This window comes from Vigna unguiculata, chromosome 3, assembly GCF_004118075.2.
Source record: "Vigna unguiculata cultivar IT97K-499-35 chromosome 3, ASM411807v1, whole genome shotgun sequence".
Taxonomy (NCBI): Eukaryota; Viridiplantae; Streptophyta; class Magnoliopsida; order Fabales; family Fabaceae; genus Vigna; species Vigna unguiculata.
Genome location: NC_040281.1, coordinates 28,409,480 through 28,481,568, shown reverse-complemented (window position 1 = coordinate 28,481,568; position 72,089 = coordinate 28,409,480). Strand labels below are relative to the sequence as shown.

The 72,089-nt window shown below is 36.8% G+C and overlaps 3 protein-coding genes across 3 annotated transcripts; 1 reads left to right on the top strand and 2 right to left on the bottom strand.

Moving 5' to 3' along the window:
- Window positions 1-36,768: 36,768 nt before the first annotated feature.
- Window positions 36,769-39,649, bottom strand: LOC114178956 (fe(2+) transport protein 1-like). Its single transcript, XM_028065111.1, has 3 exons — window positions 39,026-39,649; window positions 37,397-37,546; window positions 36,769-37,314 (listed from the first exon to the last, which is right to left on the bottom strand). Exons 1-3 carry the CDS (start codon window positions 39,647-39,649, stop codon window positions 37,009-37,011), a joined length of 1,080 nt encoding a protein of 359 aa, XP_027920912.1. The 3' UTR covers window positions 36,769-37,008.
- Window positions 39,650-44,823: 5,174 nt separating this feature from the next.
- Window positions 44,824-45,708, top strand: LOC114175267. The gene is made up of 3 exons (XM_028060048.1): window positions 44,824-44,964; window positions 45,050-45,184; window positions 45,265-45,708. The coding sequence occupies exons 1-3, from the start codon at window positions 44,824-44,826 to the stop codon at window positions 45,706-45,708; spliced, it is 720 nt and encodes a 239-aa protein (XP_027915849.1).
- A 5,051-nt stretch (window positions 45,709-50,759) lies between these two features.
- LOC114175266 (protein FAR-RED IMPAIRED RESPONSE 1-like) lies at window positions 50,760-52,090 on the bottom strand. Its single transcript, XM_028060047.1, has 2 exons — window positions 52,015-52,090; window positions 50,760-51,748 (listed from the first exon to the last, which is right to left on the bottom strand). The coding sequence occupies exons 1-2, from the start codon at window positions 52,088-52,090 to the stop codon at window positions 50,760-50,762; spliced, it is 1,065 nt and encodes a 354-aa protein (XP_027915848.1).
- Between the last annotated feature and the right edge of the window lie 19,999 nt (window positions 52,091-72,089).

The following is a 72,089-nucleotide window of genomic DNA, read 5'->3' as shown; positions in this document are numbered from 1 at the left end:
TTTAGATAACCGATGATGAATCTATTTTGAAAAAGCAATGGAATCAATCTATTTTCTTTACTATTGTTTATATCTTATTTTATCTTCTTATCTTTATCCTTCATATTTTTATAATTTTATTTGACTAACTCTTGTATAGTTTTATAAGAACTAACTTGTTAAAAATCAATTCTGTGTTCGTTGGGAGACGACTTTGGGTTACTTTACCCTTACTATTTTGTTGACTACTTTCTTAACAATACTGAAGTTGTTATAGATAAGTAGTATTAATTTGATCGCGTCAACGACAGCGTTATCAATTTTGGCGCCGTTGCCGGGGTGCACGGTTAGAATTTTTATCAATTTAGTTCTTATTTTTTTTATTTATTTTTTTCTTTTGATTTTATTTTTTGTTTATCACTAACATTTTTTTATCTCAATTTTTTTTTTCTTTAGTTTTTTTTTTTAGTTACTTTTTTTTTGTAAGCATAATTTTTGTTTGAGGAATTTTGTTGGGAAATTTGTGAAATTAGTTGGGAAAAACTTTGGCTAAGGAAAGATAAGGTACTTAAGTTGTCCATTGAGACGCATCTCTCTTTCCTGGAAGTCTACTCAACAAGCTTTCAACTTATTTCTTTTCAGAAAACCTCTTTCAAAAATGCAAAATAGTTTTTTATATGAAAATAATCAACAGTGTGATTTTCAAGTGAATTATGATTACTATCCACAGCAACCACGTGATTCATATGATTATCAACAACAAATTGTCACACCTACTTCTGCACCTGATATAAGTGGGTTAACTTTACGACAATTTAATGATCTATATCCTAGATCATCTTTTTTGGGATATGAGCAACAACCATATTCTGAGTGTCCAACTCAGCAACCATATGTTCCAAATAGTTTTCAGCAACAATATATACCACCACAACAAGTTGAAGCAACCAATGGACCATCTTACAAGGAAGTTATGATATTAATGGGTGAAGTTATAGAGAAATTAGAGTCCATGGATGAAAGGTTGCGAGTTGATCAAAGATGCAGAAATATTGAGCAAGAGTGGTACGAAAATAAGCAAATACTGTCTGATATGTTGAGGGATGCAAGTAAGAACAACTTCATAGAATTACTTGTAACTGTTAATACCACCCCTCAACCCCATCAAAGATTTCCTGAAAATCCAGATTTTAATGCACTTCGTCATGAAATCAAAGATGTGCTTTTGAAGTTGGCCATCAAAGCTGAACAAATGTCTGAAGAGTTGAGTCTACTAATGAATGATACAGTTAGAAAGGTCACTTTGGAAGATATGATGAATATGATGACTGAAATGATGAAGATGAATCAGACAGATCAGAAAGAGATGATGAATGCCGCCACACAAAGCTTGCAGAATCAATCTGAAAAATTGATAGCGGAATCACATCACACTGATATATCTACTGATAGATATAATGATGCTCATAGTAATATGTCTACTGATGGACATATCAATTTTGCTAAAGATGTTGCTGATGAAGAAATTAAAGATTCTCACAAAAACATATCTACTGATGGATATGTTGACGATGCTCCATGTGAATATAAAGTTGTACTTGTTGATGATGTTATGAGTACAAATGATCAATTTCAAGAGCAAAGTTGTGAGAACAATACAATAGAGGAACCAAGTGCGGTTGAAGAGCCAAAGTATTTGAAGATGCAGCTGAAGCATCTACTATTGCAACTCACTTGGTTAATGATGAAGCAGTAGAGTCAACAACACCAGGTGAAAATTTTTGCTCAGAAGATGAGATTATGAGGATTACTGATGATCCGCTTAACCATCTGAATGCACCTAATGATGCTCAAGTTGAGTTGAAGCCACACACTCCACACATCAAGTTTGTTGATGTGAATGATGCAAATAAGTTTTCATTGGTTATCTTTGTTGACATGGCTGTAGAAAAAGAAGAAAGGTTGTTGCAACAAGTAAAAAGCTTAGATTCAAATTCTTTTGAAATCATTGTTGATAGAAAAGTTAAATTGCATGCATATTTGTTTTTTGTTTTTGATTTTAATAAAAACTATAAAAAAATTTCAAAAATATGTTTTTTTGTTTTTAGTTTTCATAAACTTCAAAAAGTAAAAATTAAAAAAATGGTACAAGCTGATTTGTACTTTGTAAAATTAAAGAAAATAAATTTTGACATATGGCCAGATTGAGCCAAAAGTCATAAAATTTTTCGTTTCCTCCCAAAAATAAGTCCATCAAGGACATTTTTTGAAATAAGTGTGGGGGAGACAAACTGTAGGTAGGATTTTTCTTTTTTTCTTTTTTCTGATTTTTTAATTTTTGTTTTTATTTTCATAAAAAAAATTGTGATTTCTTTTTGAGAAAATTATGAAAGTATTAACTTTTTACTAAGTGAAACTTTTAAACAATATGTCTCATAAGAAATCCACCAAATATATTTTCTTGCTTTCAATAAAACATATTGACATTGGATTTTGGGATTTGATTCAATAATTGGGATGATCATAATTTTGGAAAAATAAAAGTCATGTTGGTAGGAGTGGATTGTTTCTATGATTTGCTAATTGAGTTTATTTGAGAATTTCTTGATTAAATCTTTTGTGAAAGAGTTTGACCTTGTGAGTCTTGGGCCTTAATGAAAAGGATGAACTACTATGTGTCTTTCCTATATTTTTTCTTGAGTGACTTGCTCATGTTTGTTTATACTCAAATGTTTAGCTTGACTCTTTTGTTCTGCATCTTAGGTGAATATGCATGATTTGATATGACTGAGGCATTTCTTGTTTTTAGCTACTTGGCCAAATAAGCCCACCTTGATATTAATCCATTGGTAGCCCCTTTGAGCTTTAAACCTCTTTTTCTTGTTTTAAGCCTATTGCATAACCTTGAAAAGAAAAAGACCATATTCTACCTTAGGAAGAAAGAAGGAGCTAATGGATTGTGTTCAGGAATGGTTGAGGAATAAAGTGTGTGAGTGAGTACCTCAACCACAAATTAATAAAAATGGCAAAAGGAAAAATTGTTGATGAAAAATTGTTGAAATAATTGCTTTCTAAAAAGAGAGAGAGAGCAACAAGCAATAAACGAAAATGAATTGTTTTTGAAGTTATGCTCCATTATTCTTCTTACTATTTCAAAAACCCAAAACTCCTAAATTTTTTCCTACCTTTGCCTTGGCCCCGTTATAACCTGTAAAGAGTCCTCATGATTTTTGATTGCATATTTTCTGAAAGTTTGTGAATATTAGAGTCTTGTTAAGTATTAGGAGTGTTTACTTGCATGGGTATTTTGAGTGAAAACCCAAGCCAAAACACTTGAGAGAATTTTGATGAGAAAATACACATTTAACTTGAGTACTTTCTTTCATAATTGATTGTCTTGTGAATTCAAAAGATTAACTCATGTGTCAAAAATAAAATCTTTCCGTTTGTATATACATGGTAACTTGATTTCTAGAATATTGATTTGTCTCAAGTAAGGTTAATTCCTTTGATCTAGTGTTGATGTGAAATAAAATACCTCAGAAGAAGTTTTGGAATTACTCAATTTTTCCCATGAGTGCAAAAGGATAAGTGTGTGGTTATGATGAATGCGTATTTTTGCCCATTCAATGTTTAATTCTGGGTATTTACTTGAATTTATGTGCTTAAAGTTTGATTTAATTGATAATTCTGATAATTAGGTTATTTGAACTTGTGTGATAAAAATGTCTTAAAAAGTGACTTTTAGCTGCATAAATTATTTTTTGGATATTTTAACGTTTGTTGATGCAGCTGAAGTTAAGATTAAGCTTATTTAAAGGTGGGAAAATAAATTGATTGAGATTACAAACACCTTTTAATAAGGCTGAAATTAGCAAGTTCTGAAAAAATCACTTCTGCACCCCAGTTTTTACTTATACACTCTCCTCCTACAAGTGGACCACAAAAACCTGTTCTGCACCCATAATATGTCTATTTACACCCCTCCTACCACTTAAACCCAACTCACTCAGATCATGCCATGTGGCAATCCCCAACTTTTAAATTTGTCCAACCACATGTTGACATGTGTCATAATCCTCCACTCACCAAATTGACCAATAAGATCTTGCCACGTCACCATCTTCCAAAATGAAACCCTAACCCTAATTTTCATCATCTCCTTCCATCACCATGGCAGCCGCGGCTGGCGCCACCGCGAGTTCCTCCGACCACCACACTTCACGCATTCTCCATCATCTTCCTCACGCCTCCAACCATCTTCGCTGCAACGAACAACAACCATCTTCCACCTTCGAGCATATTCACGAACTTGCACGCGTTTCGTCATCATTCTGCAACAGCAACAACAACAGTGCAACCAGCCATGGAAACCACTCACCACAGGTCTGCAGCAGAAACACCGTGAGCCACCATCTTTACGCAGAACCACTGTTCGTCATCCACACATTCACGTTGCAGCACCACGTCGCACCATTAACGCGAGAACAAACCAGATCCACAACCATCATCTTCTACGCGCAGCTGTGAGCGAGAACGGGCCAACACAACAACGGAAACCATCACACCAAGCTTGACAAGCCACCACTGCAGCACCGTCAGCCACCGCAACACCTGTTCAGAACAACACCTGCAACTCCACCAGCATTCTCCACCAGATTCACGCAGCCACGCCGGAGCAGCCGCCATTGCAGCAGCCACAAGCGTCCATGAAACCTTTCCCCAGCCAAAGTGTGAGAGAAACCCTAGTTCTAGAGAGAGAAAGTGCATTGGCATGTGTCATCCTATCATTGCAAATTCAAAGTCAAATCTGGTCAAATAGTTAACTCTGGTCAAATATTCAAATCTGGTTAAAGACTGGTCAAACAAGAGGGGTTTAACTGTAAATATTGATATTTTTGGATGTCTCTACAAATTTGGACTACATGATTAAAAATGGCTTATTGAGAAAATTAATGCAAATATTATTTGGTGATAATTTATCAGATATCTTTAAATAATTTATTTATTTAATTATATCATAAATTATGAACCAACTATATTCGTCAAATAGTCTATATCTCTCCAAATACCTTTGAATATTTATCTTTATCTTTATTTTAAAAGATATTTGAGATATTTTAGCAACAGAAAAGCCTAGTCCAAGTTCTATATAAAGAGACCAAGGGAGAAGCAAAAGGGAAGAAGCTCGGCACGTCGGAATTGAGGAACCCTTAGGAGGACCTAATTTCTTTCTCTCTCTTTTATTCTCTCTATTCTTCTCTTTTTATTTTGCATTCATGGAGTTCTAAACTTCTTGGGTTGATTCCATTGTAATTTCTTAATTGGATTCTGAGGTTAAATTGATTATTTTCTTTATTCTTTTTATTATTGTTGAGGTTTTAATTCATCTATGTCTTTTATCTTTGAATCATGTAGAAAGTAATGATTTTAAATCTATATGCATGTTGATCATATGAGTTCAAGGGTTTTTAAATCTAATTGAGACTTTACTTTGATTTTATTTAGAAACTTTCATGTGATTAAATGAGTTTTTATCAATAATTGAGACTTTACTTTGGTTAGAAGTATTTACTCTAACGAAAATTAATCGAGACTTTACTTTGATTAATTAAGCTTTTTATTTGGTGAGGAGATAAAAGAATAGACATGATTAGGCATAGTAAAATTTGATCGAGTCTGTTCTTTGGTTGAATTTACTGTGGATAATCTAAAAGTTCTCACTTTTAATTGAGACTGTACTTTGGTTAAAAGTGAGAATGCCAACAAATTAATTGAGACTTTACATTGATTAATTTGCAAATCTACAACAATAATTAATTGAGCAATAATCTTTAGATAACCGATGATGAATCTATTTTTAAAAAAGCAATGGAGTCAATCTATTTTCATTACTATTTTTTTCTTGTTTATCTTAATCCTCCCATATTTTTATTATTTTATTTGACTAACTCTTTTGTATAGATTTTATAAGAACTAATTTTTTAAAAATGAATGAATTTCGTGTTCGTTGGGAGACGACTTTGGGTTACTTTACCCTTTCTATTTTGTTGACTACTTTCTTAACAATACTGAAGTTGTTATAGTTTAGTAGTATTAATTTGAACGCGTCAACGACAGCGATATCACAAACACAGAATCGCAACTATATTCACATGCAAATATGGACAACTCCCCTAACCTGGACTTCTGGATTAAAATTGGTAAGGATGAAGGACCCTTGTTAATTTCTATCTATCAAGGTTTGAACCCATGACCTTCCACTCGTAAGGTCAAAGCACAACCACTATGCCAATTCACATTCAGTGATAACTATTATAATTCTATAATCTTATTATCACCCAACATGATCACGCATAATATTAAAATTTAAATAATCAAACAACATATAAATGACATACATAGGACTCGAATCCAAGTCCTCTCACACAATCAAAGTACTCTCAACCACTTGAGCTAGTACTTTTCCACGTCACACCAAACAACATTTAATGCCATAAAGGCTCTTCCTACTCGCATTTATTAATTAATTAATTTATTTTCATGGGTCTTACATCTCCCCACCTTTAAAAGTTCTTGTCCTCCATCTCCCAAGTCATCTCTTGGGTGGCCTCGTCCTAGAGAACTTTCATAGTCTGAATCTCCTTCCCTTTGAGTTGTTTGACTTGAGAATCCAGAATTCTCACCGGTCCAACTCCCATAGTCAAATCTTCACGCACCTGGACATGATCCTGCTCGAGCACATGCGTAGGATCTGCCACATACTTCTTGAGTTGTGATACATGGAAGACGTTGTGCAGATTTGCCAAGTGAGGTGGCAAGGCAATCTCGTATGCTGCTGGTCCGATCCTCCTCGTAATCTGGTATGGCCCGATGAATCTAGGAGTTAGCTTCCTCGACTTGAGAGCTCTCCCAATACCGGCTGTCGGGGTAACTCTGAGAAACACATGATCACCCGCCTCAAACTCAAGAGGCCTCCTCCTCTTATCTACATAAGACTTTTGTTGACTCTGAGTCACACGCATACGATCCTGTATCACCTTCACTTTCTCAATGGTTTGCTGCAAGAACTCTAGTCCAAGTACCATTGACTCCCCATCCTGCTGCCAACACAATGGAGTCCTGCATCTCCTACCATCCAATGCCTCGTATGGTGCCATTTCAATGCTGAAATTGCAGCTATTATTGTACGTGAACTCCACCAATGGCAACATGTCACTCCACGTACCCAAGTGATCTAACACGCAAGTCCTCAGTAAGTCTTCCAACGACTGTATGGTTCTCTCAGACTATCCATCTGTTTGAGGGTGATAAGTTGAGCTAATCCTCAACTGGGTGCCTAGTGCTGCCTGCAAGGATTGCTAGAACCTTGATGTAAATCTCAGATCTCTATCTGATATGATACTCGCAGGCACACCATGTAACCTAACTATCTCCCTGACATACAACTCTGCCAGTTTATCTAGAGTCATCTTCTGATTCATTGGTAGAAAGTGTGCGCACTTTGTCAATCTATCCACTATTACCCATATGGAATCATGCCCCCTCACTGACCTTGGGAAATGTGTAACAAAATCCATGGAAATATTGTCCCATTTCCACTAGGGAATATCAAGAGGCTCCAACCCGGCCTCTGATGCTCTATCTTCGATTTTTGGCACACTAAGCAGGATGCTACATCATCTACCACATCAGTTTTCATGCCAGTCCACCAGAAGGTCACCTTCAAGTCTTTATACATCTTAGTCATACCTGGGTGTATGCTAAGACGGCTCTTATGCCCTTCATCCAAGAGCATCTTCCTCAATACCTGACTCTTGGGTACACACACCCTCTCTCTAAAACGCAGGATGCCGTCTTTACCCATCCTGAAATCTTTTCTCTTATATGTACCCAACTCACCTATTATCTGCTGCAGCTCCTGATCATTACCCTATTCCACCCGAACCTCATCTAAAAACTCATTGGTAATTCTAAACATGCTGCACCGTATATGACTTTCCCCCATATCCAGTCCCAGATTCATGTCTCGCAACCTATCTATCAACTCCAACTCCTCATCACGGCTGACACATGGATCCTCTTACTGCTCAGGGCATCTGCTACGACATTAGCTTTACCAGGATGGTATAATAGCTCAAAGTTGTAATCCTTTAAGTACTTCATCCATCGCCTCTACCTCATATTCAACTCTTTCTAGTCAAACAAGTACTTCAGACTCTTGTGATCGCTGAATACTTGGAATTGTGCCCCATACAAATAATGTCTCCAAGTCTTGAGGGCAAAGACGACTGCTGCTAGTTCCAAATCATGCGTAGGGTAGTTCTTCTCATGCACCTTCAATTGACGAGATGCATATCCGACTAGTGGTTTCTCTTGCATTAGCATGCAACCCAGCCCCTGATATGAGGCATCACAATATACCTTAAACGTTTTAGTCGGACCTGGAATAACTAACACCGGTGCAGTCATCAACCTTCTCTTCATGTCATCAAAACAAGCTTCACATTCATTGGTCAAAGTGAAAGGATGATCCTTTCTAGTGAGCTGAGTTAATGGGTTCACCCTCTTGGAGAAACCCTCCACAAATCTCCTATAGTAGCCTGCCAGACCCAAGAAGCTCCTCACCTCTGTAACGGTCTGCGGTCTCTCCCATTTCACCACCGTTTCAATCTTGGCCGGATCCACTGCTATCCCTTGGGTTGATATTACATGACCCAAGAACTGTACCTCCTCCAACCAAAATTCACACTTCGATAGTTTCCCATACAACTGATGCTCTCTGAGGATTTCTAGCACCACTCTCAAGTGCTCTACGTGTTCCTCCCGGCTCTCAGAATATATGAGTATGTCGTCAATAAACACAACGATAGATTTGTTTATGTAATCCATGAAGATCGTAGGAGCATTCGTCACCTCAAACGGCATCGCCACATATTCATAATCCTCTGGCTTGACCAAGATTTGATGATGCCCAGACCTCAAGTCAATCTTTGAGAACACAGCGGCTCCCTTCAGCTGATCCAATAAGTCATCATTCCTCGACAATGGGTATTTATTCTTTATGGTCAGCTTATTCAATTGTCGATAGTCAACACACAATCTGGAGCTGCAATCCTTTTTCTTCACTAATAATACTGGTGCTCCCCACGGTGACGCACTCGGTCTGATGAACTTCTTTTCAAGCAGGTCTTCAATCTCCTTCTTCAGTTTAGCTAACTCGGCTGGCGCCATCCTCTATGGTGCCATAGAAACTGGTCCCACTCCAGGGATGAGATTAATAGAGAAATCCACATCCCTACTCGGTGGCAATTCTTGAATCTCGTCTGGGAAGACATCAGCATACTCATCCACTACTGGTATGCTTCTGATCTGCTCAGCTGTGCTCTTCTTCTCTCCTTGAGCCACTATTGTAACATCCCGTCAGGATATTACGGGTTTAAACAAAAAATAAAATAAGAAAATAAAAACGCATTAATTATAAATCCATTTCCCAAAAACGCGGGAAATTTCAAATAATTTATTTCATAATAAAGATAACTCTAAGTTCAAATCTTCTCAAAATTCAATGAAATACCAAAACAGTCTCATAATAGATTACATCTTTAATCCAAAACCATAAATGATAAAACTCTATAAAACTATTCCCATGAGTTTTCCCCGCTCCGTTGCTAAGCCTCACTAGATCCACCTACAACATCATCTGCTCCTGTGTACCGCGTACACGATCATCGCCAAACACAAGCAAATAGGGTGAGCTAACAAAATAAACATATATATATATATATATATATATAACACAAATATACCAATCACACAATCACACCAAAGGAATTCCATCCTTTGATATCACATCACATGGCCACCACCATGTTATTCGTGTTCTACATCTTCTAGTGGGTACCTCAAGGTGTCTTGTTGCCATACCTATCGGCCACAACCGATAGAGCACGCGCGAGTAACCATGCTACGGATCATACACCGTAACGCCAGGTGGAGTTCCCATATACGAACATAATTCGTAACGTCCCAAGACTACCAAACTCGTCAGTCAACTACTGAGGAGGGCAATCTATCTCGACCCATCCATACTGGCCACCACCAGCACACTCACACCGGCAACACTCGCCAACCCGAGCTCAACTCAAGGGTTCCTCGTGTTCATCCGCCATCCCGAGCTCAACTCGAGGGATGCCATTCCGAGCTCAACTCGAGGAATGCCACATGCTTAACCCCTATCCCGAACTCAACTCAAGGGATACGTTCCGAGCTCAACTCAAGAAACACCAGCAAACCGACCTTTAAGATATCCTAGAAGCCTTATGGATCACGCACATCATAGCAAGCATAACACCAATCTGCTACAGCAAAATCGCCTGGCAGGGGACACGTACCGCTAGGCGCTGCCGCTTCTAGATTGCCTAGCGGGGCACACGTACCGCTAGTCGCTACACCAGTACTTGCACATTACTGGTTTTAGTTTAGGTTCAAGCACACTTCACACAGGTTGCTCTCATTTGCTCTCATTCTAGAGTACCCCTAATGAAAAGCATTGCCATCTATAATGTTCTAGGCCTTATAGAATCTCACATGTGCATTCATCCCCTAGTCATATAGACCATCCCAAGCATGCTCAAACAAAATATAAGCAACAACACTCTAACAATTTTAAGCACATGATCTTATGCACTGATGCAATTTAATATTGACACCCATGCCTTCACCAAACCAATTCTCCACATGTGACTAACCCAAAGGAACATTCAAATTGATAGAGACTTACCACATAACCCAATTATGCTTCATTAGAAGTTACTTGAACTAATCAAGGGCTTATACATGTACTTTACAAACTCCAAAATCAGCAATATTAAGTAATGTATATCTCTATCTACTGACCTCAAATTCCAATCTCCACCGTTCAAAGTGAAGAACCACATATTATGGACCACCTGTCAAAATTTCACCTAAATCGGACGCTTAACGAACTGGGAAATGCAGTTTTACAAAAACTGCGCGAACCAGAAAAATTGGTAATTGTTGCTCGAAAAGTATGAAAAACAACATTTTTCGTGAATCAAAACACCACGCACCTCTGACGTGGCACCTGACGGCCAATTGGGTGCCGCCAAGCGGTACCTGCAATTCCAGGAACCTAGAAATTTCCTCAACACCTACGAACCTTATTCCAACAACTACAATTCTGATTCCACTCGATTTACGATCCAATAGGCTGCCTTCACATGTTGGCACTATCTCTTCCCCGGAATAGAATCAAACCAAAAACCCCAAAACACTAAAATTGAGCCAAATTGACTCGAGTCACCTAGCGGGTGTTCATCACCGCCAAGCGGTTCATCAAAAACCCAGAAAACTAGGTGTGCAGTCACGTGTTGCCTGGCGGCGCAAGCCTTGCCGACAGGCGGTTCCATCTCTAGAACCCCAAAATAACCCAGAAAAGGATGAGTCGCCTGGCGGTGGTTCATCACTCGCCAGGCAGTTTTTGGAAAATTCTAGAAACATGAAAATTACATGATATGGGCAGGTTATATACATCCAATTTTCATACATTTCATACCGTTTACCAACACAAAATAAAAGTACGGTTCCAGCTCCCCTAACCTGGTCTCCTTTGCTTAATTTGAATGTGAGATTCTTCTTCTTGGCCAAAAAAATGTCTTCCCTTAGTGCTCCCGCATTCCAGCTCCAAACATACTCTTAATTCTCTCAACACACTCTCAAATTCGCTCTCCTCTCACTATGTAACAATGGCAACCTTGCAAACCTTTCTTCTAACCTAAAATTGGCTTTTTAAGGGTGCCTTAATGCTAGGTTAATTACCAAAACGCAAATTTGGTTTAATGATGCTTGTAAATACCATTCAAGGACCATTATGGCTGATTCTCCAGCCTCCCTTGGCTGCCATTCAACTAGGGTTTTTCCTTGCCCTTTCACCTTCATGCCAAAGGAATTTTGGCAAAAAGAAAGTTTAGTTTAAGTTCACCTAGGTTCGAACCCATCCTATGCCAATGTCAAATCAATGCATAACCATTTAACCAATTCATGTTTCGTGATGATTAATATAATTCTATGATTATATTATCACTTACCATGATTAAGCATATTACTAAAAATACTAATAATTAAATAAGGGTTAAATATGAAGCAAGTAGCTCCAGCTTCTACCTCCCTAATCGCCTTTTGAGCTGATATCAACTTCAGCCCCAAAGTCTCTGGGAAAATCACATTGCGTCGTCCGCAATCAATAACAATGTGATTGCCTGACAACCAATCCATTCCCAGAATTACGTCCAAGCCCTCCATTGGCAAGCAGATGAGATTCACTTTGAACCTGCGGCTCGCCACTTCTATAAAACAACCTACACACACCGAACTGGTAGCCACCTGACCCGAAGATGGAGTTGAAACCAGCAACTCACAATCCAAGTCATGTTTCTCCAAGATCAGTTTTAACACACATGCATCAGAAATAAAGGAATGTGTTGCTCCAGAATCAAACAACACCAGTACTACTTTACCAAACAATACACAAGGTTCAAGAATAAGATTACCCGATTTTATAGCCTCGCTGGTGATCAGGGCAAAGACTCTGCCAGCAGCTCTAGGTCTCTCAAACACTGTAGCTAGTGGTTTCCTAGTGGTATTGGTCTTCTTCTCTGGCCACTGGTTAGCAAAATGCCCGGATTGATCGCAGATGAAACATTTGTGACTGCTCCCCTGTCCACTGGGTGAACTCTTCAACTGCGGGCAATTCCTCTTCAGGTGTGTGCCCCCACATTGGAAACATTTAAAGTCTCCGGAGGTGGTAGGGGGACGGCTATAAGGCTTCTTCATTTGCCTAGCCTCTACGACATTCCTCTGATGTCGAACCACTGGACCAGGACCCTTCTCCAGGTGCTCAACACTCTCAGAGGTGTTACCACCTTCTTCAGCTCATGTTTGAGTCCTCGCTCAAACTTCAGACACCTCCACTCCTCGGTAATGTCCTACGAGTAGTACCTCGCCAGATGCTTAAACTTGTTGACATACTCCCGCACTGTCATATCCCCTTGCTGCAATGCAAGGAATTCAGCCTCCCTGTCCTGTCTAGCTGTATCTGAAAAGTATTTCTCCAGGAAGCGAGTCCTGAAGTTGGCCTAAGTCACCGGCTCTTCCTTAGTCTCCATTTGTTGTTGCATGCCTGCCCACTAATATTCAGCATCCTCATTCAGCAAATAGGTGGCAAACAGCATCTTCTGCTCATCTTCGCAGTTCATCACCTTGAAGATCTTCTCACATTTGTGGAGCCATGCATCTGCTTCATCGGGAGAGGCTTTGCCAGTGAACTCCACTGGCTTGTGGCACAGGAAGTCCTCCACAGTCGGTACCCTAACTGGTGCAATCGCCGTTCTAGGCTGCGCTGCTACCGATGTCTGCATCGCATCCACCATCCGGTGAATAGCCTCCGTGATGTCATCAGCACCACTACTCCTTCTCCTTTTGTTAGCAGCCATAGCCTGGATACGCCACATTACAACTGTTAAAATCAATTCACTTAGTTAAACAAAGCCATTAATCTCTTACCAACATTCAACACAAACACACAACAATCAAGCGATAAGCTCACTCCCCAAAAGCCCCAAAATATTTTTTTTTATATTTTCAAAACTTTTGCTCTGATACTAAATGTAACATCCCGGTATGATAATACTTAAAATAATTAATAAACAACAATTTACATAAATAAACCTCATTTATTACTGAAAACTATTTCCCAAAAACCATGGGGAATTTCAAAACTTTACAATATTAATAATCCAAATATTCTAAAACCATAAAAAAGCTGTAATCAATTTACATATAAAATAAACCAAAAACAGTTATAAATCCCCTCGTGCCCTGAGCCCACTCTCCGCCACTAAGTGTCTCCTGGCTCACTTGAAACATCATCTGCTCCCAAATAATAAATTACCGATCATCGCCACACACAAACAGATAGGGGAGCTATGCACATAAACATAAATAAACATAAAATATAACTTCCCAACCCATTTATAATTATTTATTAATTTTCCAAAAACACCCACTTTCCCACACTCATAACCAATATGAGTTCATGCATGTAGTCTAAATTTGGGATTACATGTACTTCCACGACCCTCCTCGCTCGTGGTCCAACCTACAAGCCTATCCTGCTTGTAGTCCTGCTTCATGGACTACCTCGCCCGTCATCCGATCTCCTTGCTCGGACTCGGACCGCATACCCGCCTTTCCTACTATGAACTCCCTCGCTCATAGCATTTTCAAGTTGAGCATGAGATGAACTCCCTCTAAAAGTTCGTGGCAAATGGGTCACAAAGTCCATGGAGATGCTGTCCTATTTCCATATTGGTATCTCCAAGGGCTGTAGAATACCACCGGGTCTCTAATGCTCAACCTTCGCCTTCTGACACGTCAAACAGGCTGCCACAAACTATGCAACATCCCTCTTCATTCCCTGTCACCAGAAGGTCTCCTTGAGATCTTGGTACATCTTAGTCATACCAGGATGCATGCTAAGACGACTCTTGTGCCCTTCCTGAAGGATTAACCTTTTCACTTTCGCGTCATCTGGTACACACACCCTGCCTTGAAATCTCAATATACCGTTATTACCCAAGGCCAAATCTCTAGCCTTATCTGACCCAAGCTCTTCCCTAACTCTGTTCAAACTTGCATCCAACAATTGTCTTTCTTTGACTAAGTCCAGGAAGTCACTAGATATAGTCAGGTTACTACATCTATTCAGTCTGGACTCCAACTCCACTTGTAGCTTCATATCCCTGAATTGCTCCAATAATTCCACCTTCTTAATCATGAGATGTGCAGTATGCACAATCTTCCTACACAGGGCATCTGCTACTACATTTTCCTTCCCGGGATGATACAATAGGTCAAAGTCATATTCCTTCAGAAATTCCATCCACCTTCTCTGCCTCATGTTCAGCTCCTTCTGATCAAACAAATACTTGAGACTTTTGTGATCGTTGAACAAGCGAAACTGAGCACCATAAAGATAATGCCTCCATATTTTCAAGGCGAATACTATAGTTGTAACATCCCGGTAGGATATTACTTAAAATAATTAATAAATAGCAATTTATATAAATAAACCTCATTTATTACTGAAAACTATTTCCCAAAAACCACGGGGAATTTCAAAACTTTACAGTATTAATAATCCAAATATTCTAAAACCATAAAAAAATTATAATCAATTTACACATAAAATAAACCAAAAACAGTTATAAATCCCCTCGTGCACTTAGCCCACTCCCTGCCACTAAGCGTCTCCTGGCTTACCTGAAACATCATCTGCTCCCGGATAATAAATTACCCGATCATCGCCACACACAAACAGATAGGGTGAGCTATGCACATAAACATAAATAAACATAAAATATAACTTCCTAGCCCATTCATAATTATTTATTAATTTTCCAAAAACACCCACTTTCCCACACTCATAACCAATATGAGTTCATGCATGTAGTCTAAATATGGGATTACATGTGTTTCCACGACCCTCCTCGCTCGTGGTCCAATCTACAAGCCCATCCCACTTGTAGTCCTACTTCACGGACTCCCTCGCCCATCATCCGAACTCCTCGCTCGGACCCGGACCGCATACCCACCTTTCCTACTATGAACTCCCTCGCTCATAGCATTCTCAAGTTGAGCATGAGATGAACTCCCTCGCTCATTCATCCCAATAAGAGTACCTCCATTGAACTAATCAATTCACGTTCCGCATGCGGTCCACCCATTACGAACTCCTCGCTCGTGACTCAAACCAAGCACATCCCAAATCCTAAGGACTTAATCCTTCTAGCCCAACACCACCAAAACATGCATATACTTTTCATAAGTTAAGGAACATCAAGCTAAACAACTAAAATAGCACCCGCAAGCATGAATACTTAGTATTCTCGCCTAAGCCAAGGGTCTTCGCCCAAGCGAGGCTCTCAATCTCGCTTAAGCCACAATTACCTCGCCTGAGCGAGTGTGAAACAATGACCTTCCCACCTCATCTCGCTTAGGCGAGCTCTTCTCGCCTGAGCGAGTCATACTTTCGCTCAGAATCACACATACCTCGCCTGAACGAGAAATTCGATGCAAACTGCATCAAACCACAATGAGACCTCGCTTAGGCGAGCCACTCTCGGCTAAGCGAGAGTATCTGTCGCCCCAAAACAAAAACCCCTTGCCTGGACGAGAAGTCGCACTTAATGTCTATAGGTTTCATCGTGACCTCGCTTAGGCGAGCCATTCTCGCCTAAGCGAGACTATCTGTCGCTCAACACTGAACCATGTCGCCTGAGCGATCAGCGTGAACCCAAAATCAGTAACGAGTTTCTGCAACTCTCGCTTAGGCGAGAGGGACTCGCTTGGGCGAGAATTGCAGAGTTCCGTCTCTGTTCACGAACCCAATTCCCCAAAACCAATGCAAAAACATCATTCAATCACTACTAACACAATGTTATGGCAAGTAATATCAGAAGCATGCTTTCTAATTACCAGGAATACCAAAAATTCGAGCATTCAATCATCAATAAACCTCCAAGGTCAAAACCCTCATCCAATTCATAAGAACAAACCCCAAAACTTTATGCACAATATCAATTTCCCCACTTGTCATTCATAGTGTCTATAATACGAATTTAACATCATGTGGAATCAAATTTGAATTAACGCAAACACAGAATCACAACTATATTCACATGCAAATATGGACAGCTCCCCTAACCTGGACTTCTGGATTAAAATTGGTAAGGATGAAGGACCCTTGGTTCACAATTGCTTTTGCTTCAGCCCTTGCACACCCCAATTCAGCCTCTCACTCTCCAATTTTTGCTCTTCTCTCACACCAAAACAAATTAAGAAACCCTTCTTTCCACCTAAATTTTTCCTTTTATATGTGTCTTAATATTGGGTTAAAGTGCTGAAACGAAAATTGATCTTTATGGTGTGTTTAATTCTCATTTAAGGGTCATTATAGGATGGTTTCCAGCCCCTCTTAGGGGCCCCTTTTGCTAGGGTTCTCTCTACCTTTTCACATCCACTCCAAACTAACTTTGGCAAAAATAAAGGTTAATTTCTGTCTATCAAGGTTTGAACTCGTGACCTTCCACTCGTAAGGCCAAAGCACAACCATTATGCCAATTCGCATTCAGTGATAACTATTATAATTCTATAATCTTATTATCACCCAACATGATCACGCTTAATATTAAAATTTAAATAATCAAACAACATATAAATGGCACACATAGGACTCGAACCTAAGTCCTCTCACACAATCAAAGTACTCTCAACCACTTAAGCTAGTACTTTTCCACGTCACACCAAACAACATTTAATGACATAAAGGCTCTTCCTACCCGCATTTATTAATTAATTAATTTTCACGAGTCTTACAATTGCTGACAACTCTAGGTCATGAGTGGGGTAGTTTCTCTCATGCACCTTAAGTTGCCTCGACGCATAGGCCACCGCCTTCTTTTCTTGCATCAACACACAACCCAAACCCAGGTGAAAGGCATCACAATAGACCTCAAAAGGTTTCCCCACATCCTGAATTACCAATATGGGCGCACTAGTCAACATTCGCTTCAACTATTGAAAGCTTTCCTCACACTTATCTGTCCAAGTGAAAGGTTGATCCTTCCAGGTAAGCTGCGTTAAAGGTGTCACTATCTTGGTCTATGTGGTCGACTTGGGACTTTCCCACTTTACCACTGCCTCGACCTTTGCTGGATCTACTGTAATCCCCTGAGCGGATATCACATGTTCCAAAAATTGAACCTCATCCATCGAGAATTCACACTTGGACAACTTGACATACAACTTCTTCTCCGTCAAAACACCAAGCACCGACTTCAGGTGTTCTGCATGTTCATCCTGAGTCTTAGAGTAGATGAGAATGTCGTCTATGAAGACTACGACAAACTTATCTAAGAAGGGCCTGGAAATTCTATTCATGTAGTCCATGAACACGCTGGAGCATTGGTCACACCAAAAGGCATAACCACATACTCGTAGTGTCCATATCGGGACCTGAAGGCTGTCTTTTGCACATCATCAGCCTTTACAAAAATCTGATGGTACCCTGACCGCAAATCTATCTTCGAGAATACCAATGACCCATGCAACTGATCCATCAGGTCGTCTATCCTCAGAAGGGGATACTTATTCTTAATCGTCATCTTGTTCAGTTGCTTGTAGTCCACACACAAACGTGAACTTCCATCTTTCTTCTTCACTAGCAACACTAGTGCTCCCCAAGGCGAAGTGTTGGATGAAATAAACTACTTCCCCAGTAGCTCCTCTATCTGACTCTTGAGCTCTACCAATTCCGTCGGAGCCATGCGATATGGGGCCATCGATACCGGACCTGTCCTTGTGATGAAGGCGTGACCACCTCCTTAGAAGCTCCCTCGAGAAGGATCAGTAGAAGAATGTCTGGAGGGGAGTCTTCTATTCCATCATCTTTATTTTTGTTTTGCATTACTTTAGTTTGAATTCCCTAAGTTAGTTTCTAGTTGACTTATTTTGGTTGACTTGTTGACTTTGACCCAAAGTTGACCTTTTGACCAAGATTATATTAACTTAAACCAACATGCTAATCCTTGTTTGCCTTATTTTATAGGTAATTAAGAGAAAGTAGAGCATGGCTAGGTGGCACATGGTGATTGGAGCACATGGATGAAGTGGAAGAGAGAGGAAAGCAAAAAGCATAAAGTAAAAGCAAAAGTAGACATGTACCTTGTCTCCTTTTGCCTTTTTGGTTTATTCCATTAAATGCTACTTGGTCTCCTTCCTCTTTTGGCCTAGAATCCTCATGGGAATGCATCCACCAATCATCTCCCTTCATTTGGCCGAGATTGACTCTCACTTTAGGTATAGGGTTTGCTAGCTAATCCTTTATCATGTTTTTGTATTTGCTAAAGGACCCCTATGAACTCCTATTTAAAGGGTGCTCATTGTCTTGTAAAATGGTTGATCATTTTGTTATAAACTTTGTGTTTTCAACCACCAAATTCCGTGAGCTCTCCTTCCTAGAAGTGAACTCACTTTTGCCTTATCTTGCTTGCAAGTGGTGGCACCATCACTCATCTCTAAGGGTTTGGTTGGCTTAGATCCCCCCTATGAGTGGCGTGCTTCACCCATTGCTCATCTTCTATGCTTTCCATTTTTAATGTTTCTTCTTTCATTTTGTTCTTTCTGTGTTGTTGAATCCGTGTGTGTGTTAACTTGAATCCAACTCTCTTCTCCCTTTCATGAGCTTGAGAAATGAACCTTCACATATAGATAGCATGCTATCTTAATGTCCAGTGGGAATTTTCAAAAATCTTTCTTAAACAACTTCACCATATTCATAACTCTAAAAGAAAACAAGATAATCCTTCATCACCCTAGCACTAGGTCAATAGAGAACTCCACCTCTCTAATGGGAGGCAACCCTGACACCTCATCCGGGAATACATCCTCAAACTCGTGCATAACCGGTATAACTCACGTCCTCTCCTCTTTCTCCACCTCAAGATGTGTGAAGATTATGTAACACTGTGCGCCCTCTTGTAGTTCCTTCACAACCCCTTGAGATGTTAACAACTCAGGGTCCTCTAAGTCGGAGAAAAGCAGCTTCTTCTCTCGACAATCTATAAGAATGTGATTGGCAGAAAGCCAATCCATCCCCAAGATCACCTCCAATTCCTGTAGAGGTAGGCAGATCAGATTCACTTTATACCTGCGTCCCTCTACCTCCACTGGACACTTAGCACACAAGGACGATGTCCTGACCATACCCGACACCGGAGTAGACACCGCAAGCTCACACTACAGCTCGCACACTTGCAGACCCAAACATTCCACACATGCATCTGACACAAAAGAGTGTGTCGCCCCAGAATCATACAACACACAACATTTCATCCCAACTATCAAACAATAACTCATAACCAGGTTACTTGAGCCTGCAGCCTCCGCTCCGGTCATGGCGTACACTCTGCCTGTCGCTTGAGGCCTGTTGCCTTTGTCCCTCCGCTGATGCTGGTGGGGAGTCTAAACTGGAGGGCGTGTCGCTGCCCTAATGAGGGTGGGACAGTTCTTCCCAAAGTGGCCTTCCTTGATGCAATTGTTGCATCTACGGTAACCCTCCATGCGTGGGCAAGCGTTCCTCAGATGAGGGCCCCCACATATGTAACACTACACTCGACTCTGCTGGGAAGGAAAGCTCCTAGACCCCTGAGACTGATGATCAGGTTTATCATAAGGCTTCCTCCTCTCCTCGTGTCTCAGCTTGGACCCAGAGGGTCCACCTATCCTCTGGGTTGTTGTGGGCGCTGACCTTCCACTTCATTCTTCATCTTCTCAATCACTCGTGCTTTCTCCACCAGTGCAACAAAGTCCTTGATGGAAAGACGGGCTACCATCAAGCGAATGTCTCCCTTGAGGCCGTTCTCAAATTTTCGACATCTCCACTTCTCATCAAGTGGCAAAGTATAGAAGCGACTGAGATGCTTGAACTTCTCAGCATAATTTGCCATTGTCTTGTTCCCTTGTGTCAGCTGGAGGAACTCCACCTCCTTGGCATACCTGACATTGTCAGGAAAGTATTTAGAGAGGAATTTCCCCCTGAAGGCCTCCCAAGTTACCGACTCGTCTCTCTCTTCCATGATGGATTTTGTGCTTGTCTACCAATGTTCTGCCTCCCCCGTAAGCATGTACACGGTGAAGGCTAATTTGCTCCCTGCCAGGCACATGTTCGCATCATATATTCTCTCCAAGTCCTTCAACCACTGGTCTGCTACATCTGGACTAGTCTTCCTGTTGAATTTCACTGGATGGTGTTTTAGGAAGTCTTCCATACTCCACTCTCTGATTGGCGATCGTGGCACAGCAGCTCCGAGGTTAGTTCAGGAATGACTTAAGGAGCTGGAAAAATCAAAGGGACAACAGGGACATAAGCTACCTAGAGTAATAGTAGCAGAGAAATGCAAGTACGATGAGGAAACACTTATGTGGGAAGAAATGAACTGGTTCGAACTCGCTTGACTAAGGTGGTACCAAACCCTAGCAGAGGGGGAGACGGCTGCAGCTCTAAGGTTTTCTGAAAGTGAGTAGAATGAGTGAGTTAGGGCAGACTTAGGGTCTGTTTTCCCCTTTGGGCCAACCCTAGGCCCATCTGATTTGGAACGACCATTTAAAATAAGGCATAAATATAAGTAGGCCTTACACACACACACACACACACACATATATATATATATATATATATATATATATATAAATCCTTCATGAAAACAAAATCTTGACTTCTTGAGTTCCATCCTAACTTGCGTTTGTCATGCTTAATGTAATTGTAAGTTAATTAAGAACATCAATGATTGATTATTGTGAACCTTAACGCATGATGTGTTTTTGTGAAAGGGTTTGGTGAAGTTTTTGGTACTATATAGAACCTTTACCAAACATCAATAAGATGTTTTCTCTAGTTCTGCAACACGAATGACAACTTGGTCAAACTTTATCTTTGCATCCAAAATCTTTAATCAATGTTGTTAATCAACAACAAATGATATAGTAAATATAATAATCATACATATAGTAACTTAGGGAGAGAAAGAGAAAGAAATTAGTCCAAACAATGTACTTATTGTCATAAATTGTATCATATACTAGATGAGTATTATTCTAAACATGATTTTCCATCATGGATGAAATAAAAAAGTAATCATGTTGCCAATGTTATTAAAAAAGATGGAGAACATACTCTCAACGTTATTTCACTATAGAATGAACTAAAGGAAATCAAAATTTGAATTTGCTTTCCTCTAAAAAGTTCTAATAATTATATTGAATTTTAGTAAAGATCAATCTTGTTAACAATTTCATAGGTGAGTGTTCTTTTCAACAATTGCAAAAGGTAAGAGTAATCTTATTACACAAATTATGGATATTAGTGCAACTATTATGTTACTCATGTCCAATCATTGTTTACAAAATCAAACATGTTCATGTAAAGCTTCCTAATAGCATTCATGTTATTGCCAACATTACTGGAACTATACATTTTCTTACCCTACATAATGTTTTTTACATACCTAAATTCACTCTTAATATTATATTTACTCAACATCTTGTTACTTCATTAAATTGTTAGTTAATTTTTTCTCACAATGTTTATTAGATTTGGCAGAAGGATACATCAAAGATGACTAGAGAAGCTAGATTGCAAGATAGTCTCTAAAATATGGATATGACATTCAATAGAAATTTTTTTTCTCATGATTCCTACATATGGAAATTTTAGATTTATGGAACTATAGGCTTGACCATCTTTCCAACAAAAGTGTTAGAACAGGTTCATAAAAATTTCGAAGGCATATATTTTGATAAGAAATTTGTATGTGAATTATGTCATTTCCTTTGAGTGAATGTTCTATTGATAATTTTTTTTTATTTAATCCATATTAATATATAGGGTCCTCTTAATGGTTCTATACTTTCTCACTATTATAGATGATCATACTAGACACACCTAGACATGATGAAGGATTGACCACAACCAAGCATGGAGACACATGCTTAAGAAGACTAAGCATGTTTAGAAAGGAAGTTCACTAATTCTTTATCCCTTTCATTTGTGTTTGTTATTTTTGATTCCCAAAGTTGACTTAGTTGAATCAACTTTAGTTGAATTGTTGACCTTTGACTAGGTTTGACTTGTTGACTATAGTTGACTTGACTTAAGCCAACATGCTAATATATGTTTATTTGCTTTGTAGGTTAATTAGGAGTAAGAAAGCAATGCTAGGTGGCGCATGGTGATTGGAGAGCATAAATGATGTGGAGGAGAGAGTAAAGCAAAGGCATAAAGCATAAAGTAAAAGGCATGAAGCAAGTGTACCTATGTACCTTTGGTCTCCTTTGTTTTTAGCACACTTTGGCCACTTTTTGGAGACATATGAGACACATTCTTTGTCTCCTTTTGTGCTTGAACGAAATTAGCCTTGCACATACCATAGTTGGCTCTTTTGTCTCTCATTTTTGTAACCTTATTTGAACTAGTTTCTAGAAGCTAGGGTTATCTTGAATATGGTGATTTTCATGTGCTAACCTTGTCTTGTTGTAGTTATCTTTGTATGGTTCAAATCCACTTCCAATTCACACAAAAATAGTGCTGGCAGAAGACTTGAAGATTTTAAAACATTAAACTGCACCAGCTCAACGGTCCAAAAATTACGTTTTTTGTGTCAAAAGAAAGCTCTTTGAGTCTAGTTTCCAAAAAAAAAAGAACCAACGCATTTGGAGTTCTGTGGAGAAAGTTATGATCAAATTAGTGAGCAAAGGTCAGATTTGCCAAGAATACGTGAATCAGCGTTTTCAGGTTTTGTTGTGGCAGTTTGGCTACGGTTTTTGCACCTCTTTAAGCTCCTAAATGTGGTTGGATAACATGTCTTTGGATGCTTAGTCTTTGAGCCTCAAATCCATGAGTTTAAATGCATGATAGCTACATGTTTGTGTCTTGTGTATGTCATGTTGAGTCTTTAAATGTGCCTAACTTTTGCTTGAGTCATATGTCATATGTTAACTTGAAGTTTTATTGTTCTTGTTTTTCCAAGTATTTGAATCTTGCATTCACTTTATGTCTTGCTTGATGTATGCTCCATGAAATTGATTTTGGCCTAAAACTTGAGGAGCTAAGTGTCCAAGCCACCTAAAATTCTTTCTCACCATTTTATGAAACTAGTTGTGAAAGAAGAAAATTTTGCACCAATTTTTGCCTAAAAACCGAGAGCAACCTTGCTCCTTGGTGAACTAAAAGTGTGTTTTTCACTAGGTGATTATGCTACTAGTTTTCATACTTGAGAATTGGGTGATATTGGCTAATTAGTTCCATGCTTTAACTTGGTTATGATCTTTCTTGGTTTATGCATGATTTAAGACTTGAAGATGCTTGTCAAGTACTTTCCATAGAGTCTTTAAAATGTGCTTTTCTTTTTTTAGTCTTGTTAAAAGTTTTGTCTCAAACTTTTCTTCTTTAGTGTTTAGCTTTCCTTGTTTTTGTGCTTTTCTAGCTTGTCACTAGGTGTTGTTTGTTTTGTCTTACTAGTTTTCTTTTCTTGAAACTCTTAGGGTGTTGTGGCCGAATCACTTGTCTTGCATTTGAAAGGTTTTGCACAAGTTTTTAAAAGTGTTTTCTGCAATCCTTTGGGGGATTTTGAGTGTGAGCCTTGCCTTGTTACTTTAGGAGTGTGATCTAAACACTTGGGTTGCATTTTGGGTGGGATTTGGTCTCGATTTTCATGTTGTCTAACCCCTAATCAATTTATTTTGTCTTGGATTTGAGTGTTTTTGTTGTAGGAATCATGGCAAGTTCATCAAATGCACCTACACCAAACAAAAATAATACATTGATGAGATTGCTTAGGGATTTGGAGTTGTCTAGGAAGGAGGCCTTTGAACAATTGAGAAAAGACAAGGAGGAAAGTGACCTAAGAATCCAAGAGCATATTCAAAGGCTTGAAGTTAGGGAGCAAGAAAGAGAGGCTAGGAAAAGAGGGCATTCTAGGCGCAACCCATCACAAGAGAAGCAAACTCCAAAGATTCCTAAGTTCAAAGGAGAAAATGACCCAAACATTTACATTGAGTGGGAACAAAAAGTGAACCAATTTTTTACCATTCATGTAGTTAGTAATCAAAAGCAAGTATATTTAGTAGTCTTAGAGTTTGAGGATTATGCCATGACTTGGTGGCATCAATTATGTATGGACAATATTAACCAAGAGTCACTCGCGACTTCTTGGAGGGACCTTAAAAATTTGATGCGCGCTAGATTTGTTCCTTCCTATTATAGGAGGGAGACTCTTTGGAAGCTCCAAAGGCTTCAACAAGGGTCCATGTGTGTAGATGAATATTACAAGTTAATGGAGTCCATGCTTCTAAAAGTAGGATTCCACTTTTAAAGTGAAGAGGAAAAGGTGGTTAGATTTGTGAGTGGGTTAAGGAGGGACATACAAGATTTAGTAGAGTTATATGAGTACTCCTTTCTTGAAAAAGTTTTACATTTGGCCATCAAAGTTGAAACTCAATTGCAAAAGAAAAAAAAAAGAGGCCAAGAGGAGTAGTTCAAACAATGACTATTATTCTAGTACTTGGAAAGGTAAAGAAAGAAAACATGATAAATCACCACCCAAGAGTTCCCAAGACCCACCTCCTAGGACTAATTCGTCTAGGCCTTCTAATGAAACTCCTAATTCTTCTCAAGGTACAAGGACAAGTTCTATAAAATGTTTTAAGTGTTTGGAATATGTGCACATAGCTTCAAATTGTCCTACCAAAAGAACCATGGCCTTAAACCTTAAAAGAGAAGTAGAGAGTGAACATTCTTCTCCCCCTTCCCCCAAAAGTACTTCTTCCCACACTTCTTCTTCAAGTGAAAGGATTAAACCCCTTGAAGGTGGATTGTTAATGATAAGGCACCAACTAAGACAACTTTCCAAGGAACTTGACCCTTCTCAAAGACAAAACCTTTTTCATTCAAGGTGCCATATCAATGACAAACAATGTCCCCTCATCATAGATAATGGAAGTTGTGTAAATGTGGCTAGCACAAGGGTTGTGGACACGCTTGGCTTGAAAACTATCCCGCATGCCAAGCCCTACAAACTATCATGGCTTGAGGAAGAAGACATTAAAGTAACTCAACAAGTCCTCATTAACTTTTCAATTGAAAATTTTAAAGATGAGGTGTTATGTGATGTTGTGCCTATGGAAGCAACTCATATTTTGCTACGTAGGTCATGGCAATTTGATAGAAAAGTCTTTTATGATGGCCATGCTAACACATATGCTTTCTCCTTCCAAGGCAAGAAGTTCACACTCTTATCTCTCTCACCCAATCAAGCAAATGAGAACCAAAATAAAGTGAAAGATAAGAGAAAAGATGAAAAAAGAAAAAAAGCAAGTTACCTCCAAAGTGTTACTTGCCTCCAAAACAATATTTTCAAAGCAAGATGAACATCACCATTCTTCCTTCTCTTCCAAGGCTAAAAAGGAAGACCTAATGTGCAAGCATGAGAGGAAGAGTGGTCTAGAAAAGAGGGATGACCTAACCAAAGCTAGGGGTAATACCCTTAGAAAGGATGGAACAAGAGCTCATAAAAGGGAGGTGCAAATCCTTTCCCAAATCAAGTCAAGCTCCATCTACAAAGGCTTAAAGAATTTGTGGTCAAATTCTCTCCAAGGAGGGGAGGATGATGAAGGATTGACCCCAACCAAGGATGGAGACACATGCTTAAGAAGACTAAGCATGTTTAGAAAGGAAGTTCACTAATCCTTCATCCCTTTCATTTGTGTTTGTTATTTTTGATTCCCAAAGTTGACTTAGTTGAATCAACTTTAGTTGACTTGTTGACCTTTGACTAGGTTTGACTTGTTGACTATAGTTGACTTGAACGAAATTAGCCTTGCACATACCATAGTTGGCTCTTTTGTCTCTCATTTTTGTAACCTTATTTGACCTAGTTTCTATATGCTAGGGTTAGGTTTTTGTAGAGACATCCTTAGGTATCTTTTATTTGCTTAGAGGCCCCTAAACTCTTCTATATAAGGGGTGCTCCTAGACATGTAAAAGGGTTGAATACTTTGAATCTAAACACTCTTGTTTTCAACCTCTTTTTTTGTGAGCTATCCCTCCTCCCAAGGAGAGGAAAAACTCTTGCCTTATCTTGCGATGCAAGTGGCGGCACCATACACTCATCTCTAGAGCTTGGTTTGGCTTTGCCCCCTCTATGAGTGGCGTGCTCACTTCCATCACCACTATTATCTTCTCTTCCATTTTGTTTGTTCTTCTTCTTTCAATGAATTTTCGCTTTTGGTTGTGTTCTTGCTATTTTAGTTTCTAAGCACCTTAAACTATCTCTTCTCCTATTGAACTCTTGGAAAGGAACCTTCACATCTAGATAGCTTGCTATCTTAATGTCCAGTGGGGATTTCCTTGAGTTTTCTTTAAACAACTCTTCACCATATTCATAATCTTAAAAGGAAACAAGTTAATCCTTCATCAAGATATACCTAATGAAATGTAAAAGTGAAATCAAAAGTCTTTTGCTTAAATTCAGAATCAATTTAAGAAAACCATTAAAATATTAGATAATGGTCAAGAATTTAATTACAAAGACTTTTATGACCAATTTGGAATAATACATCAAAATAACTTGTCATTGTTACTCCTCAACAAAATTTTATTATGGAAAGAAAACATCAACATGTATTGAATGTTAATTGATGCATCATGTTTCAATCTAACTTTCCCAATGTTTTTTTGCCATGTTATTTTTCATGTTGTGTATATTATAAATAGACTTCCTTTGTTGTTATTAACAATAAAAGTCCTTTTTAAATGTTGTATGATCATAAACAAAATTTTTTGGATGTACTTGTTTTGCTTTCACTATAAAAGTCAATAAGGACAAATTGAATGCTAAAGCCCACAAGTGTTACTTTCTTAGTTTTAAAATAGGAAGAAAAAGGTGTATTGTGATATTTGTACACTAGAAAGATTCTTTTTTGTCTCAAAAAGTGATTTTTTATGAGCATATTTTTAATCAAGCAAACAATTCTACTGAACAAAGTGATAATAATAAAGAAGAAGATAATTCAATGATTTGCATGATTATGCTGTTAACTAAAATTGAGATTATACTTAAAATTGCTTCTTAGAATGATGAAGATTAAAGTGTCAAAAGTCAACACAAAAACAATGAAGAGGTTGAGGTAGAATGTATGCAGATTTGGAAAAATGAAGAACAAAATACAAAAAAAAAATTGCGAAAATCCTTTAGACAATACAAAGTTTCATCCATTTTACAATTTTATCATCAACTAATGAATGTCTCACACATTGATAAAATTTAGTGTTTAGATAAAAACATATATTTATTAGATATGAAATGGTGATTTAAGCCAAAAAGAGGGGAAGATAGTTGAATTAGTTGTTTAAAACTTTTCGAAAGCTTAAAACTCTTTTGATTGAATTAAATAGACCACTAAATTCGAATACAAAAGTTGCAGGATAATACACTTTCAACCGATCATAAATACAAGCATCAAATTAATTTGTTCATACACCTATGAATTAGTTGATTAAAATTTCAAAACAATCGACTAAAATTTTAGAATTTCACTCAAATAGTAAACTTTCACACATAATACTTGTTTCAAACAATATTTCTAACAGGTATGCATTATCAGATTACACAGAAACGCATTCAAACACAACAAAAAATGATTTACTTGGTTTTCTTGAGATTTTAAAGTGAATGAGATGAAAGGAAGAGAATGACACATATATTTTTATATTGGTTCACTTAATCACAGAGCTACATCCAATTTATTAGGACAACCTGATCCTGGTTTCCACTATATTCAAAATTTGTACAAATCACACACCAAGATTACACTTTTGAACAAAGAAAAACACCAAGATTTTTTACTCACACAAAAGTCTAGACTACAACCCTGCAAGAATCACACTCACAAACCTGAAACCACACCAGGAACACAACAAGAGGCACAAGAACTACAAAACATGATGGTGGCTCTCCCTAGCCAACCATACACGAGTTCTTCAAGCTTTAACCAAGCCAAAAATTCCTCTAAGACCAACCAAGATCTTTAATTTTCACCTTGTAGTTATGTAATTAAGAGAGAAAGAGTTTTCTAGGGATGAATGACAAGATTTTGTGCTCAAAAACTCATAATCGTACCTCTACTCTCGAAAACACAACTTATATTGTCTAGTCTTAAGTGAAATCAATCGGTTGAATTTTTGTACAATCTATTAATTTCACTTGACTTAAGTGAAATAAGTTGATTGAAAAATAATTCAACTGATTAAATGCATTCATACCAGAAACTATATACAACATGTCTTTTAACCTGTTAAAACTCATTTTAACAAATTAAAAAGGACACACTAAAACTAATAAGACATCTAACCTATGTCTTCTAGCCTAAGAATATGGTATAACATGTAACCATTACATTTAACACATTATTTCCAGATTTAATACAAAAGAAACATGATCTTCAAGCAGATCTTTATCAATATTCAATAATCACATGTGATCTTCATGAATTTAGCTTTATCAAATCTTTGCACCAAGCTTGCTTGTGCCAACAATCTCCCCCTGATTTTGATGAAGCCAACATCCTCGAGTTGAATTATGAGCTAAGATCCGTATAGAAACCTAAAAAAGATTTTGCACACAAGATACAAATATACAAATACACATCCAAGAAAAAGCACACAAGCATTCATACATATCACATATGCATATGCTCCCCCTATCACTAATAATGTGATTTAGCTTTAGATTTCAGATCCAATTTGCAGTATTATTAAGTTCTAGCAAGTTTATTTCTAGGTTTTCGAATTTGTGCTTATTTAACTTAATTTTACTCATTTTTCTCCCCTTTTGGATTCACCAAATTAAAGTAATGCACATATCATTTTGGAAAGAGTAAAATTTTCATTAATGTAGTAACATAAGAGGCTATCATATCATTTGATAGGTTATACAAACACAACAAATGAAAAACAGAAACACAAATAATAAATTGAAGCTGAGACTAATATAATCAGTTGATTGAAATAAAAAAAACAACATATTAAAATACTAGAATAAATAGACAAACAAACAAATGCAGCACCAACATGCAATGCATGACCTATGAGCCATCCCTTTCACTCATTCCTGGGATTGTCTCTATTGTAGACATTAGAGAGGAGGTCATGAACATTGTGGAGATGATCATCCAGATCTTGAAAATGTGTAGTGTAATATGCATGGTGTGCATTTTGTGACATGTTCAAGTCTTGAAGTTGGTTGAGAACCATCTTCTCAAACTGGGAATATGCAGGTCCAATGTTCTCAAGAGGTTGATAAATCCCAATAGCCATGGGTTGTGGATCAAAGGCATCATCTTCTCCTTGGTTTGCTCCACTAGTTCCAACCTTATGATTATTGGTCCCAACTTCAATGTTTGTAGATGCTTCTCCTTCAACCAGCCATGTGTTGCCTATCTTTGTGAATCTCATCTTATGCATATTGAGTGTGGAAACATGGTTCAACGCATTTCATGTTAGTATTGCAGTTGTTTATCACTACAAAAAAACATGAAATACCGACGTTTATTTTTGTAATTTACGTCATTTTTAACTATCGTTATTTACTTGAGTGACGGTTTCCTAAAATGTCGTAATTCTTGCCATCACAAAGTATAATATGACGATTATAGATGAACCGCTGCAACAACTGTCATTTTATATAATGTATAAAGTGGCAGTTTAAAGAGGCAAAAAACGTCAGTTAAAATTGACGTAATATTTTTACTGGATGACAAATATAATGTGAAAAACGACGCTTTAAACTAACACTATTATCATTATATTATGACATTTTTAAATGTCACCAGTTTAATTAATTACAATTAATTTTGAGATTAATTACGTCATTATCAAATGTATCAAGTGACGTAATTTTAATATTTAATTATTTATTCTTTTTTAATATTTCTTATACTTTCATAATTCGATAAAATTATTTTTTCATGATAATTTAAAATATATAAAAAATTATAGCACTATCAAATAGAAATTGATAAACTAAATTGATTCATTGTCAATATAACATAACTACGCCAAAGTACCAATTCAAGCATTTGGAAAAAAAAAAAAGACAACATTAAGAATACCAAAATATTCAAGAATCTAAGAAAAAAGACAACATTAAAAGTCTTAATTCTAATCCTAAAATACTTTTCTTTCACCACTTGCTTCAATTATATTATTTGAAGATGATACGCCACTCCCAACATATAGTGCCTGCAATGATTAAAGAATAAGAATATAAGTTTATGAATTAGATAACAATACAATAAATTTAAGTAATATTCTTTTCTATGTTATATCTTATTAGCATAGAGATGTACCAAACCAATAACCATTACAGCAAGATGTTTCGAGACTTCTTCTCTCAAAGCAATAGAGACAAGCAACTTTGCATTTAATTCTTAACCGTTACAAGCTCACTTTCAATACAACCTAAGCCTGCAAAGAAACAAAATGTAAAATAAAGATTAAACATGAAAAAACAAAGGAAGTATTAAAATAAAGGCTGCATGAACCAAGAAACCAAGATCAAAATATGTAAACCAAGAAACCAATTTACATTTAATAATATATTAGATGAAGACCCTGTGTGTTGGATTTGGATTCAGTTGAGTATTTTCTATTCGTGTTTCTATTTTTAACACCCGCATTACGATTTACAAATTTTCTTATAGAAGAGCTTTAGTTTTATTCTTTCTATGCCTAAAGTTCTTTACATTAAGGATTTGCAAAATCCTCATTTGAAAGAACTACTCAAGAAAAATCTAAATAAATATAGGGCTGCAGACAAATAAAAATAACGAGAGGATCCTTAAGATTATTGATAAGATTAATTAAGGTTATAATAATAAGTAAATCATTAAGTCAACGTTCTATAGCAAAGTATAAGCAGTAGAAAAAGAGAAAAAAAAAAGAGTAGAGACCACACAGCGAAGAATTTTAAATACTACTTACCATGAACACGTGATTCAATTCAATTAGAGTGATAAGCTCCCCACGTTTATGCATCTTTCAGAAAAAAGTGACTAAATTTCAAAGCAATAAATATATGTCACAAGATATCACAAATTTAAGAAACAAAAACCCAGAAAATCAGAGAAAGGTAAATGGATTCACAAATGGAAAGCAAACTTATCATCCAAGGGAAAAAGTTCTTTATTTGTTCTATTACAGAAATGGTATAGGGAAGAGCATTATGTAAAAACACAGAACAATGTAAGTATTTTGCAGTGACTGACTATAAAACAAAAGAAAGAAACTCATGCTGGTACAATTTCGCCCACATCACACTCTTCATATTCAATTTCTTTACCTCTATTCATTACACCAACCAAAACCTCCAAAACACACAACACGCACAGAGTAAAGGGGCACCCATATAGAACACACAGCTTGAACCTTCACCATCCACACCTATCACAGAACCACACGAGAATCACAAAGACGTCATCATCTTCATCTTCAAACAAATATATAAGGATCGCAAACAAATTCAATTTATCCAAAAACCAATTGACATCAAAACATAGCACAACAAACAAATATCGCCTTTCCAAAAAAAAACATTGTCATTCCACAAAATCAAAACATCTTTGTAACATCAATAAAGTCGCTCATAACAATATATGACCAGAAAATAGCATAATTTCTGGAAAGGAAAGAAATCAATAATTCAATAGGGGGAGTTTCTCCATAAATTCGTTAACTTTGACAATTCTTAGAAGAGATGAGGAAGGAAACATGATTTAATTGAACATAGGAAGAGAAGAACCTAGGAATTTTGTTATGAGACAATTAGACTTGAAGGAAAATGAGGTACCTGAACATGAAGAGAAGAAGGGATGTTAGTGTTGTCACTAGAATTGAAGAAGAACCAAGGGGTGCCATGTTCGGGTTCAACGATGAATCAAACCCCAATGCCTAGAGGCAAACCCTCTTCGGTTAACGTATACCTCCAATTCACCCGAATCTGCATACACAGCAAGCAAATCAATACAACGCTCCAAACCCACCTTTCTACTCGCATCATTCATCATCCTCGAGCCAAATACAGCAAAACACCCAAAATCACCTTAACAACCCCAACCACAGGAACAGAGAATAGAAACCCAAATTCCAGTACCAAACACTCAAGCCTCATATACCCCAATCAGCTAGTTGCGACGATTACGAACCTAGTCGTGGTGGCTGGTGCGATGGTGGCGAGTCGCGCTGTCTCGAACGTGCTGGAGAAACGGAGGAGGAGACGCTTTTAACGCTAGTGTAAGAGCGCTTCAGGCGTGGCGGAGGGAAGGGCGATGGCGTCGCCGATGAGGCCTCCGGCGGGTGCCGGTGTCATTGGTGGTGGCTAGAAGGCGAACACATGTTTCAGGGGTTGGATTAGTGTTGTTGGTGTCGAGAAGAAGAGATTGTCGAGAAGGAAAGAGTGAAGTCGAAATAGCGTCGCCGACGTTGGCCTTGACCGGCCATGGGGGGCAGCGATGTCAGCGATTGCGGCTCCATAGGTCCGACGAAGTGGAGGCTCGACAGGGGCTGCAGTTGCTTAAGTCTGGAAGAGGAAACAGAGAAGGGGCTGCCTTGGTGAAGTGAGCTTAATTAGGGTTAGAGAAAATATGGGTCTGTGTGGTTTTTCTCGTGCACCCCAATGTTAATCCCAGGCCTGAGACAAGGAGAAAGGAGAAAGAGGCGAAACGAAGAGAGCTGAGTGAGCGTTGTGAGAGTAAAGTGATCTAGGGTTTGAGTAATTTGGGTGTCACTAGCTTTGAAAGTTAAGAAAATATTAAATTGTTGAATGGGAAAATGAAATAGAAAAGAGAGGGAACAAAGTTTTTTTTTTAAAAAAAAGGTATCGAGATAAAAGTGGAATAGGGAATTATTTCATAAAATTATAAAAATAATGTTTTATATAAAGTGACATTTCAAAATGACACAATTTTAAATAATAATATGACAATGTAAAAGATGGTGGTTAGAAACGCCATATTATACATGTACATTATGGCCGTTATCAAACTGACGTATTATACTACGAAAAGCGACAGTTTTAATTAACTGTCGTATTAAAAACATCGTTATATACATGATTTTTTGTAGTGTATACTGTTTGACTAAATTCATTCATTTTTAAAATTTAGGAACCAAAATGTATTAAAGTTTCAGATAGGGATGAATTCTAATTTTGGGTCAAAATTTAGGGACTAAAAACATACTTAACCCTTGATGTTTATTTGCTAAACTTTGCATTTTCATTAGTGATTATGATTATTTCTAGGAGAACTTACACTACAAGAAAATTGTCTATTATCTATGAAAAATTTTCTACGAAATTTTTGTCGTAGATAATTTCATTTTACCTACGAAAATTTTTGTAGATAACAATTACATTCGTAAGTAACAGAAAAAAAAATGTACGAAAATTTCATAGATAAATATAATATGCTTTGATGAATATCTTTTGTAGGAATAATTATCTACGCAAAACTGAGTGAAAAATAATCATCACCAAAAACAAATAAAAATTATTTTAAAAAGTATTATCTACGAAAGGAAAGTTCATAAGTAACTATTATTTATATTTTTTAATTAAAAATCATACGTTATTTACGCTCAAATTCGAAGATAAAATTATTTTATTTTTTAAGTCCAAATAATGCGTGACCATCAAACTATAAAATACAAGTCTTTGTTGCCCTTTACTTAGATGAAACATGAGCCATGGTATGACCTTCACAGACAGAGACCTTCAGTCATCCTTCATCCGATTGAGGCACCGATCGTCGTGGCGCTAGTCACGTGACGCTCAAACAAGAAAAGTGACTGTGGATCTTAGCTCGTGACTATGCTTAAACAAAACCAAGCCCATTCACAAACTAGAAAGAAGCATATGCAAACCCTAATTTCGGGGAAGGAAGATGAAGCCCATTCCCTTGTGTTGTGAAAATTTCCCATAGTCGAACCCTTAAATCTTCCATTTATGGACTGAATTTTCCCCAATCTCTAAGTAGAAGCTCCCATTTTCGAACCCAATCCTATGCAACCACTAAGGTTCTCAACTAAAACCAATCTTATTGCAGCCCCTTATTCGTCTAAGAAGCTACGATTCTTGAACCCCAACCCCATTCCTTTATACCCATAAAGGCTTTAATCCATTGTGCGCGTTTGGGGAGGTTTGATTTTGCTTTCCCCTAACCTTTCGTTGACATTCCTTCTTCCCATGTGCTTTGAACTATGCAACCCATAACCTTAATATTTCAAAGATAGCCCGTCCAACTATAAGTGCATTTGTGGAAAAACTTCCCTGGTCCATTTTTAGATTTAACTTGCAACCAAAGACCAATTAAGTGGTAACCCATGAACAACTTCTTGCAAAAAAATAAAATAACATATTTGAAAAGTGGAGCTAGAAACACAATTCCCTTCCATATTTATTGGAACTCGGCCTGTACAAACCAATAACACACCACATCCCAACTCTTCTAAACGAAATATATGTGTATTTGGGGAAAACATTTCCTGACTCATTCTTAAATTTAACTTGCAACCCAAGCCCAATTAAGTTGTAACCTACGAGTGACTTTTTGCATGCCAAAAAATCGCAGATTTGGAAAGTGCAACTAGCACATTTGGGGAAAAAACTTTTCAAATGGACCAGGAAAGTTTTTCTTCAAATGCACATATATTTGGTTTAGAAGAGTTGGAATAGGGTATGTTATTGGTCTGCATAGGCTAGGGTCCACCAAGTATGGGAGGGAAGTGTGTTTCCAACAGCACTTTCCAAATCTGTGATTTTTTGGCATGCAAAAAGTCACTCGTGGGTTATAACTTAATTGGTCTTGTTGCAAGTTAAATTTAAGAATGAGCCAGGAAATTGTTTCCCAAATGCACATATATTTAGTTTAGAAGAGCTGGGATGTGGTGTGTTATTGCTCTGCATATGTTGGGGTCCAACAAGTATGGGAGGGAATTGTGTTTCCAGCTGCACTTTCCAAATTTGTGATTTTTTGGCATGCAAAATGTCACTCGTGGGTTACAACTTAATTAGTCTTGGGTTGCAAGTTAAATTTAAGAATGGGCCATGAAATTTTTCCCCAAATGCACATATATTTGGTTTAGAAGAGTTGGGATGTGGTGTATTATTGGTCTGCACATGCTGGGGTCCAACAAGTATGGAAGGAAATTGTGTTTCTAGTTGGAATTTTCAAATCTATTATTTTATTTTTGTGCAAGTAGTTGTTGTGGGTTACCACTTATTGGTCTTTGGTTGCAACTTAAATCTAAAAATGGGTCAGAGAAGTTTTTCCGCAAATGCACTTATAGTTGGACGGGCTATCTTTGAAACGTTAAGGTTATGAGTTACATAGGGCACATGGGAAGAAAGGTTGTCAACGAAAGGTTAAGGGAAAGCAAATTCAAACCTCCCCAAACGCACAATGAGTTGAAGCCTTTATGGGTACAAAGGAATGGGGTTAGGGTTTGAAAATCGCAGCTTCTTAGACAAACAAAGGGCTACAATAAGATTGCTTCTTGCTGGGAACCTTGGTGGCTGCACAGGATTGGGAAAATGGGAGCTTCCACATAAAGATTGGGGAATTTTCAGTCCACAAATGGAAGATTCAAGGGTTCAACAATGGAAAATTTTCACAACACAAGAGAACATGGGTTCTATTTTTACATACTAGGATAAGAGAATGAGAATTTTTCCCATGTGCATATACCACTTTTACATTTCTTCTACATGTGTGTACCACTTAAAAGTAAATTCAAAATAAAAATTAAAATGCAAAAGTTAATGCCACATTAGGTGATAAGAAAAGTGGTAAAAAAATGTTGTCATCTAATCATTTTCCTATACAAAAAGTTGTACTTAGTCAAGTGGGTGTGCCTATTAAGTAGTTCACTAAGTTTCGTTTAGCCATTAATAATTCATATCATTCCTAATTCCCCATTGCTCAAGTATCATTAGTTTCTTCCTTCGTTATGTAAGTGAAGGTTTTTCACACTTATTAAAAAAAATAATAAATAAGTTAATGGAATGGTTTATTAAATGCTTTTACACTATTTATATTTTATACTTAAGAAGATACTAAATATAGTATTATTGGAATACGCAATAGGATACAACAGTAGAAAGACAGCATACATAATTGAATGCTGCAAACGCAGTTTACACAAATTATTTTGTCTAGAGAGTAAACGTTTACAGTGACTGGATACAGTGCATCACTGTCAAACCTCCTATTTTAATGGAACACGTAAAAGATTACAACTTTGAAGATGTTATTATTCCTTAAACTAGACGAAAGAGAAAACTAAGCCCATTTTGCCATGAGAGACATGCCAGCAGCACCCAAAAACACTGCTAAGTAAGATTTCAATTGAAGGTTGATGCTACCCTGCAATCTAGGGCTCATGAAATCAGCAGAAAGAAGATCAACCAAAGCCATGTAGATCAAAAGACCAGCAGAAGAAGCGTTGAGCAACCCCACGGTGATGAGTGCACTTGGGCTCTTCTCTCTGTAGGTCGTCGACAAAGCAATTCCTAGGGCAATTCCAAATGGGGTTGTCACGGAGAAGAAAAACACCATGATGGCCTTCTTTAAGAACTTGTACTGGGCCTGTTCATAATTTGAAGGGTTAGTTTTATCCACATAGAAATGGAAAATTTAATTATGAATGCTCTTTCTGGTATTTATATACCTGCAGAATGCAGCCTCCTAGACCCATGCCTTCAAACATTTGATGGAAGCAAAGCGCAGCTATAAGACCTTTTATGGTGCATGTGTTGTTGGAGGCTCCCATGCCAAGTCCTATAACCACCGAATGAACCACAATTCCAAGTTCTAATACCTGCATTTCCAATTTTCATTTGCTTAGTATAATACTAAATTATACATCGGGTTTTTATATATTTCTATTTGTCCAAATATTACAAAAATAGACAAATAAAAAACATAATGACGTGTTAATGATGTGAAAAACATACTAAATTTTGAAAACGAGATAGAGTAAAAAATTAAAATTATTATGAATTATGACATCTTCAAAGTTAATATTTTGTATCGATGTTATGACTTTAGACAATTTTTATAAACATTATCATGACTTATGACAACTTTCATACACAACAAAGTTATTGTAACTCGTAATAACTTTTTTTATATTTGAAGTTGAAGTCGTGTGAAATAGGTATTATTACTTAATTTATAACTTGTAATTTTTTTCAAGCTTACTTATTTTCGTAATTTATTGACAAATTTGATCCGTTATGTAAAAAAAAAAACCTATATGTATACCTACTTAAATTATGACCTGGATAACTATGGTATTTTGAATACATATCCCTCTCCTTCAATTCAGAATGGTTGATATAGTAAACTATGGGTCCTTCTAAAACGACCGAAACTCCCATGCTTTGAATTCTTCGTGATCTTTTGTGTAAGTCCGTTACACATTACAAACTTTTCTTTGAAATTTAAATGTTTTACTCCCTTACTTGTATAGTACTACTTATAGACGTTTAAATACTTGATGAATCATAAATCAATTTATATAAAATACTTGACATGTCATGTTTAATTCAAACTCTTAAACACAAGGGAAGTGATACTTTAACAAAGTTTTTTTTTAACAAACTTTTGACAAATTACCATTTTAAGTAAAAAAGTATTATTTTATTATTTTATTTTGGTTAAAAAGTAAAATAAAAATCTATTTTAATTCCATTTATAGTAACTTTTTCAAAAAATTTCTTGTCAAAACATAATTTTCCTAAAAACAATGGATTCATTTGTAAGTCCTTTTCTTAACAGCATGTTGGGTGAGTATAACGCCACGCATCTTCCTATAATCTAGGGTGACTAAGGTTGATTTGAAAAATTATATAAATAGACTTTGATGCATTTTTAATAATTATATATTAATGATAAAACATTAAGTTATTTATTTCAAAATACATATTACAAAAATACCTATTTTTTACTTCTATTATACAATTTAATGATATATAAAATGATTAAAAAATCGGGTAACCTGAATGTCGAATCAGATTTGAGTTCAAATAGATGTCCTGATCAAACTTTTAGAACAATTAAACACAGACAAATTCGTTTCAACTAATCTAAATTTTTTAAAATATTGAATAAATATCTATAGCAAATCACTGTCTAACTAAAATACCCTAATTATGGATGATGCAAACGCTTCAAAATCATTATGATATAATAAAACAATCATGTTCTTGTTTAGTAATTTCTGATGACAAAACTGAGAGAAAAAGTGAGTAACAAAACTATGTTTTTTAACATTGCATGAAAGAAACAATCTTACCATGGCAACAACACGATAACGTAGAAGTTGTGAATCTTGGCCTTCTTCTGTCTTGTTCTCAGGGTGGTGGTGGTGGTGGTGGCCATGGAAATGGCCAAAGTTAACAACACCACCCATCTCTTGGTCTCCACCAGCTGCAGGGCTGTTCTCAGCCGGAATAATCTCCGTCCTACCCCTCTTGGTGTAAACACTAGTAGCCAAAGAATCCACCATCATCGTTATTATCGCAGAAAACATAGCCACAAGTCCCGAAAACGGAAACTGGTGCCACGGTTTCTCCTTCAAGCAATCAGACCACAACATGTCAAAGGAATCAGGAAGCACGTGCATGAAGCCGGTCCCAAGAATTATACCAGCAGCGAAGCACTTCACAATTATGAAGAGATCGTTTTCGGGGCTCAAAGCTGGGACTGAACGTGTGACTAAGGGCAGTGTCACACCAATTATGCTAGAGACTAAGATGGTGAATATGGCTATGACTTTTAGTGACAGGGCTTTCTGTTTGTTGTTGCATGTGTTTGCTGATTCAGCTTCACAATCAGCCACGGCTTGAGGTGTGAGAAGAGTGAAGAGAATGAAGAAAACAAAGATAATCTTGAAATGAGTGAGTGAAGTAATGGCCATTTGTCTTTCTCAAACTCTCTATGTCACTCATTTCTCACAGTGGTTCTTTATATAGACCATGTTTTCTTTAACTACTAGCAGTAAACAAGTGATAAAATAATTCCACGATTGATGCAGAACACCAACGAAAGTGACTGCATAACAATTTTTGTCATGAGAAAGGATTGGTGTTATCACTATAAAATTAACCGTACAAAATGGTACTACGGCAAGGATCACATATCAACTGCAATAGAATATTATAAAGAAAATGTTTGTATATATAGAAACGGGTACTAAAGTCAATGCATATCACATAGACGGAAGCAAGTGGAGATAATTTAGGTTTTGCATAACAAAAATATAAAGTGTTTCATGGATCATGCTGTGTTGAAACAGTCAGATAATGATGTTATATTCATAATTTTTGAAGCACTGGTTTAAAAAATTGTGATTAAAAGAAGAAGTAAACTGCTATGTTGGTGCGTCCTTGATAAAATACCCGAATGCATCACTTCATGTTGTTTGTGATGACTGCATCATGGCTCTTTCCCTCTTGTCCATTGCTAATTATGAGGGTTTCTTGAGTTTGACAATGTTTGCTACGAATATAGGTTTTAAAGAATAAATTTATCTCATTTAATTATAGTATATAAAATGTTTATTTTAACTTGTAATTTATCTCTATATTATCATTCTCAATTTTAATATTGTATGTACTACAAGGCGGTTAGCCGGCTTTAGCCGCTATGTAATATTGTACAGACAGATACTACAAAAAAAATGTTTTATTAGTAACCAATTTTAGTGATCAAAAATTGTTAGTCACTATATTGATTAATTTAGATATCAATTTACAAAGTAAAAAATTATTGGTTACTAATACAGTTACTATTATAAATAAAAAATTATAATAGGTCACTAAATTGGTTTTTAAAATTAGCTACCATGGTTTTGCCTACCAAAGGAAATTGGATACTAAAAAATAGCTACCTAGATTTTGGCTACCAAAATGACTTAGTTACTAAATTGGTCTCTAATTAAGTAGTTACCAATTGAGTGACCAATTATAATTTTTTATTTATAATAGTGACTATGTTAGTAACCAATAATTTTTAATTTTATAAATTTGTATATAAATTGATTACTATAGTGACTAACAACTTTTGGTTACTAAAATTGGTTACTAATGAAACATTTTTTTGTAGTGAGAACTTATAATTTTGTCCGCGACGAACCACTAATCAACTACATAGAAAAATAATGCATACATGACAGCTAAAGTTACATTCCAGTAAAGGTGCTCTATCCCAAACTTGAGAAATAACAGCTAAAGTCACATGAATGATACCTGGGCCCTGATAAAGGCCACACGAGCCCAAAAAAGACCCAACGAGCATAATGAAGGCTTAGTCCGTGAGCCAGATAATCTGTGATTAATATTTTATAAATACAGGTGAATCTCAATAATTAAAGGTACTCAATTCATTAATACAAAAACTAAGATTTGACTTTTGGGAGCTCTCGCTGACTTCATCGCTGAAGTCTTTTCTATAAGTAACTCCCAAAATGTCTCATTCGTCAACAAAATACGAAGATGTACCCATCAAGACCGAAGAGTATCCATCCGAGAGATTCGAGGATTGGGTAAGATATGACTTGTGTCTCCTAATATTCTATTATTGTTTTTGCAGGAACATTGTATATGATGTGTATTGTAGTTTCTAAACTTGGACACAAAATTGAAATTTGTTTCTCATACTTTGATATATTTTAAATTTTAAAATTCAATGAATATAGTTTTCTTATTTCAACAGTTATTACATGTTAAACATGATGTCAGAATGATATTTGAATTGAAATTTGTCAAATAGTGCAAATAACTCAAATTTAATATATAAGAAGAACACGTTACACTTTTAAAGTTCGAAGACCAAATAATATCAAAATTTGGGACATGAAAATTTCTATTTTTGTGTTAAAATTTAGAGATTAAAAATATATTTAACTTTAACAAAATTATTTATGTGGTCAAAAAATTATTACAAGATAAAAATATTATTTCTGTAAAATTCAAACAAATATGTCATCTTATGTTAATTAGCATTTTATCTTCTTTTTTTTTCGAACACTAATTTTACTAAGTATTTCTTTAATTTAATAAGCTAACTACTTAATTAGTAGTTTTACAATAACTTAGGAATTAGTTTATCATTACAGTTGACTAATATGGATATATAGCAGAAATAGGGGCTTCAGTTATTTGTGAAAATCAGTGGTCCTAAACAAGACTTAAATAAATTTATTCTGCGAATTTTCAATATGATACTTAATTGAATTAAAAAAATGTTTAAAGTCGTAAAAATAAACCCTTTCTAAGTTTTAAGATCTGAGTTTTATCAATGAATTGTAGCAATTTATTCACGAGACTCGCTATCGTCAATTATAGCAAATTTTGTCAATGATATGCCAAAAACCTTTTTTGCAATTGTTTAGATGTAATCCGAAAACATCGACGTATAGGAAAAAAAAAAACGGTTGAAAAGAGTATAATTTAGTTGTTTCTTCATTGATGCTGGGTTGAGGCAGAGAAAAGCACCGAATGGAAGTAACGTGCATCCACTGCCATTATTTAAATGCTACCAATAAATAATAGAGAAACTTTTAATTTCAATTCTCGATTTAATAGGAAGGCACAACATATATATCCTTCTTACTATATTGATTACTTTTAAATAGTGGGTAGAAAATAGTGATACAACTATTCTCGTTTCATCTTCCCATTTCTCTATGCCACTTGCTACTTGCTTCATCAATCACAAATTGATAGAAAAATTCATTTTTTAATTCATCTCCCAACAAATCCCACTTGCTACTTAATCAATCACAAATTGTTACAAAAATTGATTTTTTAATTCATCTCCCAAGTAGCATTCCATGTTATTATTCTCTAAATCTCCTTACACATAAGTTGAGGTATCGGCAATTGAATTAAATCGAAAAAACAGAAAAGAAAATTAATACAAGAAGGTTGAAGGGAGTGAGATGATGAGATAAGGCAAATCAGTATACGTATATCGAGACACAAAAGATCTAAGGAGGAGAATTTAAAGAAAGTGTTACTAAGAGAAATATATGACCAAGACAAAGAAGATATCAAGAGAAGCGCGATCAAGACAAAGAAGACATAGGAAAAAGTGTGATTGAGACAAGGACCAAAGCTAGATTGATAAATAAGTTACGAAAATGATATTCCAACATAATTTTTGAACTCAATTTTGACATGGCTTATGTAGCAGCCTTTTTTTATTTTTAAAGTAATTATTTTAAATGAAATCAAAGTGATATTCACGTGCGTGGAAGTTACCCTGAAAGTTGTTTTTGGCAAAATGAAATTGTTGGTGCGACATAGAGAGAGAAAGGAGGAGAAAATGTGTCAGGTTTTACAGAGGGGGTTTCACTGGGGAGAACAACACCAATGAGATCTGAGCCCAACCACATAAGACACTGACACCACTCTCAACCCAAAACCTTAAGGCAATGGGTTTATGGGTCTTTTATTCTTATATAGTGCTCTACTTTCTCATTTCTGGTCAATGTGGGACTTAGACTCACACTTGTATTCCTAACAATCTCCCCCTCAAGGGTGAGTCCCTTCAACCACATTGGTACACCCCCCTCCAGCGGAAGCTGCCCAACCACGAGTACTCCTTTTCTGCCCTTTTCTGTACCGCCGTTATTCTTAACGGGACACGCTTTACCTGGAACCCTTATCTGGGACTCTTGCTAGGAAGACTTTCGATACTAGGACCATACTGGTACTGCACTCGTCTGAGCCGGTATTAACCATCGGCTCTGATACCACTTGTCAGGTTTTACAGAGGGGGTTTCACTGGGGAGAACAACACCAATGAGATCTGAGCCCAACCACATAAGACACTGACACCACTCTCAACCCAAAACCTTAAGGCAATGGGTTTATGGGTCTTTTATTCTTATATAGTGCTCTACTTTCTCATTTCTGGTCAATGTGGGACTTAGACTCACACTTGTATTCCTAACAAAGTGGAGTTGTTGGTGCGACAGAGAGAGAGAAAGGCAGACCAACAGAGAGTGAGAGAGAGCAAAAGGCAGGGTAAACTCTAGTTCTTAGAGAAACAGAGAAAGAGAGAGATCAAAAGCCATAGAAGAAGACGTTTGTGGTTGCCGGAGAACAGAGGTGTGACTAGAAGTCATCCACGGCGACGTTTCCACCATTTTCGTGTTTGAAGTGTAAGGTGTGTTTGGAAGATTTTGCATAGTTAATCAAAGAAGACGACCACTAGGGCTTTCAAAAATCCAACACCTCCGGCACACCACAACGACGACGGTGGGTAGGAACCTTTATTTTGTAAGTACCCCCTTATTCTATTTGAAAGATTATGTTTGTTAATCGTTGATTTTTTTATAACCCCTTTTTTAGCAGAAATTGTCCAATTTGTATGTGGTCTGAGTTATCTCTAGGGTTGCACAATCAGGTAATTATATATTCAACGTTTGGTTCATTAAACTTAATTTTCCATTTCGGGGTATTGCTGATTTTGTTTTTATTAGTGTATAAAACAAGACAGTTTTGGTGTTGAAATTATTGATTGAGGTGTTGAAATAATTGTTGATTTAATGTATATAATTTTTCTGAAATTCGTAAAATTATGATTTTTTACAGAGATGTATTTCTGTCATTGTTGTAAAGCGAAGTGCATTGGTGCTTTGAATGAAAAGTTAAGTGTGCCACAAAAGGAGTATATTGCAAGCACCCCATTTTGGTGGTTTCCCATGTTAAAGGAATCATTGAAGATAAGTAGAAATGTTTTATCTCAATTATGTATTAAATGGGTTGAAAGAAAGGGTGGTTTTGATATTGGTGGTGAAGTGGTGGAATTTATTTATTAGACGTTTGTTTAGGGTTAGGATTGAGGGTGGTAGGAGAAAAAATTGATTTAAATGAGGAAGTTGTGGAGAGTGAGACATGGAATACTTTTGGGCGTCAAAGAGTTGATGTTAAGTTGATATCTGATTTTTTGATGAAATTTGATGATGATGTTGGTGATGTTGAATTATTTTGCAAGATATATGTTGTGTTAGGAATATCAGAGTTCTTGCTTCCAAATAAAAAGGGTAGTATTTTTCCCATTATTTTTAAAATTGTTGATGACATGGAAAATATTGGAAAATATAATTGGGGTACATTAGTGTACGAGTATTTGGTGTGTAGCTTGTGTAGTGCTTCGTTGGCATTGCAGAATGAACCAAATCAGTTTGAGTTCTACGTGGTTGGATGTGCGTATTTGCTTGAGGTAAAATGATTTATGTTTTTTAATGTTGTTTACTGATGGTTTTCATTTTGCATAAATTGATTTTAGCTTTTATTTATTTTTGCAGTTATGGTCATTTGATCATTTGATTGTTTGCCACTCAACGTTCAAGTGTAAGATGAACTTGTTCCCGCGATTGTTGTATTGGATGAATGTGAGTGTGGGTGACAAGGTCATGAAGACTGCGTTTGATTACGACATGGTGTGGACGTGCTTAACAATATTATTTATGTTTCAAGTTTGTAAGTTTTTTGGATGAGACACATGTGTTTTTTTCTATAGGCTATTGTTGATGTGGCGGCGTCAAAGGAAGAACTTGATCATGCTATTGTAAGAGAAGCATTTGAACAATTTGGCACTGCATACAAAACCCAAGATGTGAAGGATAAGGAAGAGGTTGAGCGTTTGCTACAACATCATGAAGTAGAGATAGTTGATTTGGAGCAATCTATGTCTGCATTGGATGACTTGGTTGCAAAATGGAAGGGTGAACGCCCAAAGGATGAGGTCCCAGATGAAGTAGGTGATGATGTTTTCGATGATGACGATATGGTGAATGAGCAAAGCATTGAGCCACCTGATGATGTAATGGGTGTTGAAAAAGATGATGATGCACAACATAGCAATATGTACGACCGTATGAAGGCCCAACCTCGCAGGCGGTTCAAGAGTGTTGCCATAAAACACCATTTTCTGTTTATGGAAATAAGAAGTTCAAATCACTAAAAATGGGTTGATGGTCTTGTGAATTGATAAGTACATGTAGGAAGTCATTGTTATTTTTTGTTTAGTTATTTATTAATGTAGTTTATGGATGGTATGTATGGATGGAAATTATGGATGAAATTGATGGTATGGTCGCTATTATTTTGGCAAACCATTTGTGTATGTAGCATTGTATTTATTAAATTAATGATAGAAATTTGGTAATGAAGTCCCCTGATATGTCCTCTTTTGTCCCCATTAAATTATTTGAGGAGCAACATATGGATTGATTTTACAAGAGAAATTGTGTGCATGATTCGGTTATCTGTTTTGGTTGTGAAAATGTATGTTGCAGGTATCCAGTTGTTTGTTTTTGGTTTGCTCAGCAGTTATATTTGTGTTCGTAGTGGGTGTGAGAACCAAAATATGTAGCAGAAGTCCCCACTTAATTTCCATTCATTCCCCACTTCCATATTATAGCATTTGCATATCTTATCCGTCCACATAACCTACTGGGGAATTATTTTTTGGATGGAAGGAATTATTCACCTTTTGAACGTGACTTTGATCAGTTTGTGGTTGGCATGTATTTGTCATTGCTTAATCAGGTTGGGGCTGTGAACCAGAATGTTGAACATAAGTCCCCCCTAAATTGTTTTCTAGTCCCCAATTTTGACCCATTTATGAAATTTTTTATTTTACAGAATTCCATGTGTTCCCATTATGGAATGTGTTGGTGACTTAAGACGATATGGTTGGCATATATTCAAAAATTGCTTAAGCCTTTTGGGTCTTTGAACCAGAATGTTAAACATAACTCCCAACATAATTGTTTTCTAGTCCCCAATATTCACCCATTTTTGAATTTAATTTTTTTTGTCAGAAATCCATGTGTTCCCATTATGGAATGTGATGGTCAAGGAAGACGATGTGGTTGGCATATATTCAAAAATTGCTTAAGCCTTTTGGGTCTGTGAACCAGAATGTTGAACATAACTCCCCACTTAATTGTTTTCTAGTCCCTAGTTTTCACCCATTTTTGAATTCATTTTTTTGGTCAGAATTCTGTGGCCAACCTTGTGTACCCATTAAGGAATGTGGTAGGGATGGAAGACGATGTGCGAATTATGTTATCATGGAAATATATTCTTAGCATCATACACTCACTGGGTCCGTAACACAATCTGTAAAACTGATAGTGTCAACCAAAATATGCAACAGAACTCCCCACTTGTTTTAGTTCCACTCCCCACTTTTTAACCTAATTGTGAGTTTAAAGAGGATGTTTTTGCCAAGCAAATAAAATTGTAATATGTTGACATTGTCATCAATAAAAACTTTGAAATTTCATTTGGTTATAAAAAGTTTGAAATTTCAATTGGTTATAAAAACTGGTTGTGTGAACCAAAATATGTAACAACACTCCCGACTCGTTTTAGTTCCACTCCCCACTTTATAACGTAATTGTTGGTTTAAAGAACATGTTTTTTCGTAGGAAATAAAATTGTAATATGTTCACATTGTCGTGATTCTAAACTTTGAGATTAGAATTGGTTATACGAACCTTGAAATTAGAATTGGTTAAAAATATTGGTTGTGTCAACCAAAATATGTAACAGAACTCTCCACTTGGGGTAGTTTTAGTCCCCAATTTTTAACGTAATTGTGAGTTTAAAGTGCGTGTTTCTGCCTAACAAATAAAATTGTAATATGTTCACAATGTTGATGGATTCAAAACACAAGACTGGGAAACGAAAACCAAAATATTCATCACCACTCCACATGAAGTTATACTTGACTCCATAGTTGGAACTGAAATTCTGGGATTGATGTTACTCTTGTTTTGCTGTTAAATCATGATTGCCCACATCCAAATAAGGTTGCACCTAATGTATTGCTTATATGAATAATTTGTTTGTATCAAAGTATCAAATAATTCACTAGTATTTCCACATTGAAACATCAAACACATCTTAATTAAAAAAATGACTCCCAAGTTACCAAAAACTAACAAAATGCCACAATTTATTTAAATTTTTGTAATGAGAACATAAACATACAAAACACTTGTAAAAACATCTTTGTGGATGTCATAACATCAGACTAAATCTATTGACTTTGCAATGTCACAGTAACACCGATTAATGTAAACCTTAACTATAGGTTGTTTTTGAAGATGGTCTACCTCAAACACCAATATGTCTCCTTCCTTTAAACTATTTTCAACATAAAACTGCCTTCAGCCTTGTCCAAACTTGGTTGATTTCTTCGTTCGCGACACAAGAAGTTTGCATTCCACTCCACTTCTCCGTGCAACCAAATATATGACATTCATTTCAAGGCTCTTGATGACGTCAAAAACAACATTCAAGTTCTGTTAAGATAACCAACAATAACGTCACCAAAAATATGTGGAATCCATAGGTATTAATCATATTTAAGAGAATTCACATCAGAAAAAGAGTAATTACCAGGTGACTTGCTTTTGCTTGAGATTTAGTCAACATCATCGCAAACAGTGTTATTCCAGAGTCCGTGGATGCTCTCTCTAAGAATGCCTCCATATTTTCTGGTGTGCATTCGCCAATAAAAATCATTATTTGGAAATTACAGTTGCCCACATAACGAAATTGGATGTATGAGTCCCATATCTGTGTTGTGTATGTCTTTTCCAGGTCTTTCCACCCATTCGTTAATTTTGGATTATTGTATCCATGTTATAGGATATTACAAATCGATTTTCAAAGCTATCAAGCAAAGTCCATTCGTGGGTGAGTTCCTTTTCAAATGCCGCAGCAAAATGTCGATCCACATAAGCAAACGACTACATGGAAAGTCAGAAACATAATATGTTAAATAATGTAAATCATTGTAAAGACAGTGATAATTAAAAGGGTACGAAGAACCTGCTGATGTATGTTAGTTGTGGTAAAGGTCCACAACACCTTGGTCCCAATAGGAGGTGCGTCACGAACATGAATTTGGCCTTCACTGCTGCAACCGGTCGCTGCAATATTACTAGGTTGGTCGTGATGTTTTTGTGATTTGTTAGGGTTTTTGAGAGATGAGAGTGGATGTCAAACAACGTTACATTAAAGGCATTAAATGGTGGTTGAGGAAAGCTGGACAGACGAGACAAATTGGTGGGTGTCGCAATAGTAGGTTTGAAGGGTCAATACATATTTAATATGAAATGGTGGAAGTTGAACATTGGGTTCCCCCACATGGAGTCTGAAACGTTAACTTTTAGTGTGTGCCACCAACGTTATTATGGACACATGATTGGTACCCGTTAACGTAATGGGCATAATCACTAATATTAATTCATTTAATGAATAATGAAATGGAATTAAGAAATTTAATTATTCTTTAATTGGAATATTTAATAGAGGAAACGTTCAAAGGACATAATATTTTATTAAATGGAATAACCATTACAATATGAAACCACCAAGCATTTACACACATGTAATTGACAAACAAGACGACATGAGTTACATTATGTTTGTTTATTTCATGTGGCCCAAAAGCTATCTGATAATAAAGTTAAGCTATCTCATGTGCATTTCCAAAACCAGCTGTAAATGTTTAACAAAACAGAGATATAACTTTCACGACAAAAAATCACTTTACCACCACATTCCATTTGTACTTGACTTTGTGTTCGTACCTATAATTTTTTTCAATTATGGGTTGTTGTAGACATTTGAGTGTTTCCAAAATCAGACTACACAGATGTCAACAAAGACATAAATCCATTATTAGGAATGTGTGGGTTGAGTAACGATTGGCATTCAAAGGGCACATGTTGATGGTCTGATGGTGCATCAAAATTTCATGTGTCCTGTTAAAAATACAACAAACAGTTAGTTCCAATAGTGGTTAATGATTTCATAATTTATTAACATTTTATTAAAATTAAATGTACTAACCAATAAAGTTCTACAAGCTTTGTTTTTAAACGCGTTTGTTCTCTTTCTCTTACATATTTTCTCAATAATTGACTTGATTCTGTTTGAACGTGGTCTTCCCTTCCTCTTAACCTGAATTGGGCTTAGAACCGTTCTGATGTTGGTTGTAGATGGAATAACATCATTATTGCTTTGGCATCCACCACCGTTGGGAATTACACATTGGATTGGTTTGGTTGGTACCCCTAATGATTTTGCTATAAGGTGCAGTTCATCACACAACTTATTTCTTGCATTCTCTGAGTCACAAGCAACCTCAGCTATATCATAAAAAGTCTAGCATAATAATTGGTACCTTTGCATTCGTGGGTCGTCACACCTTCTATTGTAACCCACATTTATGAGGCTATGTCTTGTTCGCACATTTTTAGACCAACGCCGTAGAACATACTTCTCTGGAACACATTCAATATCTTCTTGTCCAAGATCAAGAAACTATGACAACACAATATGCCTCGAAACTCAAACAACAAGCAACTGCATTCAATATTTGTTGTCACCGAGTCGAGTTTCAAATCGTGCATTCTGTGTTTTTTTTCCCATTCCATATCCACTCTTCCTTGATCGTATACTTCCAAACAGTTTCATCTTTGGATACACTCTTAACGAAGCAATTCATCTTACCTCTGAATTCATTTTGAACCTCACCACATTCAACAGTTGTATTGGCATATGCAAAGTCAGCTTCAAACTTCTTTTATGTCATTTACCTTAATGCATTGTCATACTGCACCACAAATTGTTGCAAGGTTGTGCTAGAATTGATGAATCCATCAAAAAATGCATTAATGCCTTCACTCCTTTGTGTAGTTGACATTCCAGCCCAGAAATGACATTTCAAATAGTAGGAAACCCAACGATGCCTCTCATCATACAATGTAGACAACCATTCATTTGCATTCAAGTCATACTTGTTAATAAAGTCCAGCCATCCTAACTCAAAGTCAATAACACAAATGGAGTCGTACACAAGTTTCTTTAATTCAGTCTTCATAGGTTTGTAGTTTGTGTATCCTTGCAATTTCTTAGGCACCTTTTTCATGATGTGCCACAAGCACCACCTATGTTTTATGTTACGAAAAATTACTTGAATTGCGTTCATCATTTCCTTTCAGTAACGATATCATCAAGTTCGACGTTGGACACGCATCGACGCCAACACTGAAAAAGCCAGACAAACGTAATTGTGTCCTCAGTAGATACAAGAACGCAACCTAACAAAATAGACTGCCCATGGTGATTTACTCCCACAAAAGGCGCAAATGGCATGTCGTATTTGTTGGTTAAGTAGGTCGTGTCAAATGACACCACATCACCAAAATCTTGACATGCTGCTCGACTTCTTGCATCGGCCCAAAAAACATTGCATATTCTGTTGTTTTTGTCCATGTCTATATCGAAAAAAAAGTCGCTGTTCAATTCTCTCATTTGTGGGAAGTGTCGAAGCAACGCTTGTCCATCCCCATCCTTGCACAATGACCTTCTTTGTTTACCAATGTAGTTGCGAACATCCCGCTCAATGAAACTTATGTTATCATATCCACCGGCTTCACAAACTAGCGATTGAAAACTTTTGTTGATCCTAACACTGGCTTCGTCGTTAATGTCAGATGTTTGCCTGGCATGCATATTTACTTTACAGTTGCCACGTATTAGCCTTAACTTCTTTGGACTAGTGTCATGACTATGTTCAGTGACAACACTTCTTATGTACCATTTCCCTTCCTTCTTCCCAACAGTTATACTTGCTTTGCATTGCTTTTTTTCGCTTGGCACGGTCTTCAATTCTGGGGGAATGACTGACACATAATTTCCTTCACGAGAACATACTAACTTTATGTAGTTGATTTCATTGTCTGCTCCGCGTAGAGAACTTCTGATCCTAACACCAAAGCCAATGTTGATAGCATAATTTCTGTAAAAAACTTTCACAGCCTCCAACATCTCAAAACACATATGGACTTTTGGAACAATGTCATCTTCGTTGAGGTTATGTGCATTGTCACCATTGAGTTCTTCATTGACTTCATGTGATGCTTCCACAGCAGTTTCTTCGCCCAAGCAAATATCATCAAGTGACAGAAAGAATTCTATTACAATTTTTGTATGGTAAAAAAGATGGTTGTAAATGTCATTAGATAAGATATTCAATATTTCACTCAAAGACAAAGACTTGATGGCCAAATATCACATTCAACATTGATTAAAACCCTAGGTAACAGACACAATAATTGTGACTGTAATGTTTAAACATACCAAGCCAATGCAAACAACCTGCATCATTTAATATGGAGATGAAAATATTTTTTGGTCGCAAAAATATTTTGTTTTTTTTAAAGTAAAAATCTCCACTTACTTGGAATGGAAGTTGACGATCTTAATGAGGAAGAGTGTTGAGCTCCAAACATCATTTGCCTCGCATACTTGTTCATTAAACCTTGTTAATATTGCCTGTTGTTCAGTGCCAATGGAACCGTGGAAGGGGATTGATGTAGAAGAACAAGATTTGGAATCTTTCCTTAAAAAATGTAATTCATCAACTACACTTATTCCAGGACTTGCAGGAAATGTCCAGGCAGCCATCATTGACCGTGGTATAAAACACGCACAAAGCACACAAGAATTTGCACGAGCTATTGTTGTTGCAACTTATGAACGGGATTTTAAATCAAATGCATGGTTATGGGCAGAGAAATTCATAAAGTTCCATGGTACACATGGTTTAATAAAAATTAGTTTGTTGTCATTATGAATATAGCCGAAACAATAATTGCAGTTGTCATTGGCATGGCTGGTTAAGGACAGAGACATTAACAATACTACACACTTAGGAACTTGTAACAGAACTGGTATCCTTCCTTTCGTAGCATGCATTGTGAAACCATGCAACCCAAATGGGCTAGGCGATATGCAAATATGTGTGAAAGTATCATTCTTTAACAAAGATCATATGTATTGGAACCAAATTCTTTAACTAATTCTTGCATTTACAAGAACAGGATCCTACTGGCACCGTTTGGGCAAGTGTGCACCGACAAGTACTTCTTCATCCAGAATATGGAAGAGATTTTAATGTTGGAGCAGTTTTACTTTTGAACACCGTAAGTAAAATTTCCCTTACACACATTTTAGAATGCCATATTTAACATCAAAACATTATACGGTAAATCATTGTGATAGTAATGTTCTTTCCTTGTTCATAGCAAGTTGCGACTTTCAACCATCGACATAAAATTTGCTACCTCAACATCAATGTCCGCAACATTGTGAAGGTACTGACCACAATTTGAAATTACGTCACCTTACTTCTACTAAATGCTAACGTTTGTTCACTACTTTGTTCATTCATATGGAAATACCCTTTATTGAAAATTAGATCTTTAAAGCGGACATTTGTGAACCGACGGATGAACTAGTCCAAGCGACAATGAAGCCTATCATTGAGCCCCATCCATCACTTGATCCCAAAGTTCAGGACATATTAAAAAGAATTTGGATCCGTCCACTCAGTCTGTTCATGCTGACATTCGGGAGACCTCCTCCAACACTGAACCTACCCAAAATATGGAAACATAAATGTCAAAAATGGGGTTATTTTATTTAGGATGTCTTTAGCTTGTTGTTTTGATGTTCTTAAGTACTTTTTATTTTAACCTTTGTATGGTTAACCAGAAGCACGAGGAGCACAGGTCAGTGTGTTATGTTATATAAGGACATTTTGATATAATACACAATGTTTTTGCTTCTAAGTTCGGTTAACATAATAAGGTTATAAAAAATTGAACACACACCGTAATGTGCACAACATAATGACCTCACAAGCATGTAAATAAAATTATAAGTTTTCAACTGCTCAAAATTCCTTCATATTCCTTGCTAAAAACCATTTCCAAATGCTAAAAATATAAACTGCGCCAAGAGGTGGGGAGTGCTCTCAAATTATTTGGGGAGTGTAACCAAATATTTTGGTGTACTGATTTCCAAATCAAAATTGGAACACACACCATAATGTGCCCAACAACATCACCTCACATTCATGTAAATAAAATTAAATTACAGTTACAAAGTAATCAAAATTCCTTTATCCTCCTTGCTTGGAGGCATTTTCAAATACAAAAAACAAACTATTGCGCCCAGAGGTGGGGAGTGCTCTCAATTTATGTGGGGAATGTTGGCAAATATGTTGGTCATCAGATTTTCAAATAAAAATGAAACACCCACCATAATGTGCACAACATCATCACCTCACTTTCACGTAAATAGAATTAAATAAGAGTTCTCAAATCCTCAAAATTCCTTTATCGCTATTGCTTGGAGGCATTTTTAAATAAATAAAAATTAAATATTGTGTCCAGAGGTGGGGAGTGCTCCCAAATTATATGGAGAGTATTGGTAAATATTTTTGTCTTCAGATTTACAAATAAAAAATGGAACACACATCATAACGTGCCCAACATCAGCACCTCACATTGACGTAAATAAAAGTAAATAAGGGTTCTCAAATCCTTAAAATTCCTTTATCACCATTGTTTGGAAGCATTCTAAAAAAATTACTACGCCCTATGGTGGGGAGTGCTTTTAAATTATGTGGGGAGTGATACGAAATATTTTGGTTTTCACACTTTCAAATGAAGAATGAAGCACACACCATAATCTGCACATGGAGTCATGTACACCAAATTAAATAAAAGTTACAGAGTCCTCAAAATTCCTTCTACACGCTTGCTTGGAAGCATTTAAAAAAAAAAGGTACTGCACCTAGAGGTGGGGATTGCCCTCCATTTATGTGGGAAGTGCAACCAAATATTTTGGTCTACAAAGGTAAAATAAAAAATGGAACACACACTATAACCTGCACAACATCATGATCTCTTAGTAATGTACATCAAATTAAATAAAAGTTACAAAGTGCTCAAAATTCCTTCTTCATCCTCGGTTGGAAGCATTTTCAAATACTAAAAATAAATACTGCACCCAGAGGTGGGGAGTGCTCTCAGATTTTGTGGGGAGTGCAATCAAATATTTTGGTCTACAGATTCTGACATCAAAAATGGAACACACACTAATCATCTGCACAACATCAACATATCACATTCTTGTAAATTAAATTCAATAAAAGTTCTGAAATCCTTAAAATTTCTTTATCCTCCTTGGTTGGAAGCATTTTCAAATTAATATAAATAAATACTGCACCCAAAGGTGGGGAGTGTTGTCGTATTATGTGATGAGTGCATCCAAACATTTTGGTCAAATATATCCATATTCAAAATAGTAGCTACATCTTCACCACCAGAACATCATCACTTGACCTTTCTGTAAATGACCTTAAATATAAGTTCCTAAATGCTCGAAATTCCTAATTATAGAATGAAAAATTGAACCCAATGAAATGGAAATGGCCATAACAGTTCTAGAAACACAAAAGGCGTGCTACACTCAACATATAATTCTGAGTAACATTCCAGTAAATAAAACATAAATACAGAGTCTGAAGTATGTTCTAATCAAAGATACAATAGCACCAGTGAGATTAAAGTGGGGACCCATTACATAATTACTAGGCATCTACCTAACGATTTTGTACACTTATATACTTTAGTAGAACACAAAAATTTAGATTCAATCTTGTAGTTCACAGTGCATTACAGTAAGTATTTAGATGACAAATGTTCACCATGACCTAACGTCTAACTAACAAATCGTAGTACTGCAACACATCTTCCCTCTAAATGTTGTCTATATCTAGAATCCAATTTCATATGTATTGTTGCCTAACGTAGTTGTTCCTGCATAACAAATATCAAAATTCTCACTCATTAAATCACATTCTAATACACTATGTAAAAACTAACTACTTAAACTTCCTCTAACTTACATTGGTGTAGTTGGGCATGCTATTGCCATCAAATTTCTTTTCACCATCCCATAACTTCATCATTTGAAGAACAATAATGCCACAGTCATACCTACATCAAGGCAAAATAAATACATTCCACAACACAAATTTAGAGAAACCATGGAACTACAAGTAATTTGGATACTATAAATGAAAACACATACAAGTTTGGTTGAATATGAGTTATGTCCCATTGTGCTTCAAATTTTGGATGTTCATCATCTTTACATTTCAACTGCATACCAAAAAACAATCCCAAATTATAAGCCTACCCTGAATAAAACAGCAATCATGAAATCAATGAAATAAAGATTTATGACAACCTATAAAAAACGTATATTGGAATATTGTAGTGCTTAAAATAGCATTGTCTATTCTTTTGCAATTTTTATTTGAGTGCCCAATTGAGTCCAACACAAACAGCTTCTTCTGTTGACAATTTACAACATAGCACCACTAATGACCTTCATGCACCATTGGGGCAAACAACTGTATAACATAATAAATATATTCGTAAACTTTGAAAGTATTAAATATGCAACAAAAATTATATATATAACTAGGAATCTCACAAAATCAGCATCCAGAATATCCTCTACAGAAATCAATCTTGTACGAAAGTAAGCCTGATAGTCTTTCAATGTCCATTGCCGTCTCTTAACCTTCATCTTGCGTGAGTCGTGCAGAACATGAGTCTACAATCATAACTGACATTAGTTATTTCTAAGTAAAATAAAGCTAAGTCATTCATAATCAAACATTCTTTATACCACATATAATAGATTGAAAGTTATTCTCTTAACATGACGATATTTACGTCGTTCAAAGTACATCATTGTGCTTCCACCGAACAAAACAACCTACACAAAAGGATTCACAAATCAGGCAACCAAATAATATAAACATTAAATACATGAAAAAACAGTTCTTACCAAATTGTCAACCTTATTTGCAGGACCAAAACCCCAACATTCAGAGGTACCAAAAATTTGACCATTTATATTGGTCACCACCCTACAATTTAAGTCTGTCAGTTACAAATATGATTGTTTGTTTAATCATTTTCATAACATTCATAAACAAATAATTAGTAATACCTGTAAGGTGTACTATAAAAAGTGACAATGTTATACAACTTCATCAAGTCAACCCCTAATGCATCAATTGATGGCTGTTGTGGATCGTATGGAACAATGACTTGAAGTGCCGAAACCTCCCCAAACTGGCCAACATCGGATTCAGAGTTTAAGTCAAAACCTTTATGAACATGGTCACGAATTTCATCCTCATGGTGACGAACTTTAACCTCGACCTCAAAATCGCCTTCTTCGTGTACAACTTCCCCACTGATGAAGGCTTGACCCCAACTAAGGATGGAGGCACATGCTTAAGAAGACTAAGCATGTTTAGAAAGGAAGTTGACTAATCCTTCATCCCTTTCATTTGTGTCTGTTATTTTTGATTCCCAAAGTTGACTTAGTTGAATCAACTTTAGTTGACTTGTTGACCTTTGACTAGGTTTGACTTGTTGACTATAGTTGACTTGACTTAAGCCAACATGCTAATCTATGTTTATTTGCTTTGTAGGTTAATTAGGAGTAAAAAAGCAATGCTAGGTGGCGCATGGTGATTGGGGAGCATAAATGATGTGGAGGAGAGAGTAAAGCAAAGGCATAAAGCATAAAGTAAAAGGCATGAAGCAAGTGTACCTATGTACCTTTGGTCTCCTTTGATTTTAGCACACTTTGGTCACTTTTTGGAGACATATGAGACACATTCTTTGTCTCCTTTTGTGCTAGAACGAAATTAGCCTTGCACACACCATAGTTATTAGCTCTTTTGTCTCTCATTTTTGTAACCTTATTTGACTTAGTTTCTTGAAGCTAGGGTTAGGTTTTTGTAGAGACATCCTTAGGTATCTTTTATTTGCTTAGAGGCCCCTAAACTCTTCTATATAAGGGGTGCTCCTAGACATGTAAAAGGGTTGAAGATTTTGAAGTAAAAACACTCTTGTGTCTCAACCATTTGTGAGAGTTTCCTCCCTTGGGAGTGAATACTTTTAAGCCTTATCTTGCATAGCAAGTGGCGGCACACATCCACTCATCTTCAAGGTTGCCATGGCTTCTAGCCTAGCCTTGTAGTGGCGTGCTTCTCACATTTTTACCATTTCTTTCCTATCCATTTTATGTTTTCTACTTCCTTTAATTGTTCTTGGTTTTCTATGGTTTGTGTGCTTTCCATTTCCTTTTTGTTTTGAATCAATCCATCATCTTCTTCTCTTGAGTTTTGTGAAAGGAACCCTCACATCTAGATAGTTTGCTATCTTAATGTCCAATGGGGAGTTCACTTAGCTTTCTTAATCAACTCACACCATATTCAATAATCTTAAAAGAAAACAACATAATCCTTCATCACCCACCCTTGTTGTCAACATTTTCTCCATCTTCTTCATCCCCTACATGACATCTAGACAATATTTCCTCACGCAATTTCGTCATGTGCTTCTTCATCTTCCGTAGCCGTCTTCCATGATTTTGCAACTTCTTTAACAAATCTTACATTGACGCAAACTTTATATCTACATGCGCTTTTTTGGATTGTCGTTCGTCTCCAAGTTGCAAGGCTTGTCAAATAATTCTATTCTCATGGTCTTCTTCTCTCAACCTCCATTCCAAAAATATATAAATGAAAAAAAGACATAACAAATTAGTGTTAAAATATAATTAACATTTTCATAAAGCAAAAATGGTAGCAACTTATACATGGCTCTCTTGAAATAACTTCTCAACGCGTCTTCTCTTTAATTGAACGTCCGTCCAGCCCAAAATTCTTGGAAAAATTAACTCTGCATCTAACGCAGATAATCGAAGCCGTTCTCCAGCCCATAACTACAAAAAACAACATTGTCAATTTCATCATTTTAAATATTGTAGAAATAAGATTTTCTTGAATTCCTAGGAAAGTAAAAGCCCGCAAAACAAACTAAAATATACAAACGACAAACATTATCAACATCAACAAACTCAGCTTGTACCAAACTCTTAATCACATCAATAACATTTTCAACTGTTAATAATTTATCTTTCATAACTAAACCAACAACACCACAAATATTTTTATCAAATTCCACATCTACCCCAACACCACCCAATCCTAAGCACATGGAAATATCACCACAAATAAATGGAATACACCATTGCATGACATGGAAAGATTCCTGAGAAGGTAACCATAGCTTCAACATCTCCAACAGAAGGGGATTACATATTTGTAACGGTTTTACTATGTGCAAACACCATTGGAATGGTGTATCCTGTATCCTTGCACGATGGCTATCCAAAAGCAATCCGTTCATTTCAACAATGTACTTCGTGTAACAAAAGGTACGCAACCGAGACTAACAATCAATCAAAAGACATAAATTATAACTTAATTAAACTTCAAACACAAATAATGATAACAACCAAATCCTAAAACTACAATGTCAATACCTTGTCATCAGATTGTAAATTACCCACTGATGAAGTATTATCTTGTTCCTTTTTAAGATTATTGAATATGGTGTGAGTTGATTAAGAAAGCTAAGTGAAATCCCCACTGGACATTAAGATAACATGCTATCTATATGTGAAGGTTCCTTTCACAAAGCTCAAGAGAAGAAGATGATGGATTGATTCAAAACAAAAAGGAAATGAAAGGCACATAAACCATAGAAAACCAAGAACAATTAAAGGAAGAAAAAAACATAAAATGGATAGGAAAGAAATGGTAAAAATGTGAGAAGCACGCCACTACAAGGCTAGGCTAGAAGCCATGGCAACCTTGAAGATGAGTGGATGTGTGCCGCCACTTGCTATGCAAGATAAGGCTTAAAAGTATTCACTCCCAAGGGAGGAAACTCTCACAAATGGTTGAGACACAAGAGTGTTTTTACTTCAAAATGTTCAACCCTTTTACATGTCTAGGAGCACCCCTGATATAGAAGAGTTTAAGGGCCTCTAAGCAAATAAAAGATACCAAAGGATGTCTCTACAAAAACCTAACCCTAGTTTCCAGAAACTAGGTCAAATAAGGCTACAAAAATGAGAGACAAACCCATTTGTTAGTTTTGCATCTAGATTGAAAAATTTTTTCTCTTTGAGTTGGTTCAATCTCACTTTGATCTTGACCTATCATGCGCCTTAATAACATAGGGTCTTTCTCAAAAATTTTAGTTTTACTAGAGGAAGAAGATTCTTTTGAAAGAGAATGGGGAGATGGGTGTTCACTTTCAACATCATTACTCTTCTTTAAGATCATGGTCCTTTTGGTTGGGCAATTTAAAGCAATGTGATTATAACCCAAACATTTAAAACATTTAATGGAACTTGATCTTTGAGAAGTGGAATGGTGAATTTGATCACTTGGTGACTTACTTTTACTTGGTGGTTCTTGATGAGAGTTAGAAGGGAACTTATCATGTTTCTTTTTATCCTTTCCCTTCCATGAGTGACTAAAGTAGTAGTTGGGTGAGTAACTCTTCTTTGCCCTTCTTTTTCTTTTCAATTGAATTTTAATCCCAAGGGCAAGTGTGAAAACATTTTCAAGAGTGGAGTACTCATACAACTCTACTTGGTCTTGTATGTCTCTCCTAAGACCACTCACAAATCTTTTTATTTTCTCTTTGTTAGTTTCTTTTATTTCAACCCTACACATTTGAGACTCTAATTCTTTAAAGTACTCACTCACACTCATAGAACCTTGGTGAAGCCTTTGGAGCTTCAAAATAAGTTCCTTCCTATAGGAGGGAGGAACAAATCTAGCGAGCATAAGAGTTTTAATGTCCATCCAAGAAGCCGCGGGTGGCCCTTGGTCATAATTCTTACAAACTTTATGCCACCAAGTATTGGCATACTCCGAAAATCCTAAAACTACTAGATCAACTTGTGCTTGATCCTTTGCATGATTTTCATTGAAAATTTGCTTAACTTTAGCTTCCGAATCAAGGAAGATTTTGGGATCACTTCCACCATAAAACTTAGGAATCTTTGGAGCTTGCTTCTCTTGTGATGGGTTGCACCTAGAATGCCCTCTTTTCCTAGCTTCTCTTTCTTGCTCTTTAGCTTCAAGCCTTTGAATGTGCTCTTGGATTTTTAGGTCACTTTGCTCCTTGTCTTTTCTCAATTGTTCAAAGGACTATGTACCACACCTAGCCAATTCAACCAAGTAATAATAATAAACGATCACCATATCTACACACAAAGTTATTCAGGTAACCAGCCTAGGCTGACCTAAGCCTAACCGGCCTAAACCGGTAACCTAAGACGCTAAAAGAAATAGCCATCCCAGGACAACGTATGAGCAATGGCGGCACAAGCCGCCAAAGGGGTAATCAGCCTACACTGACCACCCTAAGATACTTAACGAAATCAAAGCACCCCTGAAATCTAGTAAGCCCACAACAGTCGAGACTAAGGGCCTGGGCCAAGCCGATATATGCCAAATGGGAAGAGGCCAACCGAGGAGATAACGGACTATATGGGTAAGGTGACACTTGTTCCTAATCGATCTTATTTGTTCTCTGCAGGAACAAACTCCTTTCTAGACAACTCCAAATCCCAAAGCAATCTCATCAATGTATTATTTTTGTTTGGAGTAGATGCATTTGATGAACTTGTCATGATTCCTACAATAAAAACACTCAAATCTGAGACAAAATAAATGGATTAGAGGTTAGACAACATGAAAATCGAGACCAAATCCAACCCAAAATGTAACCCAAGTGTTTAGATCACTCTCCCAAAGTAACAAGGCAAGGCTACACTCAAAGCTCCTCCAAGGAGTGAAGAAAACACTTTGTTCAAAAATCCTGTCTTCAAGAATTTCTAGAAGACAAACTTACTATGACAAAACCAAGAGTACCTAAAGACAAGCAGGAAAAGCAAAAAAACAAGAAATGTTAAACTCTAAAGAAGAAAAGTTTGAGACAAACTTTTAACAAGACTAAAACAAGAAAAGCACATTATAAGAATGACATGGAAAATACTTGAACATGCATTCCCTAGTCCTAAATCATGCATACACCAAGAAAGATCATAACCAAGTCAAAGAATGGAACTAATTTGCCAATATCACCCATTTCTTAAGCATGAAAACTAGTAGCATAACATTTAGTCAAAAACACACTTTGAGTTCACCAATGAGCAAGTTTGCTCTCGGTTTTATGACAAATTTTGGTGTAAAAATTTTCTTCTTTTCGCAACTAGCTTCATAAAATGGTGAGAAAGAGTTTTAGGTGGCTTGGGCACTTAGTTCCTCAAGTTTTAGGCCAAAATCAATTTCATGGAGCATACATCAAGCAAGACATAAAGTGAAAGCAAGATTCAAATATTTGGAAAAACAAGAATAAGAAAACTTCAAGTTAACATATGACATATGACTCAAGCAAAAGTTAGAAACATTTAAAGACTCAACATGACATACACAAAGATACAAACATGTAGCTATCATGCATTTAAACTCATAGATTTGAGGCTCAAAGACTATGCATCCAAAGACATGTTATCCAACCACATTTAGGAGCTTAAAGAGGTGCAAAAACCGTAGCCAAACTGCCATAACAAAACCTGAAAACGCTGATTCACGTATTCGTGGCAAATCTGACCTTTGCTCACTAATTTGATCATACATTTCTCCATAGAACTCCAAATGCGTTGGTTCTTTTTTTTCTAGAAACTAGACTCAAAGAGCTTTCTTTTGACACCAAAAACTTATTTTTGCAACCCCTGAGCTGGTGCAGTTTAATGTTTTAAAATCGTCACGTTTTTCTGCCAACACTGTTTTTGTGTGTCATGGAAGTGGATTTGAACCATACCAAGATAGCTACAACAAGACAAGGTTAGCACATGAAAAACACCATATTCAAGCACAAAAGGAGACAAAGAATGTGTCTCATATGTCTCCAAAAAGTGGCCAAAGTGTGCTAAAAACAAAGGAGACCAAAGGTACATAGGTACACTTGCTTCATGCCTTTTACTTTATGCTTTATGCCTTTGCTTTACTCTCTCCTCCACATCATTTATGCTCCCCAATCACCATGCGCCACCTAGCATTGCTTTCTTACTCCTAATTAACCTACAAAGCAAATAAACATAGATTAGCATGTTGGCTTAAGTCAAGTCAACTATAGTCAACAAGTCAAACTAAGTCAAAGGTCAACAAGTCAACTAAAGTTGATTCAACTAAGTTAACTTTGGGAATCAAACATAACAAACACAAATGAAAGGGATGAAGGATTAGTGAACTTCCTTTCTAAACATGCTTAGTCTTCTTAAGCATGTGCCTCTATCTTTGGTTGGTGTCAATCCTTCATCATCCGCCATTCTTTCCTATGTTACAACTGCAAAGATTTACCCTTCAATGCCATAGTATCAAATAATTAGACAAACCAAACAACATTCCTAAAACAACACTCAATAACACCAACAAATTATAGTCAATCAAACACCAACACCCATCCCGTGAAACATAAAAAAATTCCTATTTTCCATCTCTCACCATAAGTCAGTAACGTCTTAGCCGAAAATTACTTATTTAAAATAATTAAGAAATAAACTTAAATAAAACCACGTCATTATTGCTCAACAATTTCCCAAAATATGGAAAATATTTAAAACTTTTACTAACGTGCAATAAAAGCACTATTTCATATTTTATAAAACGGAAATGATATTAAAAGGACTCATGAGAGTTTACAAATTTACTTCCTAAACATAATAATTAAAAGACTCTCATGCTATCCCTGCTCCGTGTCTATACACCAACCTGCTCACCTGCATCAACATCTGCTCCCATGTAACAAGTTACATGATCATCGCCACACACACACAGATAGGGTGAGCTCGTGTAAACAAAAGCAAACAAATATCATAAATAATTACATCAACTCAAAGTTGACTCCGAGTTAGTATTCTTCTCCCTTTTTCCTTTCTTCTCCACTTCCAGCACTTGCATTAGACGTCTAACATTTCTATACTCTTTAGGTGAGAACAACGACCGATCTTCGCTGCACGAGTGTCTACTCGCCCCTCCGACTATAGGCCACCACCTGATAGTCCACACGTGGGAATAACCTTGCCACAGCAACTCACTGTGACACCAAGTGGAGCTCCCCGAAACAAACATAAAGTTTGTAGCTGTTCCAGACTACCAAAACTCTATCAGAATGCTCTGAAGAGGGCAATCACCCGAACCTCGCCGTACGAGCCACAACTCCCACACTCCACTGGACTTCCTAAACCACCAGGCTACAACCTAGAGTGGTCACGTGTTTCTCCAATACGGGTTACACTCGTAACTGGACCCCCAGCCAAAGCCTCGCATCATGAACATCACCTAAAGCTGTGTAGAAACCTTTCCTCGTGAACCATCACTAAACCAAAATCGCCTTGCGCGCATCCCACATCGCTAGGTGGACACTGGCTCCAAACCGCCTGGCGGACATCACAAACCGCCAGGCGCCACGCGCCTGCAGCATCATCACTGCACCGTCACCGTCGGGCGGACTTCACCATACCACCAGGCGCTACTCGTCGCCACCGCCTGACGCACCCTTCCCACACCGCCAGACGCCACCGCATCGTCAGGGTCTCTGCTACACCATTCCGCCTAGCGGAACCCTCCCTACCGCCAAGCGCCCTACTCGCGTTGTGACCACTGTCACTGATTTGCGTTTCGTCTGCCTAGTGGCTCGCTCGCGCCACCAGGCGCCATACGAGTAGTGCTCTGTTACTGGTTTCTTGGCACTTAAACAGATCCTCGAGGGATCTCAATCATACAACACAACAATTTATAACACAACCTGATTTTCTAGTCATACAACTATAATAAGATTGCATCACACCCATTCAAACATGCCATCAAATCAAGTATTGTCATACACCCATACTCTCCTTCACTTACCCCTTTACCCATGTCGCATACATTCCACATACATCTAGTCTTAGGATCATACAGTCTGATATTTTTATAAACTCATGACACCACACTTCGGTCAATATTGCATATGTACCTCAATACAAATTCACAAGCACAAAGTTATCTCACTTGTACCCAATTAACATACATTCTGAATTTAACTTACCACATGCACCCCAATGTTCAAAGATCACCACTATCTACATCACACTTCACACTTTCACTTATTTTAATCTCCCCTAGTCTCATTTAAGTCAAATTCTTCCTACTAGTTAAATTTCTAAATCATACAAATATAGTTTGCCAATTAAATACCCAAAGACACGAAATCCACACAAGACTGCCCAAACATTCACTGCTCTGATAGGCCGCTTGGCGGCAGTTCATGCGCCGCTAGGCGGTGCATACACATCTGGGTTTTTGCCCAGATTTTCCAGCACTGAACTGCACCCCAATTTTCCAATTACAGTACCCACATTCATCCCAACGTGTTTCTATATGCACACACCATACAAGGTTGGTACAACATTCATATCATAGTCAATTCTAGATAATCAACACACCAATCATTGAAATATTTCATGCCCATTATCCCCAATTCCCGCATAAACCCTACCCCCAATTCCATTCTCAAGTTCATGCAATGTCAAATCAATTTAGTAACTACAATCCCATAATTCATCATGCCAATTAAATATGTACAATAGAAATACAACCCAAACACCACGATATCGCTAACAAACCAACCAGAACAAGAAAATGGGAAGACGCACGTTGCGTCGCCTAGCGGGCCACCCTCAGCCGCTAGGCGGTTCATAAGCGAACCCAGAAAATAGACTAAAAACACATAGGCCGCCTGGCGGCACATGACCTACCGCCAGGCGGTTTCTGGAAAATCCAGAAACGTGAGCAAAACTCGACATTAACAAAGATGTAGGCGTTAACAATTCCATACATTCAATGATTACGCAACAATCACAATTTAAAACAACGAAGGAACTCCCTTAACCTGGTTTTTCTTTCGCTTAAAGCTTTGCCAATTTAGAAGTTCTCCCTACACCAAGTGCCTCCTTAGCCTCTTCTCAATTTAGCCCCCAAAACTTACACCACACTCAGAATTTGTGCTTGGTTTCTGGGTATAATTTCAGCCTTGCCAAAACCTTTCCTAATACTCCCATTTTACCTTTTAAATGGTGCTTTAAAATTAGGTCAATAATGCAAAACGAAAATGCAACTTAATTGGTGGTTAATTGACCTTCATTGTTCCCTTGGCTGCTAGTTCAGTTAGGGTTTTCCTTTAACCCTTCCCATTCCATCCAAATCTAACATTAGCAAAAATAAAGTTTAATTTAGGTTCCCCAAGGCTTGAACCCACAACCATGCAATTACTAAGTCAATACCCAACCATCATGCTAATTCGTATTTCATGCCAACTAATATAATTCAAATATTATATTCTTGATTAACATGCACAATCATGTTATTAAAATAATAATAAAGAAATAACACAAAACTGGCATACATAGGACTCGAACCCAAGTCCTCTCACACATTTGAGTACTCTCAACCACTTGAGCTAGTACTTTTCAACGTCATATCAACCACTATTAAATGCCATAAAGGCTTCCACGACCCGCATTTATTAATTAATTAATTATTTAATTAATTAAATTTCACGGGTCTTACAAATGTGCTGCTTTGAAAAATTTGGTGTTGCCCAAAGGCACACCATTGTCAAACACCACAACACGCTACTACACAATGGAGACTACAAAAGCACACCACAGTGCAGACAACACCAACGACTCAGTCAAACAATGTTCCACCAAAAACGAAAATTAAAAACAAGTTTTTCCCCCAAAGCTCAAACCTTTTCCAATGTTGAACGAAATAACAGGAACCTTACACTCAAACGGTGTTGCAGAACGGCTTCCGGTGGAATGGTTGTCATTGTCGTCGACTCGCTTCCACTAGAATCGATCCCGTCTAGTATCGTCGCTATCGCAGGTGTCTCCTCTTACGGTGACAGCCTCCCGCTTCGCTTCTCTAACACGAGAACTTCACTCTGTCTCCACTTTCTCCGACTTTCTCTCTCCCTGTCTCACCAACACTTTACTTTGTCTCCACTTTCTCCGCCTTTCTCTCTCCTGGTTTCACCAGCAAATTCATTTTGCCAAAAAAAACTTTCAGGGTAACTTCCGGGAACGTGCATATCACTTTGGTTTCATTTAAAATAATTACTTTAAAAATAAAAAAAGGCTGCCACGTAAGCCATGTCAAAAATTATGTTGGAATATCATTTTTGAATAAGTTATTCATAATGATTATTGCAAAACATGAAAAGAATGGGTGCACATGGTATAATGTGGGTATTTTTAAGGTAGTTACTTTAGTTATATATTTTTTTGTTCTATTTTATTTGTTATGTAAGTATCAAAAAAGGAGAAAAATATATATAAAAAATTCAAATGTAAAAGTGGGGTGAAAAATTGTGAATACAATTTTAAACATTCTGAAAACGCTGTGAACATGAAGAAATGACAAATCCAGTGTTGGTTGTAGCAATTCTGGTCACTACTTTTTATTTTGGTCAACATTCCATCTTTAAATACAAAAAAAAAATACAATAGTTAGAGAGAAATGCACTAATTTTTTCTTGCAATATATATTGAGAATTTAGTGATTTGAAGATATTTGTGACATTCATTTATTATTTAAGTGAATTATTCATTGAATTCATGTTGATAGTGGATTCATAAAAATTAAAACACTCTAAATCAGATTGAAAAATGTTAGCTTGCTAGCCCATTGCAAAAGAATCTATGTCGAGTTGATTTAGTCCAGTCATAAGCATTGTAGATTGTATAGAACCAAAATCCTTGAGAAACAAATTGGCACACCCAGTCACGTACAATTATGTTTTATTTTCATTAACAAAGAGGGTTAGTTTTGAGAGAAAAGGTGTTAAACATGGTACGAGATTAAGGAATGGTAAACTAATCATGTCTTAAAATATACAAGGTACAACAACTTCGATAAACAATGGGTCTATGGTTACTCCTATCATGATATTAGTTGTAACATCCTAGGTGGATATTACTTAATAATATAAAATAATATTTGAAATTACACCAAAAATCCATGATTCAAGACATAAACTTTACAAGTTTCAAAGTCTAAACCATATTTAAGCGAAATACAAGGTATATATATATATAAAAATATTCTTAAAAGGGTGATACAAAAATTGATTTTTTAATTCACATGATCATTGCTAAACACAAACAGAAAGGGTGAGCTCAATGAAATTAAACATGCATAAAATAAGGTAAAAACCCCTCACCCAAAATAACTTGATCATTTTCTCACTTAAAACAAAACCTTTATACCACGCCACCAGAGTCTCATAAACTATATGAGACGAGCACACACTCAACCTTGATCTTAGGGATTCCAACATCACGGACCTCCTGCCTGTAACAATCAAGTGGAGCTAACAATACGAACCTCTCGCTCATATTCTCACACAAGGTTTCCAACATCACGGACCTCTCGCGAGTGATTATCATGCGATCCACCTCCATTACGAACCTTCCACTCGTAAAAGGATCTAAGCATATTCCAGACCAAGACCATCACACCAAACCGTGCAAAACACAACAAAATAGCACATTGTCCCAGTGTTATCGCCAGGCACTGCCGAAGTGCCGCCAGGCAAAATTCCAGCGCACACCGCTTGGTGGTCTCAGCTTGCCTCCGGGCGCCGCTGGCTCCAGAGACTTCCCTGATTCACCTATAGCCTAGCGGTCTAGACTGTGCCAAAAATATGTCCATAAAAAGTTAAACATAACTCAGCTTACCCTATCATACTTCATATCATATATTTCCACCAATTTAGACCATGCCATATTTATTTAGGACTAGAATACAATTTGCACTTAAAAGATGTTCCCAAAACAAGAACTAGACACTACCATTGTCGAAGCAAAACAACACCTATTATACTCATTTAATCCAATAGCACATGCTCAACCAAGTTTAGCACCAATATGAAATCACATTTCATGCATTTGTCCTTTCGTAATAACCTCTACCCAATTAATATCAATATAATCTATAATATCCATATAAAACCCCTAGAACACCCAACTTCCACCCAACATAGCAAAATGCGAACTACACCAATTCACTAGCTTATCGCCTGGTGGTAGGATAAGTACCGCTAGCCGGTGCATAAAACCTGAACAAAACTCAGAGTTTTCCTACACATGCGAAACCAGATTTTCCCTAAGTCTCTATCCATTTAACCAATTGCACAAGAAAATCACATCAAATCACGAGTCCAACAAGCATACCCAACAAATTCAATCATACAATTGCCAAATCACATAATGAACTCTGCACCTCATGCTTTAAATCCATTCCCAACCCTATCATGAACCCCTCACATTGATTCACATATTCAATCATCAAGTTTATTATCACCAATGGCATTCATCAACAATTATACATCATCACATAATCAAAGGATCCACAAAAATTGTAGAACCAACTAATTCTAGTAATGTCTTTTGGCAAGTTTTCATAGCCGCCAGGCAGTTTCTAGGAAAAATCCAGAAACTGGGTTCAAATAACATGTGTCGCCTAGCGGGTCTTGAGTGCCGCTAAGCAGATTCTATGCAGAAACCCAGAAATGCGAAAACAATGTGATTGGAAGGAGAAAGGAGGACCCATGCTTCAACACATCACAAAATACATTAAACACTAATTAACCAAGAGATATAGCTCCCCTTACCTGGATTTCCCGCTCCAAATATGTGTTAGGAACAAGGCAATAAAGGAAAGAATAAAGGAGAGAAAAATAGACACAGAGAATTTAACGTGGTTCGGCGTACAATATGTATGCCTACGTCCATGACTACACTAGGAAGTATTTGTATTTTTGGTGTATCTTAAAGCTTTACATAGAGTCTCTTATATAGTAAAAATAGAGAACCACATCTCACTATTCTAAGCGATGTGGGACTAAATCAAGCACCATAATTCTAAAAATTCTCCCACTTTGGGTTTGATTTACATTACCACCTAGTGTAGTGCCTTCATCATCAATTTTCTCGAAGGCCAGTCGAGGCAATGCAAAGCCTCAACTTAGTTGTTGTGACAGTCTTGGTCAACATATCAGCTGGATTCTCTGCACCTGGAATCTTCAACAAAATCAAATCTCCATCATTTATCAAGTTTATGATAAAATGATACTTCAATTCAATGTGTTTGCATCTAGAGTGAAGAATTGGATTTTTAGCAAGACAAATGGCACTTTGACTGTCACTGAACAATGAAGGTTCATCTTGCCATTTTCCTAATTCTTTTAGAAGATTCTTCAACCATATCATCTCTTTTGCTGTTTCTGAGATAGCTATATATTCAGCTTCAGTGTTTGAAAGGGAGACTCTTTCTTGAAGTTTGGACTTCCAACTGATAGTCGTGCCACCCAACGTAAAAATATAACCTGTTGTGCTCTTTCTACCATCCAAATCACCTCCCAAATCTGCATCAGAAAACCCCTGTAAAGTGAGATTACTTCTTTTAAAGGACAAATGCATCTTTGAAGTGCCCTTCAAATATCTCAATATCCACTTCACGTCTTCCCAATGCTTCTTTCCGAGATTGGATAGAAATCTGCTCACAACTTCCACTGCATGTGCTATATCAGGTATGGTGCAAACCATAGCATACATCAAGCTCAAACCATAGCATACATCAAGCTCCCTACTGCAGATGCATATGGAACTTTAGACATGTGATTTTCTTCTTCCTCTGTCTAAGATTGCCTTTTTGAGAACTTTAAGTGAGTTCCCAAAGGTGTATTCCTGGTTTTAGCATTTCCAACATTGAACCTGCTAAGTAATTTTTCTATATATTTTTCCTGAGATAAATTTAGAATACCTTTAGATCTATCCCTGGAAATTCTCATACCAAGAATTTGCTTGGCTGGACCAAGATCCTTCATTTCAAAATTTTCTGACAATTGTTTCTTCAACCTGTCAATTTCTGCCATATTAGCACCAGCAATCAACATGTCATCAACATACAAGGCAAGAATGATATAACTATCAACATATTTCTTCACGTAACAACAATGATCTTCTTCACATATGTGAAATCCTGAGTTTCTCATAAACTCATTAAACTTCTTATACCATTGTCGCGGTGCTTGTTTCAACCCATACAAACTTTTATGAAGCTTGCATACAAGATTCTCTTTGCCTTGTACTTCAAAACCTTTTGGTTGTGCCATAAAGATTTCTTCCTCAAGATCTCCATGTAGGAATGCAGTTTTCACATCTAACTGCTCCAGATGAAGATTTTCTGCAGCTACTATACTCAAGATAACTCTGATGGTAGTCATCTTGACAACAGGAGAGAAAATTTATGTGAAGTCAATTCCTTGTCTCTGTTGGAACCCTTTCACTACGAGTCTGGCCTTATATCGTTTGCTGCCATCTGGTTCTTCTTTTAACCGATAGACCCATCTGTTTTGCAAAACCTTCTTTCCTTCTAGAAGCTTGGTGAAAGACCATATCTTATTCTTCTGAAGACTCTTTATCTCATCTTCCATTGCTAGCTCCCACTTAATAGATTCACCTCCCTGCATAGCCTCAGCAAAATGCTCTGGCTCACCAGCATCAGTCAACAACAAGTAATGCAATGAAGGGGAGTACCTTTGTGGTGCTACAATTGTTCTGCTAGACCTTCTAGTCGGTAATTCAGGAGTTACTGACTCTACTATCTGTTCAGGTTCTGACCGAAACTCTGACTCGGGCTCTAACTCAGGCTCTACTTCTGTATTCTGCCTTCTGTTGGCTACATCACTTTCTGAAATTTCTTCTAATGATACCTGCTCTGGCTTTTTATTTGCAAATTCTGTAGTTCTGTCCTTATAGAACATGTTTTCATTAAAAGTAACATTTCTACTTCTGATAATTTTATTGTTTTGGTCATCCCAAAACTTGTAGCCATTCATGTCAAATCCATAGCCAATGAAATATATGAAGCACAACCAAAAACTTTCAGATGTGAAAGGTTTACCTCATTTCCAGACCATACTTCTTCAGGTAACTGATAGCCTAAAGGAACTGATGGTCCTCTGTTTATGAGATAGGCTGTTGTGCTTATTGCATCTGCCCAAAATACCTTGGGTAATCCTGACTGGATTCTCATACATCTTGCTCTCTCATTCAAGGTTCTGTTCATTCTTTCTGCCACACCGTTTTGTTCTGGTGTTCCTGGAACCGTCTTGATCATTCTGATCCCATTCTCTGAACAAAACTCCTTGAATTGATTACTGTCATATTCTCCACCATTATCAGACTTCAAACATTTAATCTTTAAACCTGTTTGAGTCTCAACCTCCTGTTTCCACCTTTTAAACACAGAAAACACATCAGATTTATTTTTAAGAAAATAAACCCATACCTTTCTTGTAGAGTCATCAATGAAGGTTACGTAATATTGTGAACCTCCAAGAGATTTCACTAGAGCTGGCCCCCAAACATCTGTATGCACTAGTGCTAGTTTTT

Excerpts from the sequence above, each read along its gene's own strand:
- LOC114178956 (XM_028065111.1), bottom strand. The coding sequence starts at position 39,649 with ATGGCCATTACTTCACTCACTCATTTCAAGATTATCTTTGTTTTCTTC. Across the intron at positions 37,547-39,025 it reads GTTATCGTGTTGTTGCCATG|GTATTAGAACTTGGAATTGT; the intron begins GTAAGATTGTTT and ends TTGGAAATGCAG. Across the intron at positions 37,315-37,396 it reads TAGGAGGCTGCATTCTGCAG|GCCCAGTACAAGTTCTTAAA; the intron begins GTATATAAATAC and ends AATTATGAACAG.
- LOC114175267 (XM_028060048.1), top strand. The coding sequence starts at position 44,824 with ATGGAAAATATTGGAAAATATAATTGGGGTACATTAGTGTACGAGTAT. Across the intron at positions 44,965-45,049 it reads GATGTGCGTATTTGCTTGAG|TTATGGTCATTTGATCATTT; the intron begins GTAAAATGATTT and ends TTATTTTTGCAG. Across the intron at positions 45,185-45,264 it reads CTGCGTTTGATTACGACATG|GCTATTGTTGATGTGGCGGC; the intron begins GTGTGGACGTGC and ends TTTTTTCTATAG.
- LOC114175266 (XM_028060047.1), bottom strand. The coding sequence starts at position 52,090 with ATGAACAAGTATGCGAGGCAAATGATGTTTGGAGCTCAACACTCTTCC. Across the intron at positions 51,749-52,014 it reads ATCGTCAACTTCCATTCCAA|AATTCTTTCTGTCACTTGAT; the intron begins GTAAGTGGAGAT and ends AAATTGTAATAG.